The sequence below is a fragment of the Tachysurus fulvidraco genome, chromosome 16, assembly GCF_022655615.1.
Source record: "Tachysurus fulvidraco isolate hzauxx_2018 chromosome 16, HZAU_PFXX_2.0, whole genome shotgun sequence".
NCBI lineage: Eukaryota > Metazoa > Chordata > Actinopteri > Siluriformes > Bagridae > Tachysurus > Tachysurus fulvidraco.
In genome coordinates this window covers 11,588,760-11,660,005 of record NC_062533.1, presented here as the reverse complement: position 1 = coordinate 11,660,005, position 71,246 = coordinate 11,588,760, and the positions used below count along the sequence as shown (strand labels likewise).

Below are 71,246 nucleotides of genomic sequence, written 5' to 3'. Positions count from 1 at the left end.
TCTGGTGGAATATGAGCGCTAGGGTAATTAAATTCAATTAAATGTCAGTGTATGAACAGAGCAGAAAATGGTGCAATAATTTGGTGTCACTAAGTTTGTATGTACAAATGGCCTTGATGTTTTGTTACTTCCATTATTTTGATCCTGTGGTAAGAACTGAATAAATGTAGAATAATTAGTCGCTTGGGATTATTTTATTAGCCTGTGCTGCTTTCATGGTGCGGGGGCAGTGATGTGCTGCACAGACTCCATGATCTACAAATCATTATTAACATTTTACCAATGAACATAACAAAATCATGAAAAGGTTTTGTTACAAGACCTCTAAATGTTTAACCTCTGAATGTAGCACCTGCTTAATGCAGTTCTTTATTACTGACCTAATACATCAACCAATCCACTGACTGCAGAATGACCTCTGCTGCTGTTTGCTATCATTTTAATGAATTCAGGAACCCCTCGTTACTCTAGAATTATTATAAATGAGAAAAGCATTCACAAGCAGGCAAATTATGCCATTAGCACATGTGTGTAATACATGTCAATTAATCATGTCAAGTCTATGCACAAGCAGCCTTCTGGCTAGCATTTAATCCTGAAAACTCAAAGCTCCTGTGCAAAGAGGAAGAAGAGAGGCGAGTATAGCGATGCTATTCTGAGTATGGGCTTTACAGACTTGTCCAAGGGATTAGAAGATGCTTTTATGTTATCAAGATGGTAAATCCAAACATTTCACTTAGCTAATGCCTATTAATCTGTCAAAAACGTATCTATAGCTTGCGCTTTAATCGTCATTAGGGATATTATCTGGCAGTCGTATATAGGTCATTTCATTCGGAAACATATTTAAGTAAAACTTCAATTAAAATGTCTTAAGTTCTAAGACATTTTCAGAAGGTGAGAAAAGCATCACGGATGATGTTACTCTATCTTTTTGTCTGTTATGTAATGTTATTAGAGCCTGGTTTCATTATGAGGAAGTCTTTTGTTTTCTGTCGTAATGTGACCATGAACAAAAATTCTTCTGTCATTTCATAACACACTAAACACACTACATTTAGCATGATGGACTACATTTGTCCCTTCCCTTCCGTCTGCATCACATGACCACATCCACTTTATCTGCTGGAAAAGAGTTAAATTACTGTAAAATATGCCACAGCCATCGATTTCATCACACTTGCAAAATGGATTTTAAATGACTTCAAACCGTCACAGCATTTTTATTCAATTTGTCATGGTAATTAGCTATTAAGCACAAAGAATTAGATTATAATTTCTTGACAATAAGCTAAACTGAATTGCTTTAATGGTTAATATTTTAAATGAAGCAACAATTCTGCTATATATTTAAAGTGCGTATATAAAATTCCATTTATAAATGTTGCAAATACCACTCAGTTACATACTAAAACAATTAAAAAAAATTTTCATTTTCCTTTTTCCAGTGTGATTTCTTTAGCTTTCTTTGAAAAGGATTAGTAAATAATGTAGTTTTGCATTTTAAATGTGCCTGTATTAAATCTTTTTGCTTTTTTACTTCACAGATACTTTCCAGGTTATTATTTTAAATTTTGTTCCTCGTATTGAGTCAACATTTTTTGTATCACATGATCAGTCATGACCTCCCTGGTGCCTGTGAGTGACTTGTATAATTATCATTTAATAAGTGCCAAATATTTAAATATTCTGGCTTTGTCTGGCTTTGATGTGTCTGAACAATAATGTGTTTGTAATTCATACCGTGAAGGACACAGTGGCTGCCTGTTACCACACATGATGAAAGGGAAAAGTTGGAAATAAATAAAAAGATAAAATCTCTCTATACTCGCTTGATGAAACCGGAAAACATCACATATTAAAACATAAATGAGACACTGAAAAAAAATCAATGAACATATTAAATCTGACAGCATATTCAAAGCAGAGGGTGTGTGTGTGTGTGTGTGTGTGTGTGTGTGTGTGTGTGTGTGTGTGTGTGTGTGTGTGTGTGTGTGTGTGTGTGTGTGTTTCTGTGTGTTTACACAGATTTAAGACTCTAGCGGCTGACGATCTGCATTTCAAATGAGTGTGGACTGAGCTCTCTCAAACATTTCACGATATCGAACCAGAGAATTATGACTCACAGCCAATTCATGTCAAGAGAGGCTGAGACGCGTGAGCTTGGTATAATAGTCAGGTTTATATTATATATAAGGTGTGTTACATAATAATTTGTGCCTTATTTGGGTCAGGAATTCAGCATATTTAACAGCCCAGAACAAGCGGTACTGTATAAGGATGTGCTAAGAGCACAAGAGGATGTAGTTCATCAAGACTACAGGTTCAAGGCTATGATTAGTTGGAGACCTAAGGGGGTCTTGAAGGAGTAATCAGCTCATGTTTTCTTGGGAAAATACTCAGTACAGTGTGCAGATTGTGGGATGAATGTAAAAAAAAAAAAACAACACACAGATACACACATGAATATATTATATATTTTATATATAAACATTTCAAGAAGAAATGGTACAAAGAAGAAAGATGGGCAAAAAAAGTCCAGTTCCTATCAAGCAATACCATCTGAACCTGATTCAGCCTGACAGAGACAAAAGGCCAGAAGTGGGATTCCGGTCATTTTATTTCACCCACTTGAAACAAATGTGTTTTGCTTTTCTGTCATATGCTTCTGTCTCCTACCTTTTTTGGCAGAATGCACCTTTATAAAGCAGCTCCAGCTGCACCTGCCCCCCTAAAGCTGACAGATCCATTTATTTTTTATGTAGTGCCTCTGAGATAGTTGTTGTTTTTTTTATTCTGGGCAGGCATTTTTTATTTTTTTTTAAACATATATTATCTCATGTACTTATAGGTGTAGTAGATATTAGCTTAATCATTTTGGGAGCACCAATCGATACTGTTTGGTCCTGGCTTCGATTCCAACATATTTAATAACACATATGTTCTTCATTCCATACTTTAGAGAGTGCGATCAATATTCAGTTCAAAGTGCTTGCCACGTGTTCACCATCTGTTGTAGTGCTAAACTGGGGGCTCAGTAGGAGTCAATTCACTTGATCAGCATCAGCATATCCATGTGTATTCAATCCCACTGTTAATAACAGAAACTCTTAATAAACATGTAAGCCACAGACAGCCCATATATGTCCCCTGTGTATACCTAGAAACATACAAAATAAAGCATGTGCATGAACAGATATATATGCACACACACACTACATTTCAGTAGCCTTCACATAGGATTCACATTTCCTCATGGAAGGCTTACCCTCACTGATTCCCTGTTCACTAGCAGTGCAGAACACTTCAAATGGCTTGGAATATTTAATTAGCTCTGCCTCTGCTGATAGTGTTATCATGGCCGATTCTCAGCTTTGGCCATTTGCATGTCTTTTTAACAGTGGGGTTCAGAAGCTTACTTCAGGGGATAGATATAGTCAAGGACCTTAAGCTCGTCCTCCCCACATCCTCAGCACCAACCGTCTACCGACGCTCCATTAGCATTTAGCCTTTAAATGCTTTGGCAACTTTTAGTGATGCACAAGGACACCAAAGGTATTGCATCATTATAGAGAGCTGGGATGAAAGTGTCAGAGATTTTCTGTAAACATTCTGTATGTTGTACCTATATATTCTTGCTTACATTAAAATTGAATGCAGAGACTTCTTACAGGATTCGAGTTTTCATTAACTTTGGGTTGAGTCAAAGAGAATATGAAATCAAAATAGGTTTCGCAATAAGACAAATTTGATAAAGCAAAAACTGGAATTTAAACCAAATAGAGGTTTAAATGTTCGTCCTCGTATTTCACTAAATTGAGGAAATGAATAGATGATAACAATATCAGAATGAAACAGAATAAAACCAGACTGCACTTAAATTATGCACTGATGGCTGAAGATTTAATGAAATACTTACGATGTAATGTTTGTTTTTTGCATGTCTGGTCTCTGGTTAATCTGCAGGAAACGTGTCCGCATGTCGAGTCAGTGGAAAACACAAAAATGTAGATAAAGGTCAAGCCCTGAGGGGGAGCTCAAAGGAAATAAGTGTATCTGTGTGTGCTCTTAGAGGAAACAGTAGTGAGCAGGTACAAACCCTGTGAAGTGTTACCATGCCAACCAGGCAGGGAAGAACATTTGAAATGTGTTTATTTTGTAATCTTCAAAATGGATGGCGAGCAGAGAAATGTTCAAGAAAGGCATGTGTCTGGAAGTCTAAATCAGTACTACAAAGGGCTTTGCATCACTCGGCTTCAAATCTAGTTTCCAGCATTTTTAGATTCCACTGGCCTTTAAATCCTTTAAAAGTAACTCAGCAGTTTGTTGTTTTATACACTGACGAAATACATGTGGCTGTATATATGTAAGAAAGGAAAATTGCAATATTTTATTTAATAGTTTGCAATCATAGTCTCACATTTGTAGGGTTTTTTTCTGAAAGCTTCTACCAGACAGACTCTTAGTGTTACAGAGCAGTTACAGACATTTACAGAGCATTAAATGTTGGAATAGATTGGTACATATAGGTTACAGTAGTTATTAAGAAAAAGGTCAGACCCTAATGATAAAAGAATCATTATTAATGAATATATGCTCCATGTGCACTTTTATTCAGCCTTTGATAAATCTTGTCAGAGAAACAGTTCTGGAAAAAAACATTATAGATATTTTAAATGTCCAACCTACAAACAAACATCAGCTCAAAGTAAAGGTGCTGTTAATATGATACAGTAGAAATGATTTCTCACTCTGTCTGTGTTGGTTTCACTCAAGTTTCCTCTCGCTGTCCAAAACCGTACCAATACAGTACATATCCCTAATCAGCCATAATGTAAAACCACAGACAGTTAATAATAAATGGAATAATGTTGATTTTTGGAAACCTAACAGCAGGACACATTTCCCAGTCTACATCAATGGAACTGAGGTTGAGTGGGTCTACAGCTTTAAATTCTTCGGAGTTCACATCTCTGAGGATCTGTCCTGGCACCAGAACACTTCAGCTCTGGTTAGGAGAGCATAACAATGCCTGTACTTCTTAAGGAGTCTTAAGAAAGCTCATCTGTCCCCAGGGATTTTAACGAGTTTCTACCACTGCATCATAGAGAGCATCCTGACCAACTCCATCACTGTATGGTACAGAGGCTCCACTGTGTGTGAATGTAAAGCCCTGCAAATGGTAGTCAAAATCGGCCAACGCATCACGGCACCCAACTACCTGAGATTGAGCACCTTTACCACAGCAGATGGCTACACAGAGCTCACAACATCATAAAGGATTCTTCACATCCCAGTCACAAACTGTTTAACCTCCTTCTGGTAGATGCCAAACTGCATTTTGCTGCTGTGTACTGTACTATGCAATGTCAATAAAGTATCTATCTATCTATCTATCCATCTATCTATCTATCTATCTTGTTACAATGGCAAATATCAATGGGTGGGATATACAGTATTAGGCAACAAGTTAACAGTTAGCTCTTGAAGTGATGTATTAGTACATGAAAAATGGCCAAGAGTGAGAATCTGAGAGACTAGATGACTACTAGATGGATGTGTGTGTGTGTGTGTGTGTGTGTGTGTGTGTGTGTGTGTGTGTGTGTGTGTGTGTGTGTGTGTGTGTGTGTGTGTGTGTGTGTGTGTGTGTGTGTGTGTGCGTGCGTGCGTGCGTGTGTGTGTGTGTGTGTGTGTGTGTGTGTGTGTGTCTTAAAATGAATAGTCCTCCAATCCAAGTGTTCGTAAGATAGTCTCTGGATCCACTACATAAAATTGCTACTGAAGATGAATGAATTCATTTATTCTGAAAAATGCTTATGGTATAGGGCTTATACACAAATTGCTCCTGTTTTACTGATGTTCTAAGGCTGGACTTCAGCATATTTCCTCTTTGATAAGTCAGGTTTTTATCACTTCAACACTCTGCCCTCAGTATGTTCCATTCTAGCATATACTTGATTGAATCAATGGCTTTTTCTGAGCATGTTGCTGTGTACAGTCCTGCTGTATGGTCAAAAATAATTTAGAAAACAGCAGTAGCAGGATATAAAATAGCTCTACTGGCTTTTATTTCATTGTTGCTAATGTTGGTGGGCAGGAAAGTTGTCAGAATGACTGGAGTGGTTGAGAGAGTTCTATTATTAGCTTAGAATTTTAAGGATGAAGTGCATTTTTGAAACAAGTCGATTGATAATAAATATAAATATTGACAGAGGTTTATGAGAATAAACCAGTAGTTGTGATGAGCATGTTTATTATTTTGTATGTTGTATTCACACTTTACAAGCATAATACTGATTATTTTATCTGGTCTAAAAGAATCTTAGGTGAATAAACATGAACAATATCCTTTTCTTCTAACTAGGATGCTTAAAATTCTAATATTTCAGTAGTTTAAATATAATTCGTTTTATTTTTCAAGCATCATCTCTAGATCTACCTGTCTACTAGAAATAGCTGTATTTATGCTGTATCTTAACACTGATTGTTAGACAACATGGAATTTAAATATGCAATTTATAGGAATTTTCTATTCTTTGAGATGTGTCAGCTTTGCCTGGGGCAATTTCTCCACTCATGCCAATCAAACTAAAAACACAAAATGCACTTTCTCTATGATTTTATGAATCTGGAGTCTTTATTAATATCCACGGTTCCCTACCGTCTCAAAGCACAAGCACTGGGATCTAATTTAATGCATCTAATTATATATATATATATATATATATATATATATATATATATATATATATATATATATATATATATATATATATATATATATACACACACACACACAATACAAAATATACTGTGTTTGTGTGTTGTTGAAAAAAAAAAATTTTTTTAATTGTATTCAGATTTGTTTACGATAGCAGTGACAAGGGGTCCAAAACATTTCAGGTCTGTAAAAGCTAACTCTCTGAATGTTTAGAACATAGAATGGTCACAAATGCCTCGCTCACAAATGCCACAAAAAGATTTAGACACTGTCTAATACCAGTTTTACAATAAGACTTTGGCCTACAGTTTTCACCCATATGAGGATGAGTCTCACCCTTTGAGTCTGGTTCCTCTCAAGGTTTCTTCCTTACCATGTTTGTCCTTTCATTGCACATTACCAAGAGAGTTTTTCCTTGCCACTGCTGCCTGAGTCACCTCACACTTGCTCATAGGGAATAAAAAACACATTGTAAACTAATATATCTATATTAATCTTGAATTTTGTATTCTGTTAAATGTATTATTCTTTATGTTAACCTTTTGTTCTATGTTTATGCTGCTTTGAGACAATTGTAAAAAGTGCTATACAAATAAACTTGAATTGAATTGAATTCATATGTGTGAACTAATATTGTCTGGTTATTTCTGTGTTTAGTTCTCAATGTATTTCATGTACAAGCCCAACAACTGAAGCATGACTGTCTTTTGTGTTGGTATCATAGCCTACAGGTTTGTTTTTCAGAACCCTTAACTTATTCTGGCTCATCCTCCTGGACCCCCCCCCCCCTTACCAAAATCTATATATTAATATATAATTGGAATGTATATAATCTTTAATAATACATAGTAGTCTATTTAACATGTTTTATAATCCCAGTGTCAAATTTAATCCACTGTAATTAAATATTCAATTCAAGATACTGCTTTTTCTATTGCTAGAATGCTTCCTTATTCACAATGACATTTTTTAGATTAACACTGACTTAACACTTTTTTTCATACTCATTTTAATTTTATCCATCAATGCTCATTTGGGATGTACATTTTTGAAGCCACAGCTCAACAGCCAAAAGTCTGAACATGACTAGGCATAATGGTTGAATTAAAAAAAAGTAAATAAATAAATAAATCATTTCTGAAGTGTATATGACCCTAAACATTTATTTAAAGTATATGTTGAAATATTTAACAAAAATAGCAATCATTTTAATCTTGTAATTTCAACATGAACCACAAGGGGTCCAAATGGTGAAAAGAAAAATAGAGAAATACTGTATATCCTATAAGTGGAGGAATATACAAGTTAATACCCATTTTATTCCACAATACCCAAATTGTGTATTTTAGTATTATGTCATTTCCATATCCAGAAGAGCAAAACAAACATGTAGCAGTACTGAAAGCTTGGATAACAAATAAAACTGCCATCTCTGTTGGTAAAATTTACCAAAGCCATTTTCAGGAACATGGAAGTGTTTAGAGAACACACACACACACACACACACACACACACACACACCAGTTTCAGCCAGTTCACCATTGCCATGTGTGTGGTATCTGGTAAACACAGAAGATGCTCTTGTCAAAACAAGAAGATGAGAGACTTTACACAGACCTTTACACAGACAGTAAACTAAGCTCGGAGTCAGATCATGAGCCCAGCAGCAATGCTACCCACTCCAGCATCATACCACCCACATAGAATACAACTGAAGCATAAAGCTGGTAAAGAAGCTGAATAAAAGTTCCCTGTGATACCAAGTCAATGCTCATCATAGCTTAATGTTGTAAACTGATCATCTGCTCCTTCGTAGTGTGAACAGCTCTTCACAAACCCATGTCTCTTCTCTAAACAAATCTAAATATGATGTGCCAGGGTGGTGAACAGTGCAAGGGTATATCTAATCAGTTAAGTACGATATATGCTCTTTTTTCCAATGCCTTTGACATATTTAGAAGCCCAAGAGTTGAATATTAGTGCCATCTACTGTTAGACTGCAGAGTTAAAAAAAAAAAAAAACATTTTAGCTATAAAATCCTAAATGTAAACTTATAGGGCTTGAAAATTTATTTTTTGTATTTTTTATTGCTTGATTTATTGCAGTAACAAACCTAATAATGGTTTCTAGGTATATAAGCCATACAATTAATAATTCTGACACGCATTTCCTTGTGAAAGCAGATATAAAGTTACACACTTCTATTGGAAAGGCTGTGGCTTGTAGTGTGCCATATCACAATAATGTTCCTTAATTCAGACTGAAGCTTAATTCTGATTCATTTCTATTTCCTCTGAGTTTCATTAAGTTGAAAGTTTACATTCATGTTTGTATAGAATTATGACATTAGTAAAAACACACACTAGTGCCCTTCACATTTGGAGTCGCGTGTCAGCATTTCAAAAATGGAGACTTTCTTTTTCTTAGCCTTTGCACAGAAAACAAGGTCATCGTTGTGCATATACATTTATGATGTATGGGCATCCTTTTTCTCTCACAAATTGTGCATCATATTTAACTGCAATATACAAATGGATTTGTGTATCACATACATTCTATGTATTTACCTTTGTTTTCATACTTTTAGATTTTACCCAATTCTGATTATTTCCTATAAACCTACATATATAGTGGTCAGTGAGTTGTATTTTTTTAAATCACAAGTCACAAAAGAGGAAATTCCTATTTCAACATCATTTAAAATGTGTGCAGTTTGACTGAGTTTTCTATTAAAAATAAATAGCTAATATACACAGTGGAGCTCAGACACCTTTGTCTAGTCTTTTTCTATTTCTTTCTCTCATGAGGATTAAATGTTTGTCCTTTCATTGCACAATTTAAATAAATGAATAAATACACAACCATTTAGTTGTACATTCACACTGTCAAATGATTCACATTACAAAATAACCAAGTATGCTGTATGATGGTGTATTTCTGACCAGAGAAGAGGTTATTAGTACTATTCACCAATAAAGACACTTAACTCGGCATTAGACTGAAAGAAAAGAAAAAACAGCTGAAAATAGTGATCCTCAGTGATCAAGGGCAAAGAGAAGACGTATCTTCTGGGGTTGATGAAAAAAAAATCATCCAATTTCACTCCACATATTCACTTAGACCTGGTTTAATAATTTTCAAACTCCTCAGCTGAGTGCATCATATCTATACTCTCACCACATGGCCAAACAAAACTAAGTGTGTCCAGTATTACACATGTGGTCATTGTTAACCTAGCTGCTCCATGGCAAGTGTTTACAGCACTTTTTATTGGTCTTCTGTGCTTTTTTTCCTCTCTCTCTTTTACAGCCCCCTTACAAAGGCTTCTTCGTGAAAGTAGATGCTTAGATTGAATATTATAAAAGAGCATCTTTCTAAATTAAAAGAACTAAATAGCAAACCACCAAACATCTGGTTTACGTGTGCAAATTAGTAAGTATAAATTTTACTGCAAGCTCTTAGAATCAAGTACATCACTTGTTCGAGATGACACAGTAACTACAAAGTCTTACATTTATGATATGGTGCAATTAGTCTTCAAATGAAGAATGACAAAAGCTTTAACCAGAAAAAATTGTGTTTATTTCTAATTCAAGGGACTTCACGGTGGTTGCCTGGAAAGATGGTGGTTCCACATGGCTCTGGTGAAACAATCCAGACCTTTAATCCAACTAAAGGGGGAAGAAAAAATAAGTGTGTCAACAAAACCATCTCATACATTAACCCTATAGGATCTTTTTACTAGAATGTACATCATACCTCTGATTTTCTTTAAATGCAAATTAGAAGTTTACTGGCTGGTTAAAAAAATTTTAGTGAACCTATCAGAGCAAAGCTTTTTGAATTAAACATTCTGGTAAGGGAAAAAACACAAGCAGTAGCAACCAATTTGAAAGTGCAGCATCATGTATAGATAGATAAATGACAAGTCATTGTATAGCACAGGTACACAGCAACAAAATGCAGTTTGACATCTACCAGAAGTGCAAAGAGTAGCAATTGTGCAAATAGACAAATGCAGATAAATATGTAAATATATGTACAGCATGTAATATATACACACACGTAAACATATGTATAGTGAATAAATATAAAGGCTGTAGCAGTGCAGAGATGTGTGGATATTACTGAAAAGTACAAGTAAATGCTTCTAAGGTTGTGGCATTTAAAAAATGTGCAAGCAGTGTAAACAAGTCCACTAAATGTGATGTGATTATATATATATATATATATATATATATATATATATATATAGTATATATATATATATATATATATGTGTGCGTGTGTGTGAGAAATATTAGGCCGAATGTACAGTAAGGTATATGGAGTGTATAGATAGATAGAATAGTGCAGATGTATGTAAGGCACAATCTTACACATACCACAAAATTTTAATTCAGATTTTTAGTTAAAATGTTAACTTTTCAGGCAGTGTGTAGAACAATAAACATGATCCAAGCAGCAAAAAAGTGAACACTCGCCTTGACGAAGCCAATGTCTTTCGCGTATTGTCTGAAACACTGACGGCACATGTTGAGCCCGTATTTACGGATCAGACCATGTCTGTTTGAGCACACACGGCTGTGGGAAGATTACACAACAGTTAGTTTAAACATTCTGAAGCTAACACCACATAGCATGATGTAGCTTTTCAATACATTTACATTAGCTAGCATGCTAATCGGCTAAACTGAACAAAAAAAAACTTTAACAGGGTTTAAAACTGTGTAATAAAAAACCTTGGGGTTTGTTTTGTGGTCAGAAATCTTGTTTTTGTAATGATATATGTAAATAAAGCGGTGAAACCGAAGCTACTTGGTGATCGAATGAAAGCTAATAACCGACAGCCGCCATGTTGGATCTGAGCTCCACATCCATGCGGTCTAAGTATGCGCCGTTTATTAAGTCACTTAAATGACTATAAAGTGCAGGAAAACCCTGCAGCAATATTAATACTCATTTAAAACACACGAGATACTGTTTTACCGACCAGGATCGAGATCCCTGGCCGAATTTCCTCGGGTGACTCCAATAGAGCTGCTGATGACCCATCGTGTCGATTTCGCTCGGGATGTCGAAAAGGAAGGAAATAAACTACGCATGCGCGAATAAGACGGCTCTTCTTCTGAGCAATAGACTGAACCTGAGACTATCTAAACACGTGAAATGTGAAGGTTTCCCTCTATCGGTCGTTTAGGATATTACCGGGTTAGTATTGGTTGTTGCTTGTTTGTTTTTCCGAATAGGTTTCCTACAAGTGCATAATATAACATATATTTATTTAACATAATATATATTTCTTTTTAATTAGTATGTCAAGGCTCTGGGTTGTTGGAGGCTCAGGGTTCACGTCCCTGCACTGCCAAAGCTGCCACTGTTCGGCCCTTGAGCAAGGCCCTCAACCCTCCCTGCTGTATCATAGCTGCCCCAGCACTCTGACCCCAACCTCCTCAGTTATGTGAAGGAAAGAATTCCGCTGTAATGTATATATATATATATATATATATATATATATATATATATATATATATATATATATATATATATATATATATATATATATATATATATATATATATACTAGCTCGCTCGTTTGATGAATTCATACTTCCAGGACCCAATCCCCACTAGTCTTGTTAAGCATAAATGTTTTCTATATACCGTCCACTATACAGATCCTCACAAATCTCACAGCTAATTTTTTTATTCTTTCATGATATCTTTCATTTATTATTTTATACACACTGACTTTATCTATATCTTGTATTGATTTCTTTATACACAGTAAAAAAGCATTCCACTGCATGTTGTACTATGTATGATTTTGTGTGTGTGTGTGTGTGTGTGTGTGTGTGTGTGTGTGTGTGTGTGTGTGTGTGTGTGTGTGTGTGTGTGTGTGTGTGTGTGTGTGTGTGTGTGTAAAATATAATTTGATTATTTACCACTAGAGAACTCTGGGCACTTCAAGTTAAACATATTTCGAAAGCTTCATCACTTCATGAAGCTTCATCTACTCATTAATAAGGGCACTGTACAGCTTGCTTTGTTCACGGGTGCATTGTCATGCTGGAACAGATTTGCTTCACTTCGGTTCACTGAAGGGAATTGAAATGCTACATTCAAAGACATTTTATACAATTGTGTGTTTCCGACTTTGTGGGAACAGTGTGGGGAAGAACCACATATGTGTCTGATGGTCAGGTGTCCACAAACTTTTGGCCATACAACGTAGCTTTAAAATCCATTTTAAACTGATATTATGAAAAAGATCTCCTTAAAGGTTCCTAAATGTAGTTATTTGGAACACATTTTTTCAGGGCTCTACATATAAAGTGTTGTTCTGGTTCCCCTTCACATTCTGGTGTTAATTTCTCTAATGTGACCTGTTAAACCAGACTGACTTGAAAAACATCAAAATCTCTGGGGTGGTGGTTCTCCAGATTGAGACTGGGAAACAATGGAATAAAGCTGTTGAAGATTCCCTTGGTAACTGAAGAAACCTTAAATTAAGGGTCATTTGTTGTATTGGGAATTATCTAATTACTCAAGTAGCCTATACTCTTTTTAAACACAGGTTTTATACTGATTTATTTAAAGTGTTTCCAGTCCATGTATTGTGATAACAGCAGCTTCAGGCTGGAGGCTCTCAATAGGTGTGAAACCAAGATATGGACCAGACTTCATTTGTATAGGATCTCTAATGTAGTTTATTGTAATGTGGTCTTTTTTTTGTTAGTCAAATCCCCACACCGGCTGCTCAGCGCATGTAAATTTGCTTTGAAACTAGATTAGCAATACTACTGAGTTTTAAATGCCTTACTTACAATTTAGACTAACTTAATCACTTGTCTGTGATATAAGACGCGGATTTATTCACAGTTTGTTTTTATTCAAATATAAAAGGCAGCTTAAATGTATAAGCAGAATAAGTTAGTGACTAGTGGATTCATTATTCAGACACATAATAAACTTGGACATAAACTTATGTTAATAAGCTGTGAAACAGACTGTAAAATCCTTGTAGAGGATTCATCACATTACACATTTTAAACTGTTTATGTGTAATGGATCAACCTCATGGAAAGAATATATGTCAAGTAATTGCTGGTAGGTTTATTTTTTTTTAGTAAGGCAAAACTTTTCACCTGTTTTGACAGTGATATATAAAATGTGTGCATGATAATCTCCTTGTTATTCACCTCTCAACACCAGTAGTGTTCACTCATATGATACCTCACTCCCTGCGTTGCATTCTCTGCCTTTTTCTCTATGCATCCATGTCAGCACTACTCAGAAAAACAGACTTGGTTAAACATGAACGTGCGCTCTTTATTTACGTATGGGAGTCAGTAACTTGAAAAACAAATAAACAGGCAATCTTCCAGCTTGTTTGCTTCAGGGCCACATGCACACCTGCTCACTGCTTAGTACAGTTTAGGATCAAAACCTGGGACCGTGGAGCTGTAACGTGGCAACACTTCCCATCATGCCACAGTGCTTACTTTGTCTATAAATGCATTCCTAAATTGTTTGATTAAATAGTTTTAGCAGTTTTTCACCAGACTCAAAAAAGACAATCCCACACCTACCTTAACAACATCAGATCTATTATGCAAATTCATATAAAACAAAGAATATCTATAGGTTTTCAATAAAAATGCAAAGGAATAACACTGTTATTAATTGTGCTGTTTAATGCTCCTCCTATTCTGAAAATGCTCACAGTGCAAGCATAGGGCAGCCCCATTTCAGCCCCAATGGGCCTGTAAAATTTCTACTCTCACTAATCTATAGAGTCACATGACACTGCATTGAGCACACATGCACACAGGCAACCACTGGACTGAGTGAAAAGAAGATGATGTCATGTGTTAAGTGTTAAACATGGATAAATTTGGTTTATTATTATTATTATTATTATTATTATTATTATTATTATTATTATTATTATTATTATTTCCATCAACTCCACCTGTAATAGTGTTTAATTAATAGTTTATTTAATATATTACGATGCTTTCAAATACAGTTTAAATCCCACAATCAGATATTTAAAGGAAAAGTCACAGCATTTCATTCCTAAGCTTGATAAAGTGTGACACATATAAATCTTTTACTTTGACATCAAGTGTAGTCCTAAATACGAGGAGTAATTTAGAGTGACTCTGAATTCTGTATGATACTGACTGTTTATTGTACTCAAAACCAAGCCAGACTTAAGATTATTGAAGAAAAAACCCTGATTGCTCTCGGTAAACCAGTTTATTAATTTCTTAGCTCATATGTTATTCTTCTGTTCAGACTACTCTCTTATGAATGATCTGAAATGGCTACTACATATAGCTACTTGTCAATTATTTAACAGAGGTGTGCGTGATATGAGAGAGAGAGAGAGAGAGAGAGAGAGAGAGAGAGAGAGAGAGAGAGAGAGAGAGAGAGAGAGAGAGAGTGTGTGTGTGTGTTTATCTGTGTCTGTGACTTGTCCTATTTGGGTCGGCATGATCAAAGGGCAGATTTTAAGGCCAGCAACCAAATATTATTCCCCCAATAAACATGATTTATCAATCTTTCAGTAAAGCTGCATGTAATTGTTTACATAATCCAAACTGAACTAATACTGCCATCAGATTTAGAAGTTTCGTAAAGGATGATCTACCGGAAAGTTCATAGTGTATTCCCAACAGGCACAAAACTCCATAAAAGATTAAGCATAGAGCCGGCTGGGAAAACAAAATGAATACGAATGGATAGAAACTGATAGAATTCAATTTGTTTGTATAGCGTTTTTATCAATTCACATTTTCTCAAAGCAGCTTTACAGAAGTAAAGAAACAGAAAAACTTTATTTACTAAAAAATAAAAATAAGAATAAAACTAAATAAATAAATACATACATTAAAGTTTTCAATTAAGTCACTATATATCTAACATGTATTAGTATTAGTTAACACATATAATGAGCAACTCAGAGGAGACGGTGGCAAGGAAAAACTCCCTGAGATGAGATGAGGTAGAAACCTCAAATGAAACCAGGCTCAGAAGAGAACCTCATCCTCATTTGGATGACACTGGACAGTAAATAATGTAAATGTAAATAATGTCCCTTCTACAGTTTATAATAGTGTACCCAAGAACTCCTGTGGAATTAATAGGTCAGCAAAAAGTCTGCAAGCTCAAAATCAAAGTTATTTCTTCTCATATCCAGCACTTTGTCCTGCACGGACTTGTTTGTCTTGTCTTTCACTGTCTTTTATCCTGCACTGTCTTTTTGTCTTTTGTCCTGTACTGTCTTTCTGTCTTTTTGTCTTTTGTCCTGTACTGTCTTTCTGTCTTTTCGTCTTTTGTCCTGAACTTTCTTGTTTGGCTTATATTTCACTGTTTTTTGTCTTGCACTGTTTGCACCAAGTATCTAGGATACTTACTTAAGTCCTTAGCTCTGTCTTTGTTCTATGTAACACCACGGTCCTGGGGAAACGTTATCTCATTTGGTATCTATATGGTTGAAATGACAATAAAAGTTTCTTGACTTGAAACAGGACACGGTGAGAGATGTGTCGTCTTTGGGTGATAAACCGATGAACGCGTGTCAGCCAGCATTATCTCAGTCGATAACTTATACAGGCCAGCACACGTCATGTATGTCTTTTATTGTGACGTCATAGTTTTTGCACATTGACATGCAACACCTACCAACGTGCTGTTTCGGTGTCAGGGTCACTGCTGTATGATCCAGCACCAAAATAAGTAACTGAAGTGAAGCTGACAGATTGTGAATAGTTACAGATTTACCTGAATAGGTAGGTGTACTGATGTCGATCAACCTGCCACAGAGTGTAAATCTGTGACGTCATCGCTGTCATAACACGGAAAACCGCCTCCGGAGGTGTGATGCATTATGGGAAAGAGATAGTCAGTGAGTACAGCTTTACTAAAAGCTCATGTATGTGATCCATCTGGGGTGTTTTTCCCCCCTCTGAAGCTGTAGGAACAAGAAGGCGAGGACAGAAATGGACTGAAAATAAATGATCAGCTAATCTCACTGCCATGACAGTCGCAGTGTCTGTAAGTAACATTAGGCAAAAAAAAAATGTAAGGAAATGGATACGTGTGTGTCGAAATGCAGAACCGGTTGCGACACAGTATTTTTTACTTGTTCTTCCTGCTCCGTTGCTTCCTGTAGCTAGCTATCGTTAGCTCGCCAAGCCTAGCGATAGCGTTACACATCTGCCAACTAAACTATTAATGCTAATTGTTATTAGCTCGCTAGTGTTCAGTGACACGTCGTTATATCGCTGTCGGTTATAGTGTAACGACATAAATAAAATAAGTAAATAAATAAGTAAATAAATAAATATGGAGTCTATTACGGAATTCGAGTGTTTCAGAAGTAATATTAGATTTTTGGTAGCTGTACTATTTAACGTCGGCTAAATGTAATTCATCCGGTTAGCACGCTAGCTCGCTAACCTGGTAAATAAAGTCATAGTTTCTCTCCAAAATCAAGCAACTGTCAAATTTACAGAATGTCTTTTTTCTATTTACCAATTGTTGATTTTTATGTAGTTTTAGAGAAATTTTAATAACATTAAGTTTGATGTTTTTTATATATATATATATATATATATATATATATATATATATATATATAAATTAGTGTGTGTGTGTGTGTGTGTGTGTGTGAGAGAGAGAGACTGAGTGAGTGTGTGTGTGTGTGTGAGAGAGAGAGAGAGAGAGAGAGAGAGAGAGAGAGAGAGAGAGAGTGTGTGTGTGTGTGTGTGTGTGTGTGTGAAGTCTTGTGTACAAGTGTCTCTGAAATCATAATTTGTGTTTCAATGTTTTTGGTACCTGTTCCTTTGTGTTACGGACATCCAGAGTGAAAAATCAAAAATAAGATTAAAAGATAAAAGCATTTTTTGATGTACATGATGTCTTTGCTCTTGATTACTTTTATACCTCACCCCAGGGACAGGTCTTCAGTACAGTAACAGCCTGTTAGCAGTGATTAGCAGGTCATGGCTGCTTTTCTGGCTTTACTGAAAGTAAATATTTAGAGAGCGTGTGCATTTTGAAAAGGGGCTGTTGGATGGCAGAATGTGTTCTGCTCAGATTGACTGAGGTTGTCATTTTGACTTGTAAACTATTATGGCTTCAGAATCAGTAACATAAAGCAGTATCATATATTTACTATTCTTATATATCAGGTATTTTGGTGACCTTGAGGTCTGTTGCCATTGGTGCCACTGTATGGCATAACTCCAAAACACACAGAATTTCAGTGTCTAGGACAGAGTCCTAAGGTTGAATGGGACATTTTTAACATCTGTGACACTGTTCACAAAGATTCTTTAGTTGTAGCTAGCTTACTAAATTACTGTCACATTTATTTAGGTTAATGAGGAGGTTATTGGCTGTTGAATCAGTCAATCACTTCAGATTCACGCCGTCATTCAGTTTGTAATGTGTCTTAAATATTCACAGAGAACCTCTGGAATATGTAGGATCAATTCGACTAGGACAAGTGATCTATGTAGAAAACAGCGATGGCAGCGTCTACACGTTCTATTCATGGTACTTACGCTAAATGTTCCGTGTGTATTACAAACAACTCATTTGAATTCAAACTCTAAAAGTCTAACTTTGTTTTGACCTTTATTGCAAGTGCTTGATCATCAGTGAGTAAATAATAACATGTATGTAGGCTTTACTTGTGCTACAAACTCAGTAATTTCCTGAAAACCCCTGAATGCATGGTTACTCTGACATGTCAAATGTTATCTACAGTTTACTGTTCTATATCTAATCTTTTTTTTTTTTTTTTTTTTGTATAATCTGAAGTCAGTTAGTAGTTGAATTAATATACCACCTTGCTAATTGTTAAACTGTTAGAGTAAAACTGCAATAACGGATATTAAATTAGCCACGTGTTGTTTTTGCTCCACAGATTTTAAGCTGCAACTGTCCTGCCTCTGAGCACAATGCCTTATGGAATTTTCCCCTGGCAGCTTTGACATCCCATCAGTGGTAGCATTCCAAAATTAGAGACCTTGGGATAGAAGTTAAATTTTCTACAAAGGTTTGCTGATCAATCTGGATCACATACCATTTTTGGACAACAAACCTACCATTTTATTATTTTTTTTTTTTACTGTCATTAATTTCTACTATCCCACTGGGTGAAAGCTTATCATGAGATTCCGAATTTACAAGAGGAAAGTGGTGATCCTGACTCTGGTGGTCGTGATCTGCGGATTTGCCGTTTGGAGCAGTGGGAAACAGAAAAGAGGAAGTCCTGTTTTTCCGAAGGAAGTGGATGCTGTTAAAAAAGCCAGTGTTAGTAGTCTGGCACAGGTCACAGTGTCAGCAACCCGGAAATCAGTCAATGACACACTTCCAGAAAAACAAGTTGTTCCTAATCTTATGCCAGATAATTCCACTCTGGTATACCGGGGGATTGTGTTTCAAATCAACTTTGACCAGACGTTAAAGAATGAAGAGAAGTTCAGATCGATACGCCAGAAAGATGACCTAGTGGTGGTTATTCAGGTTCATAACCGACCAGAGTACCTGAGGCTGCTTGTAGAAAGCTTGAGAAAAGCAAAAGGAATTGAGAATGTCCTACTTATTTTCAGCCATGATTTCTGGTCCCCAGAGATCAACAACATAATTTCATCCATTGACTTCTGCCTTGTCCTTCAGATATTCTTTCCCTTTAGCATTCAGCTGTATCCTCATGAGTTTCCAGGGAATGACCCTAGAGACTGCCCCAGAGACATTTCCAAGAACGACGCCTTAAAACTCGGCTGCATAAATGCAGAGTACCCTGACTCTTTTGGCCATTACCGTGAGGCCAAATTTTCCCAAACCAAACACCACTGGTGGTGGAAATTACATTTTGTGTGGGAAAGGGTCCGTGTGATGAAGGATCACAAAGGGTTGGTGCTTCTTATTGAGGAGGACCACTACTTAGCACCAGATTTCTACCACCTTCTCAAGCTGATGACCTCCCTAAAGAAGGAGCAATGTGCTGACTGTGACATTATTTCGCTAGGAAGTTACGGGCACATCGGGTATGCCAGCAAAGCCAACCGAGTAGAAGTGAAGGTCTGGAAATCCACCGAGCACAACATGGGCATGGCCATGGACAGGGAAACGTACCAAAAACTCATCAAGTGCACAGAAACATTCTGCACCTATGACGACTACAACTGGGACTGGTCCCTTCAGCACCTAACTGTGAACTGTCTACCCACTTTCTGGAAGGTCATGTTGAGTGAAGCTCCTCGTATCTTTCATGCAGGGGATTGCGGCATGCACCATCAGAAGGCCACTTGTATGCCCAGTAATCAAAAGAGAAAGATAGATAGCATACTTCAGAGCAGCACGAACCAGCTGTTCCCAAAAAATTTGCTCATTACAAAGAGACTGCCTGCATCTGGGGCTGGTGGAGTAGCCCCTCATGTCAAAAATGGAGGCTGGGGTGATATCAGGGACCACGAACTCTGCAAGAGTTATCTTCGGTTACAGTGACCTTATATGATTTTTTGTTTGTTTGTTTGTTGGTTTGTTTTTATTTTTATTTTGCATCCTCTAATGAAAGCCTTTACAAATTCTTAATGGACTATTTCTTTATATTGCCTGTTTTGTTGAAATATTCCAAATAAAATGGTATGTGGGATTGGAGTTTTGGTGTTTTGTTTAAGCACAGCGAAAATAAATTGTGCTGATTGCATCATGTTTAATTAGTAAACAGGTGGAGTTTTAAAAAATTAGGCTATAGTTTTATATACAAAAACAAATTGGCAACCTTTGGTAAAGCTTTTTTTAGTCTTGCATATGGAGCTTGACATGTGAATTTTCTTCAAGAACAAAGTCAGTTTTTAATGTGCATTATACATAATTCTTAAACAAAAAGAAAAAGCTATTTCTATTTGAAAACAAACATTATCTGTAATGGAGGAAAGTTTTTTTTGTCACCACTTGGTTTCAACTTGGTTTTAATGATGGCACAGCAGCTCATTTTTCCATCAAGGCAGTAGATACTTGTGCATAATTCTGGCCTATTTAAATCCCTTGGTTTTTTTCTTGTAACTAAATGAGGCCCATTGAGACACACATGTCCCATTTCCATGAGCTGCAGTTTAGCCTTGCCATAGTTTCGTGTCCTCATTGTTCTAGCAAAGTGTGAAAAGGTATCCAATTACGTTCTATTTAATAATGCTATGCTGCGAATACTTATGCAACAGTGTAGGTTTTTGCACCACAGTTTGGACATATCTTCCCACTCAAATCTCAGCATATTAGCAGAGGCAAAGTGTATTGAATTTTCATTGAGTCCAAATGGCTTAATTTCCGACTAAATGTAGTATGATGTTAATTTTAACTGATTTGTATGCTGAGACTTTCTTTTTTTATATTTTTTGTTTTTCACACAAAAGCCTACATTTGGATGAGTAAAATTATCTTAGCAGAGAGGAAAATTTTGTAGTTCTGCTGTCTAGTGAGAATCTAAAACCTTAAACCTTGTTTGAAATGGTTCTTATTTCATGCTCTATTATTCGGTGGCTACAGTTTATAACCTCTCTAATAGCAATGGATTGCTGCTGGTTAGCTGTATAAATACTGTACCTTAATATCAAACGTTGCATCCTTTGTACAGCCACATGGATGGTAAAGAATAAGGACAACAAGAATAAGTAAGTGTATATATATATATATATATATATATATATATATATATATATATATATAATATATATATATATATATATATATATATATATATATATATATAAACATTTTCTATGTAATAAAACATTGACTGTTCTATAAAAGGTAAATATATTTATAGAAAAAAAATCAGAAAACAAACATTGAAATAAATTTCACTGGACATTTGTATATTTTGAAAACATCAATTGGTCATTTTTCCAATCATCAACCGTATAGTTATGATCATATGTCAAGCTTAGAGAGTCTGAGTTCTACCAGGCCATGAGGTGCTGCAACACAGACAGAAACCCTCAGTATAGTGAGACCTAGAAGCCTGAGCATCAACTGCTAAAGAAGTGGCTATGGTAAGACCATATAATTTGCACACACACACACACACTTAGGGTGCATTACAAATAGAATACAGATCTGTATATTTTATACTGCTACTGCTATTTCATATTATATTGTTATTATGGCTACATATCACATTATATGTTCATACAATTAGAATCAGAATCAGCTTTATTGCCAGGCATGTTTTCACATGCAAGGAATTTGTTTTAGTGACATAATCTCCACAGTGTAACAGAATGACATGTAGTATAGAAGAAATTGTATGTACACATTTACAGGTGTGAAATGTGCAGTTGAAACCCTTTGCTGATCAAGCTATTATTCTGACCAAAAGTATTTCATGACTTTTGTGTTTATCAAATACCCACCAAGTATTTGGCCAAGTTTCTCAGAACCTACAAAGCCAATGCACATGTCTTAAATCTTCCCTTTGTCTTGTTTTTCCAGTTTTCAGGTTTGTTTTTAGAAATATCTGAAGCCAGAGATAACTTTCTCACGGGAAATTAAATTTTTACTTTAATTACTATTCTATGGAAAATAGTACAATTAGCGTTGTTGTAGTTATGGTTTATGTTTAAATGTTTTGTATTTTTGAATTTTACCTAATACATTTCCATAAGGAAAATCAGCCATTTTTTTGTTTGTTTATTGCACACCTGATTTGTATTTTTCCGTGTTGCCTTCTTTGTTTGCTGGAGCATTACGTCTATGTTCAGGTGAGTTTACGTTTGTGGCGAGCTTTTGTCATGTGTCCGGTTAGTTTTCATGCTTAAGCTTCTACTCTAGCCCTATTCCTTGAGCCTTCATCGATTTGGTCTTCTCTGAGTATATTGTTTTGTTTTGTCCTTATTTAAGAAGCTCTGCACTTTGCATCCGCCTTCTTGGACTCCTGTCACTCCCACTACATTTCTCAATAACCATATATCTATGCGTTTTAATTGTTCACAAGTTTTGAAAAGAATGATCTGCAGTATCACCTGCTGATAAAACCTTCCAGTCTGTACCATTGTAGTCTTTGCCTATTCCTGACTGTGTGAATATCTGATCAAAACACCTGCAGAGTGAAGTGACAGTGGGTAAGCTGCTTGAGTGGAGCAGTCAAGAAAAGATGTACAATAAGTGTCCCATTCATCTACTACAGCTGAAAGAGTAAGGTATTATAAAGTGGGTTTCATCTAATGTGATATAAATCCAAACACCCTCAGGTCCTGGCTCCTATGATGTAAAACAGCAACTTCCTCAATCATAAAGCATTGCTCTTGCATACAGCTTAACATTCACACAGATGTCACTAAGGTATGCAAATCATGGCATAGGAAAAGGGGCAGGATAAAAAAGTTTTGCATACAAGCGTTAATTCCTGCATGAGATTTACAATCGTTGTCTTGTTTATATACTCATTGCAGAATCTTGAAAATGTTATTATTATTAGTTTTTATTTCAGGGATCATATATTGCATTTTGTTTATTATTATTTATTTAATACTATTCTACATGATATAAGCTATTTCATATGACAAATGATTACATATAGTCCACAAATGAATATAATGAGCGAGTTTACACCACTCAGATGTCTGGACCTTCTGTAACGCTGCTCAGGACAAACAAGGGATTCACGAACATCTGTCACTAAACATAAAAGGTCACTGATCATCCAGGTTCTACACAGTAATAAGAATAAAGTGTATGTAAGCTACATTTGTGTAAATTTAATTATTATTTTGTTTTTTGGAATAAAGGTAAACATCTATTATATGAAATAGCTTATTCAGGGCTGTAATAAATAAATAATAAATAACTTTTTTTGTTCTTCATGAAACACATCACCAGTACTTGTATGATACTCCACCTTTGTCGCCGGAGGTGCAAACATCCACAGTGGAGATCCTAGTGATTACAGGTCCTATTATACAGGTTACTAGTACGTCACTGTTTTCTGTGTCATTCAACTAATCAGCTAATTAACAGTTAAGCTGATACTGCATTGAACTGATTGTGGCAGGTTAGGGACAATGCTAAGCTATAGGACTAAAATCATTAATGTCTTTTAGACATAATTCATAATTAAATGTGAAGGGAATGTGAATTGCAGTCAGTGTGACCAAAAATGAATAAAAGTAAGAAAGATTTTACTAGTGTATGTACATATTGATGTCTAATGTATCAAAAAGGTTGACCATACTTGATTTTCATGAATTACAAAAAAAACATGAGACCTATTTTACAAAACAATTATATAACACTAAGAAACACAAAAATCAATGCATCTAATGCATCAAAAAATGGTTTAATATTACTGAATGACTTACTGAGATGTTGTATATTATTGTATATTATTGCTGATTTTTTTTCTTATGCCTACTCTTAAGGTGTATTGCTGCCATCTGCTGTGCACATTTGTATTTTTCATGAATAATGAATCCTACAGGATCACAAACTTTCCAGAGTCCCAGAGTCCCAGAGATGGACAACTGAACATAACCTTAATGGTTCTGGATCTTGAGTCCTCTGTTTATTTTATTTGTGTAATGTGTCAACAACATCATAGAGGCTATACAGCAAAAAAGATGCACAGTTAACACAAATATATAAGGCAGTTAAACACAAAGCCAGGCATTGTGCAGATATGACGGATAAAAACATCTGCTTTTTCACAATGCTTAAGCTTTTCTTTTTCTTGACCAATAATATTAGGTGCCAGAGAGCGTGTGTTTAACTTCAGTGGACAGCCATTTTAAGACTGTCCTAATTAACACGATCCTTGCTGTATTAGTAATCTTTGCCTTCTTGTAAATAATTTATTCATAATATACATGACCTGAACTGTATTCTTATTTACAGTACTAAATCATATGCATTTATGCAACATATGTATGGTTGGAAAAATCAAGCATATCATGTTGTTAAACTATCTAGGATTAAAATTTACATACATTTACATGGATTTTGTTTACATACATAAACACCTTCTAAACTTTGAGTGCCTGCTGGTCAGCGCATGCGCTTTCGATACACTAAACTTTTCTGGCTAATATGTGTAATATTTTGACTACTTCTTTATCTGTATCTATATGCCATGCTATTTTTCTACAACAAATACACTACCTGTACCGTCAGTGTAAAATCTTTGTTGTTGTTTTTTTGTGTTTGTTTGTTTTTTGTTTTGCTCTCACGTGCGCCTACAGTCGCGGTTGTTTACTGCAGATTCCCAGTCAGAGATAATTAAGACGCACTATATACACTATATAATACCGAAGGTTATGGCAATGAGACGTATTGCTGAAATAAAATAGAAGTTCTGGAAACGCCTGTGTCTTAGTTTACGTAAGGAGTCCTTTGGCAAAGTCATACTGCGCATGCGTGAACTCTAGAAATCTCTCCATTGAACCAACTGTTCTACATTTACATTTACATTTACAGCATTTGGCAGACGCCCTTTTCCAGAGCGAATGTTCTCAAACTTGCACCATTCTTCTGGAACCTTAAGCCCATAACATGTAGCATGGTTAATTCTTTAGTAACAACAGTTATTACAGTCTTTTATTCCTCAATTTTCCAAATATGATCCTTCAGCCATGTTCTTGTCACACTTTCATTATAACAGCTATAATCATTAGTTATAAACATTCAGAGATAACAGCTGCATTTATTCCCTCACCTTTTTTTATCTCTTTTTTTTGAAGTAAAAAAGTCAGCTCAGCATGTTACAGAGAATCTCTTGTAGACAGAACTTCTGACTGAGCCATGCTTTTTTTAAACATTATTCTGTATGCTAGTTATAATACATTCTGTATTAAACCATAGATGTGGGGTTTGATATAATCTATCTGATATAATGTAAAACTTCTATCGGTTATTATTTTTAACTGTAATTAAAAATATAGGTATATTTTTTCCTTGTCAATATATACATCTTAAACAAATTGAATAATTCAAAGTTTTCAAAGTGTATGTTTGTGTGTGTGTGTGTGTGTGTGTGTGAGAGAGAGAGAGAGAGAGAGAGAGAGAGAGAGAGAGAGAGAGAGAGATCTATTTAATTGTAGAAAAACATCATTTTGCATTTCACTAAATTCTGTTGTTCAAAGGCCTCATCTGTCTTGTGTAGAGGAAAAATGTCCACTCTAAATGCTTTCTCGTTGTTGGCCCAAAGAATAAATATAGTAAAAAGATTTTTTAAAACGTATTGAACAAGATTGACGTAGCAATTTAGCCAATAATGTGGTCACTTTCTGGCTGCAAAGTAAGCTCTGCCTACAGCTGTGTCCCTCACAGGTCCATGTGCCACCAACTGTCATGACAGTACTTGCTGTGACTGACAGACACCCCCTGCAACTGCTTGACCCTAAATGGACACATGGTGTATGGACAGAGACCTCCCTCACACCTAAACCATTCAGTGCCTTCACTATCTACTACGGGGGTATAACTTCTGGAACTTTCTGGATGGGAGTTTCGAGAAACTTTTCCGCGGTGTATAAAAAGACCAAAGCGGGCCTACAGACTGGCAGATAGCACTCAAGAGAGAGCGCAGAAAAGACAAGACATTAGAAGATACGCTACAAGCCAAGTGTACCTCCATACTCAAGAGGGTTCATATACCAATTCATATAGAAGACATTTACAAAGGTAAGAAGCTAAAGCAAGCTAAACTACAGTACTCTGCATGTGTTTTAAGGTTATTTCATTAATGATCTATAGTCCATTTTTAGATTTATCATAATCAAGAATGTATCAGATAATCAATTTAAATGATGTTAACAGTTAGAATTGAAATCATTGAAATTTTTTAAAAATTCAATATTATAGTTGATATTTAACAGATTTCAGGTATTTTCTTATTTATTGTACTGAAAAAATTGTAGACTTTGGTATTAATAGAATGCTTTGTATTTTGGAATGCAATGGTGATGCAATGTTTCTAACATGTAATTAGAAACTTGTAATAATTAAATGGCTAAGGTCAGTCAGAGAGCACATGGTAGGGACCGTATGGCAAGATGGCTGCCTGACAGCTGCATCCAGTGTTGAAAAATTATAAAATGTGGATAAGACAAAATAGATGGATTGAATTACAGCATCTAGCAAATACATTTTGACACAAATGCTAGGTAATTCACATAATTTATAACTTTATTGCAGTTTAAGGAACTTTAGACACGTATCCTTTATTCATAGGTGTTACATGCCAGTTGGTGTCAGATTTCTTGAGGAAATGTAACAGCTGCTTCTTTATTCCTCATTATCCTCTTCCTTCAACTTCTTTAAATAGAAATTATATTTAAAGAAATGTTCTATTCAACAATAACTATTGTAAACGGGTTAAAATATTATTTTAGAAATAACATAGGTAAGAGAAATAGGTGAAAGCTATTTTTGAAACTTATCTTCATAATAAAAGATGTCAAACAGAAATAATGTAAAACAACTGAATTACATGATCGGTAGATTTTTAATAGTGATATATCTTGTACATAATTTAATTGTTTCTTAATTTTTTCATGTATTACCATAGATGCCTGAGAAAGCTGCCCAACCAATGATGGAGGAGGATGTAGAGACTTTTGCCTTCCAGGCAGAAATTGCTCAGCTGATGTCACTGATCATCAATACCTTCTACTCTAACAAGGAAATCTTCCTCAGGGAACTTATCTCTAACTCCTCTGATGTAGGTTTAACACATACCAAACTTCAGAGAAATGGTAGATGAAACCGATTAAATTTATTGGGGCACTTGACTGATTGTCTGAATTGATTACAATTCTTTTGGGTTGTTTCTTATTTATAGGCTTTGGACAAGATCAGATATGAGAGCTTGACAGATCCAAGCAAACTTGATTCCTGCAAGGACCTGAAGATTGAAATCATTCCTGACCAGAAGGATCGTTCTCTGACCATCATTGACACTGGCATCGGTATGACCAAGGCTGATCTCATCAACAACCTGGGAACCATCGCCAAGTCTGGAACCAAGGCATTCATGGAGGCCCTGCAGGCTGGAGCTGACATCTCTATGATTGGCCAGTTTGGTGTGGGTTTCTACTCAGCCTACCTGGTAGCTGAGAAAGTCACAGTCATCACAAAACACAATGATGATGAGCAGTATATCTGGGAGTCAGCAGCAGGGGGTTCCTTTACAGTTAAGCCTGATAATGGTATGGCTTCATAAAATGTCACACATAGTGTGTGTATATATATATCAACTCTGCAATATAGAAACAGGAAACATTTGATTAATTTATATGTGATTTTTAAAACAAATTTATAGGCGAGCCTCTCGGCCGTGGCACAAAGGTGATTCTTCATTTGAAGGAGGACCAGTCAGAATACACTGAGGAGAAACGTATCAAGGAAGTTGTTAAAAAGCACTCTCAGTTCATTGGCTACCCAATTACTCTCTATGTAAGTGCTTCTACATACTATAATGGTGTACTTTTGTTAGTATGTTTGTGTCCCTCCATTCACATTTCAGATAGATTTAATGCTGATCATTCGAATTATCCTTTGGTAGGTTGAGAAGCAGAGAGAAAAAGAAGTTGATCTAGAAGAAGGAGAGAAGGTAGAGGAGGTTCCAGTTGGTGATGACAAAGATAAGCCAAAAATTGAGGATGTAGGATCTGATGAGGATGAAGACAGCAAAGATGGCAAAAACAAAAGGAAGAAGAAGGTCAAGGAAAAGTACATTGATGCTCAAGAGCTGAACAAGACCAAGCCTATCTGGACCCGTAACCCTGATGATATCACTAACGAGGAATATGGAGAGTTCTACAAAAGCCTTACTAATGACTGGGAAGATCACCTTGCAGTCAAGGTGATATAAGTTAAAATAAATTAAAAAACAAGGAATATTATTGGATGTATTCTTTATATTGTTAGTGACGGTTTAATCAATTCTTGTTATTTTATATAGCACTTTTCAGTAGAGGGCCAACTGGAGTTCCGTGCTTTGCTTTTTGTCCCACGAAGAGCAGCTTTTGACCTTTTTGAGAACAGGAAGAAGAAAAACAACATCAAGCTCTATGTGCGCAGAGTCTTCATTATGGATAACTGTGAAGAGCTAATGCCTGAATATCTTAGTAAGTGTGCCAACATATCATTTGTCATTTTGTCACAATCAGCATAAAATAGAACTGTAAGGTGATAGCACAGAACATTTAATGACTTAACATTTTAATTAGATTTTATGAAGGGTGTGGTGGACTCTGAGGATCTGCCACTAAACATTTCAAGAGAGATGCTACAACAGAGCAAGATCCTTAAAGTCATCCGAAAGAACCTGGTCAAGAAATGTCTTGAGCTCTTCACTGAAATCTGTGAGGAAAAAGACAACTACAAGAAGTTTTATGAGCAGTTCTCCAAAAATATCAAGGTAGATTTACATTACATTTATGTTTAGAAGAGTTTTATAGAAAACATTTATGAAATGACAACTTTTTCTGTTCTATTTCAGCTCGGTATCCATGAAGATTCTCAGAACCGCAAAAAACTCTCAGAGTTTCTGCGTTACTACACTTCCAACTCTGCAGATGAAATGGTATCTCTCAAGGACTATGTCTCTCGCATGAAGGAAAACCAGAATCACATCTACTACATCACTGGTTAGTATCATATGTTAATTTATATATAATACATAAACACTGTATCAGAAATATAACTTATTTAAAACATATTTTCCCACTTGCCTAAGGTGAGACAAAGGAACAAGTGGCCAATTCTGCCTTTGTGGAACGTCTGCGCAAAGCTGGCTTGGAGGTGATCTACATGATTGAGCCCATTGATGAGTACTGTGTACAGCAGCTAAAGGAATATGATGGCAAAACCCTGGTGTCAGTAACCAAGGAGGGTCTGGAGCTGCCCGAGGATGAAGAGGAAAAGAAGAAGCAGGAAGAGCTTAAGGCCAAATTCGAGAACCTTTGCAAAATCATGAAGGACATATTAGATAAAAAGATAGAAAAGGTTAAAAAAAAAACTTTGTGATTTCATATCATTCAAATATAGTGTTCATTATTCAGCTTTTCTCATGATGGATCTTTTTCTCTCCTAAGGTTGTTGTATCCAATCGCCTGGTTGCCTCCCCCTGCTGCATTGTGACCAGTACATATGGATGGACAGCCAACATGGAGAGGATCATGAAGTCTCAAGCACTGAGGGACAACGCCACCATGGGCTACATGACAGCGAAAAAGCACCTGGAGATCAATCCCCTGCACCCAATTGTTGAGACCCTTAGAGAGAAGGCAGAGGCTGACAAGAATGACAAGGCTGTGAAAGACCTTGTGATTCTGCTATTTGAGACGGCCTTGCTGTCTTCTGGATTCACCCTGGAGGACCCACAGACACACGCTAACCGTATCTACAGGATGATCAAACTTGGTCTTGGTGAGTTATAACACTTGTTTAACAATATCCTTTAAAAAATTCTACAAACTGTAACAGTAACGATCGGATAAACAATATATTTTATTTAATATGCTCGTCCTGATCTTTTAAAGGCATTGATGATGATGATTCGGCTGTGGAGGACATCATCCAGCCAACTGAGGAGGACATGCCAGTTCTGGAGGGTGATGATGATGCATCCAGAATGGAAGAAGTTGACTAAGGTTTCGTAGCTTAAAAATATAAATGTATTTACCTGGAAACCCACTCTTTTGTCAATTGTTCTTTGTTATTTAACTGTTATTTTACTATTTTGTGCTTGTTTGACTTAGTCATTGAAAATTTTATTTTTTCTGCTGTTTTTAATTTTAACCACTTTTTTTAAAGAAACGTGGAACTGAATATTTCTAATAAAACATGTTTTATAAAGGAATAAATTGGGTGTTTGGTATGAAATTATTCTTCAGTTCAAACTAAGTAAAGAAACTGTTAGTTTTTTTTTAAACGCCTTCTGACTGACAGACTTTTAACAACCCGCCTCGCGCACATAACGAACCGCGCCGCGAAGATTCGAGATGTTTCTCGACTGAGTCCGTTTCTCGAACACTCTGTGGAAGCGCTATATATAAAGCCGCCGCGCGCGCTGTTCCCTCATCATTGTACACGCGCGTCCATAGAGATAGGCTTAAAGACGGTTGCCATAAAGTCTTCAGCTATTTCACGTTAAAAGACTCCAGTCGAGGTAAGTTGCTAAGCTTAGTGAGAATCCTAAACATGAATAAAATAAAAATTAACTCGATTAACATTTGTACCTTGATGTTTTAACCATTTACCCTTTTATAATGTTGTATTAAGTGACATATTTACACTAATAACTTCAGTAAGACCTTTAATTCGACGTTAAACTATTAGCATGTAAATGCTGAGGTGATTTTACATGTAAATGTAGCGTTAGCCTCTTAGTTAGCTAGCAGGTCTGGCAGTTGTTTTGCAATATCCTGACATAATATCCTTTACCACAGGGTTATGAATGAAAATAACTGACTTTATCATCTGACAGGAAATGGGACACAGATCCTATGCGATGTCATTGTGCTAATGTTTTGCATCTTAATGGAGGAAAGAACTGGGTAGAATCAGTATCAGAATCAGAATCAGGTTTATTGTCCAAGTGTGTTGACACTCACAAGGAATTTGGTTCCAGCTGTTTGATGATAGTATTCATCATATATTATGTTTCAAAAGTGTTTTTAATAGATTTCTTTCCTTTCATGGCTATGAAATGCAATTTAAGGAAATATAATAATCTCGAGGGATTAACAGAATACACAGTTAATCTGATTATGCTGATTTAAGGTGTCTTGTGTATTTATAGTTGGTTTTAGTCAGGTAGTCGTACTGTTTTTGATAGATTTCTTTCCTTTCATGGCTATAACATGCAATTTAAGGAAAGACAACAATCTCGAGGGATTAACAGAATACACAGTTAATCTGATTATGCTGATTTAAGGTGTTTTGTTGTGTGTGTGTATATATAGTTGGTTAAAGTCAGGTACTTATTGTTGCTCAGATCCTGGTTCACCATGTGCTCGGTGCTGCTCATGGTGTTGTTGGCAGATGACGTGAGCCAGTGGAGCTTTCTAGAAGGCTGCAGTTAATCTCGGCATCCGGTTGGTGGCGCATGCGCACCGGTGCATCGCGTAATCATGTAGATTATTCCGGAAAATTATCCATACATTGGAATACTTAGCACTTCGAAATTGAAACCTTCAGTGGGCTCTCAAAGCTATTTCTGTTTGTATTTACCAGTGAATAAACCATACGAACCATATGATTAAGCTGTTACATTCATAATGTAATAAGATTTATGGAAGGACAGAGATAAACTCATCCCAATCTGTACTTTATATTCATGCACAAGAGATTTACAGCTGAATGATTTAGAAAATGGTGTATTGTGTTAAAATCTTGATGGACACATCATCTTAACCTATATTACAAAATGCATAAAGGTTTTAATCCGTGATGAACAGTAAATACATGTACAGTACATAAATACCTGAGTATTGAACCTGGTTCAGTGGTGTATTGCATCCCAACTGTTGTTCTGTCTTATACAGATGCCAGAGGAACATGACCAACCAATGGAGGAGGAGGCGGCAGAGACTTTTGCCTTCCAGGCAGAAATTGCCCAGTTGATGTCTCTGATCATCAATACCTTCTACTCAAACAAAGAAGTCTTCCTCAGGGAGCTAATCTCTAACTCCTCAGATGTAAGCAATGATCCAAATGTCACCATGTTATAAAATGTATAAATATAAGTTACATAAAACTGAGAAGTATGTAGATATAGGCAAAATTATATATTTTAACACCAACATTATTTTGTGTGAAACAAGTTCCTAATTGTGCCTTTTTTATATTAAATTTAGGCATTGGACAAAATTCGATACGAAAGTCTGACTGACCCAAGTAAGCTAGATTCTGGGAAAGACCTGAAGATTGAAATCATTCCAAACAAAGAGGATCGCACACTGACCATCATTGACACTGGCATCGGTATGACCAAGGCTGATCTGATTAACAACTTGGGAACAATTGCCAAGTCTGGAACCAAGGCGTTCATGGAGGCTCTGCAGGCTGGAGCTGACATCTCTATGATTGGCCAGTTTGGTGTGGGTTTTTACTCAGCCTACCTGGTAGCTGAGAAAGTCACAGTCATCACCAAACACAATGATGATGAGCAGTATGCCTGGGAGTCATCTGCTGGTGGCTCATTCACAGTGAAAGTGGAAAACTGTAAGTATTTAACACCATATCATAATTATACAGTTTAAATCAATTATTCACTGCATGTCCTATATCTGGGCTGAAAAACTGGGCTGTAGTAGGGTGTAATTTATAGAAAGCTGAGGATTCAAGGGGAATCGCTACATTTAGCATTTTGTGTTGCAGTAATAATGATATTATAAGATTATAAATGGTTGTATGATTAGTATGATTGTCACATTATTAAATCGGTTGTCATGTCTCTATAGCTGAACCAATCAACCGTGGCACAAAAGTTATTCTGCATTTGAAAGAGGATCAGACCGAATACATTGATGTGAAGCGTATTAAGGAGATCGTGAAGAAGCACTCACAGTTCATTGGCTATCCCATAACATTATATGTAAGTAGCTGTTATAATTGATTCAGTGTTTTACATTTCATTTGGGGTTTAATGATACTGGCCCTTCTTGTGTCCTGATATTTGACTTAAGTAGTTTTGTGCTTACCTTTACTTACTTTCATTTTGTGAAGGTGGAGAAAGAACGTGACAAGGAGGTGAGTGATGATGAATGTGAGGAGGAAAAAGAGAAGGACAAAAGTGAGGAGGAAGGAGAGAAAGATGATGAAAAGCCCGAGATTGAGGATGTTGGCTCAGATGACGAAGACCATGACAAGAGCACAGATAAAAAGAAGAAGAAGACAATCAAGGAGAAGTATATTGACCAGGAAGAGCTCAATAAGACCAAGCCTTTGTGGACCCGCAACCCTGATGACATCACTAATGAGGAGTATGGAGAGTTCTACAAGAGCTTGACGAATGATTGGGAGGATCACCTTGCTGTTAAAGTGAGTCCATAAAACAGATCTTTACCATGAAAGGAGTATGGTGGTCATCAAACACAAGGGTGTTTGTTAAATGATTAATTGTTGGAACAGCACTAACTTCTGCTTGATCTTGTAGCATTTCTCGGTGGAAGGGCAGCTGGAGTTCCGTGCCCTGCTCTTTGTACCCCGCAGAGCTCCTTTTGATCTTTTTGAGAATAAGAAAAAGAAGAACAACATTAAGCTCTATGTGCGCAGAGTCTTTATCATGGACAACTGTGATGAACTTATTCCAGAGTATCTCAGTAAGTGAATCAGTAATCTCTAATTGCACAAATGTACTATTAAAATACCCCTAAAGCACCTTGGAGAAGTAGATATAGATGCACTTTTTGTTAAAACATTAATTTGTATTTTTATTGAATTAATTCTTTTTTTAAACTTGCCTTCTTTCAGACTTCATCAAGGGTGTGGTAGACTCCGAGGATTTACCCTTGAACATCTCCAGAGAGATGCTGCAACAGAGTAAGATCCTCAAAGTCATCCGAAAGAACCTGGTCAAGAAGTGCCTTGAGCTCTTCACAGAACTTGCTGAGGACAAGGACAACTACAAGAAGTATTATGAACAGTTTTCCAAGAATATCAAGGTATTTTGCTAGGTTAATGAATTGGATTTATTTTATTACGATTGCTAAAATGTGAAACAATGAATGTGTTGATTTAAAATTATATTATATGAAACTCTATAATCTGTGTTCTTTCATCCCTCTGTTAAAGCACTGTAGAAATATTGCGTATATGGCGTACCAGTTTCAAAGCATCAAAATAGAAACTTTTTCATTGTGTAATAGAAAGATATAAGCTCTAAACCATGCTGCAATTGCTTATATCTAAATGGAGAAGGCTACCATATGTTCCACTCATTGCATGTCATCTGATTGCCATCTGTTTCCTGGTTTGAGCCTGTAAACCTGCCCAAAGCTGATTAGTGTTTGTGCACTCTTCTAATACGCTGTACAAAGTGCATGTGGCATTTTTAAAACATCTAAACAATCCTTAATGTTTGTGTACCTTCTGTCCAATAGCTTGGTATCCATGAGGACTCCCAGAATAGGAAAAAACTCTCTGAGCTGCTGCGCTACTACACCTCTGCCTCTGGGGATGAGATGGTGTCCCTTAAAGATTACGTCACCCGCATGAAGGACACTCAGAAGCAAATCTACTACATTACTGGTAAGAACTCTTATCAGTAACTTTATAAATAAAATTTAGAACTTTCTGACTAACTGTTGGACTGTTTAGAGCTTTATTTAAAATATTTGTATGAAATTCTTTGCAGGTGAGACCAAAGAACAGGTGGCCAATTCTGCCTTTGTGGAACGTCTACGCAAAGCTGGCTTGGAGGTGATCTACATGATTGAGCCTATTGATGAATACTGTGTTCAGCAGCTGAAGGAATTTGAGGGAAAGAACCTGGTGTCGGTGACCAAGGAGGGTCTGGAGCTGCCCGAGGATGAAGAGGAAAAGAAGAAGCAAGAGGAGAAGAAGGCGCGGTTTGAGAACCTGTGCAAGATCATGAAGGACATCCTAGAAAAGAAGGTTGAGAAGGTAAGAAAAATTTTTCATATGGATTTTTCGAACTAAAATCAGTAGGCCTTTCTTGGCACATTCTCTGATTTTTGTTCTTTCCAGGTCACTGTCTCCAATCGCCTGGTTGCCTCCCCCTGCTGCATTGTGACCAGTACATATGGCTGGACAGCCAACATGGAGAGGATCATGAAGGCCCAAGCTCTGAGGGACAACTCCACCATGGGCTACATGGCTGCCAAGAAGCACCTAGAAATCAATCCTGATCACCCTATTGTTGAAACCCTGCGGCAAAAAGCAGAAGCTGACAAGAATGACAAATCAGTAAAGGACCTGGTAATCTTGTTATTTGAGACTGCCCTGCTCTCTTCAGGCTTCACCCTTGATGATCCTCAGACACATTCTAACCGCATCTACAGAATGATCAAGCTGGGCTTGGGTAAGAGTACAGCACATGTCAAACACACCAGTTTGTGTTCCAGAGAACAAGCAGATAATGGAAATGTATTGTATGGCCTCCTCAAGTTTCTGTTTTTGATCAATTTTTAGGCATTGATGAGGAGGACCTGTCAACCGAAGAGCCTAGTTCTGCTCCCACTGAGGACATGCCACCCTTGGAAGAGGATGATGACGCATCCCGCATGGAGGAGGTTGATTAAAACTGCTGTATATGTTTTTCAGTTCATAATTCTGTAAATAGTACAGGTTGTAAATGGGTGGGCTTCTGGAGTTGTGTCTGGGTGACTGCAGTTGTGTAAGCAGTGACTGCCACCAGGAATAAAAAATAAAAGGCTGCATGTACTTATCAGTAAGACTGTATCTCAACATGAAGATAAAGGCAAAGTTTTCCAGATACAGCTTTTCTGCCACTGTTTAAAACTTTAGAACGGTGTTAGACCTACTAAGTGTCTGGAAACCTATATCTCAGTGTATGTACAATGACCTAGTGATGGTTACATGCAACACACTAATACTTGGAATACCAAGTTATGTCAGAGACTGCTTTTTAGTTGTGCAGCTGTACCTGGCTAAGTGCCTGGGTGCTAATTGAGCCCATTGGTATTGATTTTGGTTATTTATGTTCTTGCTTTTTCATGACCTTTCAAATCAGGGGTTGCTGTGTTAAGTGAGCCTGGTCCTGTTTTTCCCCCCAGTTTTGAGTTTTTTGTATTTTGTGTGGGGTATGCATTTTTGTCTTTATTTACATTTCACAAAACTTTATTTTGACCAGTGTAATAAACTTTCTCTGCTACTGTAAGTTCGCTGTTGAAATTTCAAAATAAATTTAAATTAAACATCATGAGTGGTTGATTCTTAAGTCATGTGAAATCATGTAGATTTGTTTAACTGATGGAATCACTTAATACATTAAAATGATAAATGCAGCTCACCATCATGATAATACCATGTTTTATTCCTGTGCTAATAACTACAAAGTGGTGTCCATATGATGGTACTGCCTAACAGATGGGCTACATTCAGTTCATTGTATATATTACACAGTCTGCTGATGTGATATGTGGACGGGATTACAGAAGAAAATAAGGGATGTTGGTATAAACTACACTGATGAACCTAATAAACTGGCAGTTGAGTTTATATACCATGTCTAAAGAATAGATGGCATGTCAGGACTTTTAGCAATTATTCAGTTCTTATTTTGAGCAGCACATGGCACCAGAACACATTTCTGTTTCAGTCCTAAGAAAATTGTATGCATGTATCCTCAGTGCATGGCTGTTCTATCTCTTCTGTCTTTTTGCAGACAGAGGTCACTTTATAAAACAAATTTCATAGACCGCTCAACCCAGTAATTTGTTTAAGATCATGAACATTGTTATCAATCTGTGAGCATTACTTACATGTGTACAATAAAAGAAAGCTGCAGTGCTTTCCTGTTTGAAAAGAATGTTTCCATAGCAGACAGTGATTCTCCAAAATGTTTGTCATTTTACTACTGTTTGTCAACTTTATGGATTTTAGCTTCTCTACAAAATCGTACGTATGCGTCCATAAAGACGGGATTAAAGACGGTTGCCATAAAGTCTTAAAATACTCCAGTCGAGGTAAATTGCTAAGCTTAGTGAGAATCCTAAACATGAATAAAATAAATATTAACTCGATTAACATTTGTACCTTGATGTTTTAACCATTTACCCTTTTATAATGTATTAAGTGACATATTTACACTAATAACCTCAGAAAGACTTTTCGATGTTAAACTATTGTTGTGCTAATGTTATTGTGATTGTGCTAATGTTTTGCATCTATTGCATCTTAATGGAGGAAATTACTGGAAAAAACATCAAAAACACTGAAACATAATATATGATGAATACTACATTCATCATATATTATGTTTCAAAGTGTTTTTGATGTTTATTTCCTTTCATGGCTATAAAATGCAATTAAAAAAAGACAATAATCTCGAGGGATTAACAGTTAATCTGATTATGCTGATTTAAGGTGTTTTCAGAATCAGACTCAGAATCAGAATCAGCTTTATTGCCAGGCATGTTTTCACATGCTTGGAATTTGTTTTAGTGACATAATCTCCACAGTGTAACAGAATGACACATGTAGTATAGATGAAATTGTATGTACACATTTATTGTGTATATACAGTTGGTTAAAGTCAGGTAGTGTTATATAGATACTTGAGTTGACTGATGGAGTGTGGTCCTTGTTGCTCAGATCCTGGTTCACCAAGTGCTCAGTGCTGCTCATGGTGTTGTTGGCAGATGACGTGAGCCAGGGGCGGTTCTAGACCTTTTCTGTGATCTCAGCCACACCCTAAAAAACTTTTATTTTTACTTTCAAAAATAAAAATTACGTAAAAAGGCAAGACATGTCGGCGATGGGAAAGAAAATTATTTATCAGTTTGTTCCAAGAGCGATTTTTTTTTACTTTGCTTTTACGCACGTGCGTTGTAGTCTTTAAAAAGTGCGTCTACAGCTGTCTACTTTATTTGAACGGAGAAGCACAGGCACGCGCAACGTGCACGCGCAGTCAGAGCTGGAGGCGTTTATCTATATAACGTTAATCGGCGGAAAGACGGTTATAGAAGGTATTTTATAAAAATTAACTGCAAAGAATTTTCACAAATCCAGGGAATTTGGCACTCATGAGATTGTACAGTGTTATGCTATTTGTATTCAAATTGTTTGTAAGGTTGTGTTTTGTGTCCGTTAGTCCCACAAAAGCACGTTTTTCAAATGAAAACATTTCTATAAACACACTATAGTAGTTTTCATTATTTAATTGGAGACATTTCTTTTAAAATGTATGTATTGTGAGGATGTATTTTATGTCATCCCACAAGTAAACGTTTGTTGGAGGTACAGTTATAAAAAGTTGTACTACTACTGCATGTTTCTGCTATAATAGTGAACTTAATGTACAGATATTTGTGTGACAAAAAAAAAAAAATCAGTGATACCATGATATACCAGTGAAATGTCACTATTCTTATTACCAGAGTTGATAGCACAAAAAATATTAATGCAAACAATACTAAATAAAAATAACATTTATTGATTTGATCTTTGTCTTGTGAATAATTTTTTATTAATGACTGCATTCATTCATCATTCATTGGACAAAATTTGATACGAAAGTCTGACTGACCCGAGTAAGCTAGATTCTGGGAAAGACCTGAAGATTGAAATCATTCCAAACAAAGAGGATCGTACACTGACCATCATTGACACTGGCATCGGTATGACCAAGGCTGATCTGATTAACAACTTGGGAACAATCGCCAAGTCTGGAACCAAGGCGTTCATGGAGGCTCTGCAGGCTGGAGCTGACATCTCTATGATTGGCCAGTTTGGTGTGGGATTTTACTCAGCCTACCTGGTAGCTGAGAAAGTCACAGTCATCACCAAATATGTCCTAACACATGTCCTATATCTGGGCTGAAAAACAGTAGTAGGGTGTAATTTATAGAAAGCTGAGGGTTCAAGGGGAATCGCTACATTTAGCATTTTGTGTTGCAGTAATAATGATATTATAAGATTATAAATGGTTGTATGATTAGTATGATTGTCACATTATTAAATCGGTTGTCATGTCAAGTTATTCTGCATTTGAAAGAGGATCAGACCGAATACATTGATGTGAAGCGTATTAAGGAGATCGTGAAGAAGCACTCACAGTTCATTGGCTATCCCATAACATTATATGTAAGTAGCTGTTATAATTGATTCAGTGTTTTACATTTCATTTGGGGTTTAATGATACTGGCCCTTCTTGTGTCCTGATATTTGACTTAAGTAGTTTTGTGCTTACCTTTACTTACTTTCATTCAGGACAAAAGTGAGGAGGAAGGAGAGAAAGATGAAGATAAGCCAGAGATTGAGATTGTTGGCTCAGATGATGAAGACCATGACAAGATCGCAGATAAAAAAAAGAAGACGACAATCAAGGAGAAGTATACTGACCAGGAAGCTCAATAATCTTCTCTTCACGTGGCTCCTCTGTAGGTGTATCACTCTCAGCCTCAGTTTGTCTCACTTTCCTCCTCTACTATTCCTTCACTCTCAGTCTCTCCAATGGACAACCTCCTGCGCTCTCTCTACACTCTCTCTCTGCTCTCTCTTGCTCTCTCCACACCTGAAACATCAGCTTGTCTCACTGTCTACCTTATCGTTTCTTTGGAAGAATGACATGATGTCATTTTTTTCCCTCTTCATTTTGAGAACGATAGAGCAAAAGCAATGGGGACCAAGAAGCTTGTGAATTAATTTACTGAAAATAACTGACTTTCTAGGCAACTATGTCTAAACATTTAATGTTACAACTCGTTTACTGAGTAAAAACACTCAGAACCATGAGTTTGTTGATCATATATTTTATCCCTTTTCAAACTGCCACAAAATAACAAACAGCCAGGTTGAGATCAGCTGATCTATTGTTATGCGTTTACATATGTATTACTTCTGTAATGCATTTAATACAAATACAACATATTAACAACTTTACTCAACTCTATATTTCCTTCTTTGCTTGAAGTCTTCAACTATAATATTTGCGCAAAACTTCCACCACTTATGAGTAGAAAAAACTTGCAGATGTAAATCTAGATCTAGAAAATCAATACTGTCAATACTGTGAAAATCCACTGTCTAATAACACTGATGTAAAAAACAACTTTTTGTAAAAATTATTTCACACTCCACATTTAGGGGGTCACAAGGTGGTCCAAGATTGTTGTCACAGGGGCACTGCCCCCCCTGAGGAGAAGCCATAGATATCTACACTAGATGTCGCCTTGGGTACGGCAGCTCATTGGAACAAATGCGTCAATAGAGCCGCCATCTTGGAACAGGGGAGCCCCTCCTCTTTAATGCATCAGCGTCAATATAGGCAAAGGTTTAACGGAAATTAAAATCACCATAAATCGTCATGAATGCGTTTTAACGGTCAGACATGTATTTATCAATGAGTCCAGAGAAAAGTTAAGGTTTTGATATTAAGATAATCTACTTTTTCAAATTATAATGCATAGTGCTAGTAGGCCTAAGTTCATTACTTACATTCCTCCATTCCTCACATTGGTGTGACTATACATGTTAATTAAAACATTTAAATTGTATTGGCTGATTAAATATGATACACAAAGTAATTTGCAGGTGGAAGCAAATCACAAATTTGAGAGGAACATAATGTGAGAGTTAGATAGTTGAGGTGCCAAAGACCGTTCAATCTTTTCTTTATTCCCGTCCCACAATACTTTTGTCACATTAAATAAGTGTGCACTAAAGTCACATTCATAAAGAACCAAGTTAGTCAGTATTACAAAACAATGTTATTGTTATTGAAAGCTGAGGTGGCAGAGAAAGAGCAGCAGTTTGAGGATAGTATAGAAAAACCAAGGTTTGACTCTGAGGCTGGACTTGTGTGTTAAACTGCAAAGCTAACTGGTGACATCCTTCCAGGTATGTCAGCTGAGTTAACCATTTTTAAAACTAAGTATTTAGTATCTCTGCAACAACACTACCTTACACAGTTTCTTCCTGAGACTTTTGCTCTGCAGTTGCAGAGTATGAACCTTTGCGATCGGGGTTAACATCCAGAACCAGTATGTTTGGATAAACTTGTTCAGATGGACGTTTTAACTTAAGACTCATCTCCGTTAGCCAAGAATGCTGACTGAAGTCAGCGTAGCATGCTAGCTATCTATCTATCTCCTTTTGTTTTTTTGTTGTTTTTTTATCCTAAATTGCATTCCTTTTTATGCTTACCCTTATATACCAGACAGATGCAAAAAGCATTTCACTGCATGTCGTACCCTGTATGTATGTGTATGTGACAAATAAAATTTGATTTGATTCAATGATATAAGTGCAGCTCACCATCATGATAATACAATGTTTTATTGCCATGCTAATAACTACAAAGTGGTGTCCATATGATGGTCCTTTTCCATTAATAGACAGAGTATGGTGGAGATTTAATCTTGTGAGCCATACTAGTGGTGTACTCTGGGCAGACCATCTGAGCCTGAGACAGGGGGGCTGCCTCATGCTGCCTAACAGATGGGCTACATTCAGTTCATTGTATATATTACACAGTCTGCTGATGTGAAATGTGGACGGGATTACAGAAGAAAATAAGGGATGTTGGTATAAACTACACTGATGAACCTAATAAACTGGCAGTTGAGTTTATATACAATGTCTAAAGAATAGATGGCATGTCAGGACTTTTAGCAATTATTCAGTTCTTATTTTGAGCAGCAGATGGCACCAGAACACTCTTATTTCTGTTTCAGTCCTAAGAAAATGTTTTGCATGTATCCTCGGAGAATGGCTGTTCTAGAGTAGAGATCTATTCTGTCCTTTTGCAGACAGAGGCCACTTTATAAAACAAATTTTATAGGCCGTTTAACCCAGTATTTTGTTTAAGATCATGAACATTGTTATCAAACTGTGAGCATTACTTACATGTGTACAATAACATTTTGTATACTTATTTGAGCTGTAAATATTTTTTTATTCCAGAACATGCTTATGAAAGAATGCCTTAGGCCCAAGTAGAGGGCTTACTTATGTTTTAATTTTGGAATAATTCCATTCATTACAAGTGAGAGGTTAAAAATATAAGAACAATATAACACAAGAAAAATACCACCAATGATTGTGATTTCCACCAGTGAAAGTACATTTAAAAAAACATGGACCCCACTACTGTCGAAAAAGACCATGGACCATAAAACCTGTGAAAAGACTAGGATTGCTTTATCATGGTCACAGTGGAATAAATTAATATACAAATAAACTGAATATTTGAATAGTTAGAGGGAATCCGTGATATTTATTTTACAGTTAAGGTGTTATATTTTGCCTTTTTACACAAGTTACTGCTGCATACTGTCTGTAGTCGATACAATGAATAGATTGAGGAAAATCCATGCGATGAAGATTTTGGACCTCCACTGAGATGAGGCTGACTCTGCGAGATACCTGAGGCATCTAGAGATCTACCAGCTCCAGTTAGACTCTGCGATACTAAAGAGGAGATGTGAATTTTTTTTGCATCAATACAACATTTGTCAGACTGTATATTTATAATCACACCCTCCAGTGTCACCCATATGAGGATGAGGTTCCTCTTTGAGTATGGTTCCTCTCAAGGTTTCTTCCTTTACCATTCAACTTGAATGGTAAAGGAAGAAACCTAAGAATATTATAAAGATTAATAAATAAAAAAAATATCAAGATTAATATTATATATATTTAAAAGTGTTATAATTCAAAGTAAATGATTCAAGGGAATTTTTCCTCCCCAAAGCCACCTGAGAATTTTAATCTTAATTTTTTTTGTATTATATTAATCTTTATAATATTCTTTATAATAACCTTTTGTTCTATGTTCATGTTCTGTAACGCTGCCTTGAGATGTCCATTGTAAAAAGCACCATACAAATAAATTTGAATTGAATTGATTTAAATGGCATTTCACTAGTTTTTGTAATTAGGTTTTAATCTTTGCCCAGACATAAGTTTTTTGTTCTAATCTTCACTAACTGCTTTATTTGGGTAAGATTCTTGGTGGACCCGTTGGGCAAAACACACATCTAGCAGGTCACTAAACTGATGGAGAGAACCAGAGAACAGGGCAGGAACCCATGCAGACACAGTCGATGTAGTAGCCTGAGCTCAGGATTCAGGATTGAACCAAGGCCACTGCTTTAAGTCTGCTGTAAATATGCACTAAAAGTACAGTTGAAAATGAGACAGAGTTTCATGTGGGGGAAAAAGTGCAGTTTCTCTTTAAGCAAAAGTTTGCTTGCTATGATCAAGGAAATCAAAAACTTGTTAGTCACAAGGAACCATAATCATTATGAAGTAGTTTGTGTATTTGTTGTAGAGATGTTTGACAGCACTAACAGTCAGGAGGTGAACACGAGCCGCCTATCAGAGGAGATATGAGGGGGAAAGTGTGTGTGTAGCTCCAGTCAGGGATCTGAGTCTGAGGCTTGGGTTGGACATTTGAGTGCGATGCCGAACAAAACAAAAAAAGACAAGGTAATACGCGTTTCTCCTCACGGTTTCATGTTTGTTCCCGAGCTCTTATCTCTTCGTTAACATATATGTTTACAGAGCTAGAAAAACAAAGGCTCGCGCACTACTGACTAAGCTTCCTGTTATTAATTCGATGGAGTATATGCTAACGCTGGCTAGCTAGACAACGCTAGCAAGATTATTATTTCAAATTAGCCTTCCGTTTAAATGAATATCGTAACTTTTTTTTTAGCGTGCCTATGAACTTGTTTGAGTGTATTCCAAATGTTAAAATATACAATTCGTATTTGTACGTGATATTTCTGAAGCCAATTTAGGGTGGGTAGCTAGTTAGCTTGCGCTAAAACGGCTACATTTGTTTTAGCCGGCTGGTGCTAAATAGTTAGCTAGTGATAATTAGCTAGATAACGTTGTGTTTCTGCAAGAGAACTCTTTTATATGTATGTATAAATCTGTGTTTAGCGCATGTATGGCTGAAAATGATGTTAAATACGCATACTATCATTCAGGACCGAGCCTTGTAGCATTTATAACGTCAGTTGTAAGTTTCCGGCTAGCTAGCTAAGTTAGCTAACGGTTAGCACTGGCTTCTGAAATAAAATATTCGCCTGGTCTTAACTTTCCACTAAATATCCAGAAACATTTTCTAGATAAGTTGTTGAATAAAATGCCAGTTGTTGAATAAAATTTATTTATTTTATTTTTATTTTTATTAGGAATCGCCCAAGTCTGGAAAAGTCAGCAAATCTGCAGCACAAGAAAATTCAGATCATGAGGTAACGCAATAGCGAGTAAATATCCAGTGCTTTATATAAACTTATACACTTATACGTATGTGACTGTTATGACCACAGCATCAAAGTACCTTCTGAGAAACAGCCCACTAACCACAGGCTGTATCTGAAATATTGTTCAAAGAAATATCTCGTGTTTTGGTCAATTCTCTATGACCAAATTCACTGTTTCAGTGTGTTTTCCTGAACTGTTACTGTTTCATATTTAATTCTGCTTTGCTAAGTCACATCAAACGTGGTACTGACAACCCATCTCATAGGTTTGGTTGGTCAAGTAGTGCTTGCAATTACACTCAAACAGTAATGTTATGAGCGAAATCTAGTAACAATAGAATCAGTACTGCACTTAAATACCACTGAATTAAAAATAGGTGTTTCAGATCTTTTTCTACATGCTCTTTAGTGTTCGGGACATCGGTATGGTAGTATGTCTAGGACAAAAATACTTTTGGAGATCACTTTATTTTTTTATATAGGTCATCAAAAGATTCACATTTTATAATATTTTATCACATTTTGATGACTCATAATAACCTTATGTTTGTCCAATTGAATAATCTCTATCACATATATACGTTATCAGTAGTTCGTGCTCTACATTAGGAGCTCTTTACCAGCAAGCATGATTTACCAGTGTGTATTTGGCTGTGTTTTCCCACACATTGTTCCACTTGGGTACAAAAAAGATTGTTATACAGAATCAGATCGTGCCAGACAGACGAGGAGGAGTACAAACTCAGTGAATGTAGGAAAACAGACTATATAATAACTTATGCTGTAAACCGTACAGTAAATACTAAGATACACAGCAAGCTATTTTGCACAGTAGTAATGTATGTGGGTGCAAGATTTTATTCCAACCATACAGAAGCCACACCTCATAGTATTTTAAAAGACAAGGTCAGCTGATTAAATGTGTGGAATCAGGTGTGGTTCCTGCTTGATTGGAAGGAAAACCTAAACCCACACTGGTCCTTTGTGGATAAGCTTGTACACCCCTGATGTAAACTGTTAATAGCCTTGAGAAGCAGTATGAACATGTTAAGTGATTTAAGTGTAAGTTTATTAGAATACAATAGAATACTGCAGTGAGGAGATTATGTAAGGTGGCAGACTGAAATTAAACCAGGTGGGCATTGGGTGGATCTGGTTAAGAGTCCTGTGGGAAGTAGCTGTTCTTGAAACTGGACTCAGCCCAGATCTTCATTATACTTCTTCCTGTGAACAGTGGGAGGGGTGTGAAGAGTCTATGGGAGGTGTGAGTAGGATCCCTCCTGATGTTTCTTTTTACACCGATCAGTATAAATTTCCTCAACAGCAGTAATATGTGATTGTGATCAGTCATCACCAGCTGCAGTGCTTTCCTGTCTGAGAAGAATGTTTCCATAGCAGACAGTGATTCTACATGCTGTCTATGAAGCACACGAAGGAACCTACTTACCCTCTTCTTATGATGTGGAGTTGATGTTATGCTTCTTCACCAATCATGAGGTTTTGAGGGACCATGTGAAGTTATCAGTGATGTGCACTCCCAGATAAATCCCATTAAGGAAGTTGCTTACTATTTCTGCTGTCAAACCACAGATGTGTAGAGGCTCGTGAGCTACTCAACGGTGTGAGCTTACTTCTCATTGTCTTTCTTATAATTTTTGTAAGCGCAGACATTGGTGAAAAGTTGTCGTGTTTTTTATGTTTTTTTTTTCTTTCTGAGAATCACTGTTCTTATACGCTGGAAGTGTATATACTTCATCTGTGAAATAAAGAAATTAGGTTAACTGGATGCGAGTGTGGGATGATTATTTTATTTATTTATTTTAACATGCCTGGATGACTATTCTTAACACATTATTTTAGTTTTTAGGTCAGAATTCAAATCAGTTTGACCTCTAAACTCATTTTAAATATAAAAAAAAAGCTTAATTTTTGAACTCTTAACAGTTTCTTGAAATTTCAAATGGTGAGTTAGATGTGTACATGTAAAATAATTTATACAAGTCATCTTTTCTACTCGCTACAGGGGTCTAACCGGAAGGGCAGCAATAGTGTGCCACCCACCACACAGATGCTGAAGGGGAAACAGTCTGGATCTCAAGCCCCTGTCAAAAAGGAGAAGAGGCAAAGCTCGTCTCGTTTCAGTCTCAGCAATAATCGGGAGCTCCAGAAACTGCCTGCTTTCAAAGGTATGTTTATCTATAATCTCTACATCAGTTCATGCAAAATATGACTACAACTATCAAAACCATAAAAGAATATTTTTTCAAGTGCTGCATTTAACATTTATGCATTTTACATTTAACTTCTCTGTAAACTTGTTGCATTTCAATGATTAAAAAAAGTAAAGAAATGTAGCCAAAAAGATTATGCCATCGATCCCACACCACAGATTTTCAAACATGTTTAAACTTCCTTAATTGTGCCTAAACTGTATATAAACCCAATTATTATACTGAACTAATAACTAGCACACTTCCGTTTACTTGTATTCATTTCCATTTTTCATATGTAATGAAAAATATGTACAACTGAAAGCATGGTAACATATTTCCAGTCAAGGACAGAAGAATAACTTCTGTTTTGACTATTTTCTTAAATTATTTAACTTAATAGTTACCCAAATTGAGTTGTATTGGCATTCCTATTAGGGAAGTTTCTATGCCTTTTAGGGGTGGACAAGTCATAAATTCTGTAGCTAGCTTGCTGGGCAGTTAATGTTCTGCCCAGGCAAATGTTTTGGTTGCGAGGGAACCTAATTGATTAATCCAAAATATGGCAGTTAATGTAATGTAATAATGTATAATGAGCTAGTTGATTATGGAGCACATGATGTTTTTGACCTTAAAAAAATGTTAAGGTTATGAGATGCGATGCTGTGCTCTTGCAGGAAAACCGGACTGGTTAACATCATTATGTTTATCTGAAAGTTGACTGGATGATGCATTAGTTTAGTGCTATTACAGTTGTAATAAATTCTACCATCACACAGATCACACCTCAGACAGTGTGTTGACAGTGGGTTTATTAAAATAGATTTGTAATTTGAGCTATATAGTATAGATCAAGAGATTTATATATATAAATAAATATATAAATATATATATTTATATTTATTTATAGACATTTCTTCCAGTTTGTCATTTACAACTGTTGGCAACCTACAATGATACACCAGTCATCCATAACATTAAAATCACCTACTGTGTAATGTGTAGCTCCCGTTCTGCCATCAATATTGTCTGTAGAAGCATGGACTCGAGAAGCAAGAGCTTTGAAGGTGTACTGTGGTATCTGGAACTAAGACAGTAGATACTTTTGGTACTGTATGTTGTGAGGTGTGACCTTGTTGGGTTGAACCTTTTGCCCAGTCCAACTCACAGATGGGAATTTGGAGGCCAAGTCAACAGTTAAACCATTCATGAAAAATTTCCATCAGTTTAACCTTTTCCCCAGTGATTTCTGGTACCATCTCTTCTCCAGGTAAGCGACGCACACACACTCGGACATCACCTTCGTCTAGCTGTCCTGATTATGGCTCTTCTTAAAGTTGCTCGGATCCTTTTGCTTGCCAATGTGCAACATCAAAATTATGAACTGACTGTTCACTTGCTGCCCTTCCTCTGTTACTGTAAAAAAACATTATTAGTGTTATTCATTTCACCGGGAAGTGATTATTATGTTATGGCTGATTGGTGTATATCTTCTACTAATTATGCAGTTAAACAGCTTTTCCATCACATTTGCATTGGGGGGTTGTATTGCAGACCCGGTAAAAAAAATTTGCATCACCTTTAAATAATGTTTCAACTGATTTCTATAAATGACAAAATAAATAATTCACCAATAGTGGCAGAAAAAAAATCCTATGACATTTAAAAACAAACTAAATATGCAAATTCTGTAGGAAGTCACAGCAACGTGCACTACATCACTCGCTAAATGAGGATTTTCATCCCTGTCTGTGACTGATACTCACACTACATTGCAGAACAGGAACAAAACTATTTTTGTCAGGGACAGTCGTGAGAAATGCTGCACAACTCACAAGTGTTTTTAGAAACTGCTACCTAAGGCTGTGTTCACACATAACATCTTTTTTTGAAGCGGACAGTGGCTGCTTTACATAATATTCCTAGGAAGTCCAACATGCTTTCAGAAACACCATGAGCTGCTTTTTGGATGCTCTCATGTGCATTTTGGAACAGGGTTTGTTTTTAATATGGGAGAAAAAGCTTTGACCTGCAGTTTTTATCAGAAAATTTTAGATATCAAAAAAATGTTACACTGTTTGTTTAATCAAAGTATTATGAAACTAACTATTATTATATATGAATATGGAATTGTCATTACGATCTCTTAACACTACAATATCTGTGTAAATTAGTTAGGATAGCTATTTTTGTTTAAAAAAAAAAAAAGAGCTATATTGCTTCTCTAGCTGATATTGTTACTGTTAACATTCACAAACATTTTTAGATACATGTCAACGTTATTGATGACTTTCTCTTGCTTACCCAAGTCTGGTGGTTGTACCTACTGTACCATCTCAAGTTGATGGAACAGAGAAATATCCAGTCAGCTGTTTGATTAGCATATAGAAATTTTACTTTTTATTTGTATTTTTTCTGTCACATAAATGTATTTTATGCTCATTCAGCTTAAAGTGCTCTGCAAAATCACTTGGGTTGTTTGTCTAAACCTTTCTAGTGTCAGGGGAAAAAAACTGATCACGCTAAACTCGCTAAATACTGTAAGCATGCATACTTGCTTATAAACACAGTGAGGAAGTGGTCTCTAGAGAGATTTCCTGGTCTGAATTGATGTATTTTCACTGTGTATTTGTTTCATTGTAATATCTTAATTAAATATAAAAATGCTTTGCTTATTTTGAGGTAGTGTAAGAACTGTTTGCACACATCCATTGAATCTTTTTTGTGCCTCTGAGAACAGCTCATTTGGTGAAATTGTGGTCAGACAACAGGTGTAGGTGACAATAACAAAAGTCAGATACAGACATGTTATCGGCTTATCAAAAAAACATTGATTTTATTTTTCAAATAATTCTGCTTTCAGATACTTCTCATAGACTTAGTCTGAGGCTACCTGCATGCCACTTATTGTTCTTTTTTCCCTAAATCTGTCAGCCTCTTCACTTTCAGCCATTGCATGTTTTCCAGTTGCAGGAGTGGCTCAACCGTTAAGACTGTGTTTGAGTGGTTGCTTCAAAACCAAATTATCTGCAAATTGCTCTCTGGCTCCTGAGCAAAGCCCTTAACCATGTCTGCTCCATGGGCACTCTGTTATGGCCCAAACTTTCTAACAAACTGCTAAAGTCGAAGAAAAAAATTTCAATTTGCTGTAAATTATATATGACAAATAAAGGTGGCTTCTCCTTGTGAAATTGTGAAAAAAAAAAAAACTTTAATCTAACTGTAATTACATCAACGAGGTGTTCTGCACACCCACAGAATTTCTCAAAATGTCTTGTTCCGCAGTTAGTACGATTGAGGAAAGGTCAAAGCTAGCGGTACAGGATTGGGTGCTCGTGATTGTGTGATATATTTGCATGACCAAATGCTGGGTATTGTATTGAGCAAACGTACCAGTGTTCAAACAGAATTTGAATAAGTTTATTTTTAGTTTTGCTAAATGTCTTTCACTTCACTTTCTTACTCATACAGCTGCTGTAAACCTTTTTTACTGAATAGCAAGCTAAATGTTCCTGTGCCTCGTTGGTGATGATTATATTGATTATATGCACTATACAAAATCTTTTTCTTTTTTTTTTCCTCCTCCATTTAGTCTGAGGCTGAAAAATGCTACATTTTCCAGTGTGTAATAAGTGAACAATGATTACTGCTTGATTTGGTATTTTAAAAAAATTGACCTGAAGAGTAAACATCCAAGTCACAGGCTTGTAAGAGTAATTCCTGACTGTAGTGAGGTGCCTCGATGAACAAAAGCTCTTTTAGATTAAATCACAGATTAGATGAGCCTTTTACCAGTGGACTTTTTATTGCAACGCAATCTCTGATTGTTTACCCAGGGTTGCATCTTCCTTCTTTTGGAGCATTATGGGCAGGTCATGTGCTTTGATGCAGATCAGTGTGGTTTTTTTTTTTTTTGTTGTTTTGTTTTTTGTTTTTTTAAACTTTATTTCTCCTGGTGGTGTTCTTTATTATCAAAGGAAATTGAACAAACACATAATATTTATTAAGTAAATCAAACCCATACATACCTGCAATGATGGCATTTTTTTTTGTGAACATGTGTATATATATATTTCTAATTAATATTCAGTACAGTACAAAAAGATAAACAGTTTAGAACATTCAATGTGATGTTCTTTTCTGTAAATTTTCCTTTCCCTCAGTGATTACTATTGGGTGTGTTCCTATTGTCCCACATCATCTGTGTCTGTTCTGCTGAAGCCTCGCTGCAGAGAGTGAGCTGATATGTGGTTTCCTGTCAGCAATTTGCTGCTTCTGTGTGGTTGCTTGTTTATCGTACATATAAGAAAAATGTGTCAAGGTTGCACCCTGGCAGAATTCTTAAGTCATTCTTTTCCTTTCACAGTCAACAGTAAAAGTGTTGGGGCTAATTTTGGCTGAAGAGGTGACACATATGGAAGTGGCTTCTCTCTAGTCCTGGCACGTTCTGTTTTTAAAAAACAAAACAAAAAAAAAACTTTATCTTGCAAACCTGAACCGTGAAAGGATTAAAAGTGTACTATAATAGGAAGTGTTGCCTGAGTCATCATGTTTCATCAGTAATGGTGTGAAACAGCTGAGTAATAGATGTGATGAAGATTTAATAGCACCAGTGATGAACAGTTTTTTCTGTCCTTCATGGTTTGCTTGTGTATTTTACAATCGCTTCAGGAGTGTGGGTTTATTGTAAATATTTAAATATTGTTGGGCATTAGGCACAAAGGTTTTGATAGCTGGAGAACTTCTGCCAATTTTCATCTTTATTGTCCTTTGAAAACTGAATGTCTTCCCCTTATAGACAGTGTCCCGCCCTCCTTTAAACATAGCAGCCAATTGCAAGCCTTTTCAGCTTGCAGACGCGAGGAATGGTCACGTGATTCTCGCCAGCCAATGACAGGTGGCTCTTTGTAGATGACATCACTAGCAAGCTGTTTCCCTCCAGCTTGCAGTGGAGCTTCATTTTCTGCTGAGAGTGTTGGTGCTGAAATGGAGGCTAGCTCAAATCGCTGTAGGTGATCCGCCTTCTCCCTCCTACCCTCCATAACTCCCCTCCCTCTTGGACGGACAGATAGGTGTTGACATGCTCTAAGGAGGGGAGCAAGATGGTTTTGGACACACCGAGCTCAAATGGGCCTTTTCAGCCATTGGCCCTCACGTATTTCAGAGGTAAGCTGTTCCGCTTCATTGTCCGTGGATGGGGGTAGGGATGAGACTACGGCGCTGAAGAATGCAGCGTCTGCGTTTGCTGTAGCTTAAAAAAAAAAACATAAGATTTTTTTTATTTGATCTTTTGCAAAGGATCTCAATAAAATGTTAGATTAGGTTATAATCGGTAGTTTGCCATTTCCCAATTTCATGCTGTTTTTCTTTTTGTAAGAACGGGCTGGGAGGCTGCTGACTGTAGCAAATGAATAGACGAAGAAAGCTCAGTTGTAATATAGTTTAAAGTGTGAGCTGGGAGGTAGTACACAGAGGGGGTGGTTGGAGCAGTTTTACTGTCTTCTGCCTCTCCCATCCCCCACTGAGACTGTTGATGTCAAAGGAAGTGAGGTCACAGCTTGGGGAAGTGTGTGTTGAACTGGAGCTGTAGAGCTATAGGATTTTCTGTAGACTCTGATGATGGAGGAAAGTGCTTCTTTCCTGTTTCAAGATCTCCAAATCACCATGCATTCATCTTGAAATTTCCTGTAGCTTATTATTTCAAGTTTATCTGTTTTTGTTTATTAGATCACTCATGCATGCATTTACCTTTCTCATTATTGTTTGACCTGCTCAAGCCTTGATAACTGTGGTTCAGGATTTCTTTGTTTTGATATAAAACCAGTTGTGTTGATGCTCGGAGTCTTATCGGTCATAGGGAAGGGTGTTTTACATTTATTTGACCTGATTGTGAACACTTGTCACTGGAATTCAACATTATTTTCTTTCTTTTTTTATTGTAAAACATTCCTGGCAGAACTATGAGCTCTTCTCATTCATTTGAGGTTTTCAATACTTCTGGTAGTTTGGTATGTAGCCCACACCCTGCAGTAGTTTGTAACTATACCCCTTCATCAATCCTGCACATACATTAGTGCAAAAACATGCAAAAACAAGCCCGGCTGCTTTACGAAGGTGAGGTGAGCAGTCAGGCATGTTAACCAGGTAGAAGTGTTATTTCTGTTAAGCCTGTAATCCCTAAAGTAGTCCACTCAAACTCAAAATACTAGGTCAGACATATAACTACACTCCACGATTAATTCAACTCAATAGCCCTGTTTTATTTATTGATTTTGTAGGTTTTGTATATTTTGTACGCATGATGTTACATTCCGGCTTCACAAAGTTGATTTCAGCGTTTTGAGTAATGAACATTTAACTGTGATGATAAAAGACAAAAGTTAAGAAGGATAACCATCATAAAGGCTGTTTGATTTATTCAGCACAACTAATTCAAGTGCTTTGGGTTCCCGTTCCAGTCCAGGAGTTCTTGGACTGCAGTATTTCAGCAGAAAGGAAGGCCACTGCTTATTAATCTTGATTTAAAGTCAGACGCTACATCAAGCGACCATCATATATTTATGGTGATGTAAAGTAGCTTTTAAGTCTGCTTCACCTTGCTAGCTCATCCACCTGATTTGAGGGTGTCATTGTGTGAATTCACCAGTCTGGATGACCATAAAATTTTGAGACCAGTGGGAATTGGGAGCATAAAAAGCAGAGATGCATCCAGTAAAATCATTTGAAGCCTGGTTACTTTCAGTTAATTAATGCAACCACCGTTTTTTTTTTTTTTTTTTTTTTATATATAAATGTTGTCAGCTTACTTTACCAATGACTTCAAAATATTGATCTAAATACATTTCCATCCATGCATGTCTGCATGTGACTAACCAAAAGCCTTTCCCTCTGGATTTCCCTTAAATAACACTACAGCAGCCTCTGCTTCTAGATGATGGAAATGTAAACTGTGTGTAAATTTGGCTTTGGCAGTGTAATACCCGTTACATTTCCTGACTACTGCCTCAGGGGAGCTTTTCTTGTGATGAGCTCCAGGGTTGGAGTGGGGTTAAACTTAATGCAGCTTCGTGGTATTTCTCATGGTATTTTTTTTTTTTCTTTTTCTTTCTTTCTTTTTTTTTTCTTTCAGGAAGGTATTATGAATTGTGTGAATTTTAATTAACAGCCATTTGCTTCCAGCAGAAAAACAAGAGTAAAGATAAGAAGAGGATGGACACCACTCTCTACTGTGCATAAACACATATTTGTACTTCAGGAACCACAATGTAGTGCATCAAACCCTTAACTCTTTCCTTCTATATTATTCACTACTATTATAAACATATTACATTGCTACCTCTACTATCGCTAGGATGATTTTAATGCACAAAAGACCCATAAGAACACGAAAAACCTTTTGATAATCAGTTCTGTACATTTACTTATTTTTCCCCCTTAACATTTAAAACTCATCCGTACCTTTCTGTACTGTTGGTGTAGATGTGCCCCCAGCGGAGCAGGAGAATCTGTTTGTACAGAAGCTGCGGCAGTGCTGTGTGCTCTTTGACTTTGTATCAGACCCACTGAGCGACCTGAAATGGAAGGAGGTGAAGCGGGCGGCGCTCAGTGAGATGGTGGAGTACATCACACACAACAGGAATGTCATCACTGAGCCCATTTACCCGGAAGTGGTGCACATGGTGAGTTTATTTATCCATAATCAATATTAACATAGTATAATATAACTCAACAAGCACATTGATGCCCACTAGTAGGATGACAAAGTAAACAGAAAACAGTATTATAAGCTCCCAGTAAGTCATTAATGTGTAATTCCAGCAGCTTCCTGGGGTTCTAGTTAGTGATAACATGCACACTTAATTAAGCCTACTTTAATATTATTTAGTAGTTTAAAAACTACTCTGGTATGTGAAAATACGATGGATCACAAAGCCTACATAAAACACTCTCTGTAAGTGGTGGTCATGGCATGATTAAACATATTGATACTATTGACGTGCAAATTAGTTCATACCACCCCAGATAAGCAGCATGCGCAAGCACGCCGGACTCAGTGGGTTTAGTTAATGAATTTATCATTTGTCCCCTGCAAAAGTTAGTCTGGTCATGATTAGACTTGATTTATGATCATTGTTTCATGATGTGCGATGCAAAGCAGTAGTTTATATAAACAAAAAAAGAATCCTACAAACATGTTTAACGTCCCTGTCTTGGGGAAACGATGATTGAAACATGAAATAGCTCCCTAGCAACGTCTGTGCTAGAGTTCAGTGCCTCAGAACGAGGCCACAAAGGATTGCAGTGAAGCTGCACGGGCGACACGTTAAATCTACTGAAGCACTCTTTTTTTCTTTCCCTGTGTGGTTTACATGGCTATGTGACCATATAACCTGTAGTGCACGTGTTGTGTTGGGGAGGGTGTTTTTTCTTCTGGTTGAGCTATTGCTCCGTGGGCTCTTAATATATAATATGGCTTGTGCAATATTTGGGACCTCTGGTGTTCAAACAGTGCAGTTGCATTAGATGCATAAATAACAGAATACATGATGTGAATCACACATTCCCATGTTGCACACAGCTTTTGCCCTCACAGTGTACCAACAACAGGTTTCTAAGTGATTAGTTCAGCAAAATAACATTGTTTTAAAATGTTCTTTCAGAGAATGATGCCGTGAGTGATATTAGTGGTAATACTTGCAGAATGTAGAGAAGCAGCCACCAAAAAAGTGCAGAACTATAATTTTTGTCTTATTTAAGCCATAAAAAAATGTGCGATTAGAACAGTTGTGGGTTTTGAACAGTTTAAGATTGTAACCAGTTGTTATGTTTAAACATAATATATAACCGCATTAGCATAGTAAGGTTGTATGGGTATCTTGTTTATTGATGATTAGGTAGAAGAACACAGATGAAGTTCCTGTGTGTTCGACTTTGATAAACATGGTTCGACTTTAATAAACATGGTTTATTTTCAGATTACTACCTCTTAGCATGGACCGACTTGGCAGTAGATTACTCCTAGTTACGGTTACCATTTAACACAATTTATTATTCATTAATTTATCTTCAGTAACTGCATTACCGTTGTAATATATACCTGCTTATAGTGTGATGAAACTCTGTGTAACTCGATCGTACATGTGTAAAACATCTGACTGTGAGTAGAGTTCAGGATCAAACCTCTAACCCTGGGGCTGTAAGGTGACAGGTGACTGCTTGTTGCTTTATAATATATTTTTTAATCTGTTGATGTACATTAAGGAAACACAATTTTACAATGCTAACTTCAACAGTAACCTGCTTCCCCTAAGTTTGTCACCCACTGTGTTCGGTCTGCACACTTTCTATTCCCATTACATGCCTTCTTCCAATCTGCATTAAGAGTGAGAAATTGAGGTTGCAGATAATCTTTAAACGCTAGAGATTGTGTGGGAAATTAAGGAGCTCGTGTGGTGCGTTGTATTTGAACCTTCAATTACATTATACATCTTTATTGTCATTTTATGAAGAGCGAAAGACTAGAACCTCTGTAAAAGTGTGCTTGCTCTTTGATTAATATCCTTTTCCCCCAGAAGGTTTTGTTTACATTGTTGTTCCAGGGCATGTTTAAAAACTTTACATTAAAAGTAATAAAAAGTAATATCTTATTTGAAGTATTTTATGGTCAGGGACTGTTAGATTGCATCGGTTGACCTAGCCACAGCTCTCTGGTGCCAGCATTAACAATTTCTGTGCTGAATAACATCCCTTTGATATTTATCAAACACTGGCTTACATGTTAAGCAGGAAACCACTTTTAATCGAAGTGCAAATTGAATCATTCTGCTCCTGTGTAGCATAAACATTGTAAAGCTCCTAATATCAGCATGATAATATACTCGTACACTAGAGTTCCCTTATGCTATCCCTTTTGGAACATGGACACTTTGAAGTTCTTTTGCTTTTATCATCAAAGTATAAAGATGCATCCGAACCCTGAAGAGTGCAACTCTTATGCTTATCGTCTTTGTGGGCAGACTGTGTTGCCTTTGTCTGTCCAGACAGTAATTAGGGCTCGGTTTAATGGTGAAGAAGCTATTTATTAAGCACAAGGTCATGTGGCATGTTTGTCCACCATGTGTATAATTTCATAGCAAAGTGATAATGCTGCAGGCTTGAATTCATACTGACAAGCCTGGAAAAGATCAGGCGCTTTTGCTCGAAATTGCTTTCAGTATAACATGCGAGAATGTTCTGTTTATCATCGCAGAAACATGTACAGGCTCTAAACTAGGGGAGGAGATATGAGAGAAAAAAAACATTTTCTGATGTATGGGTTATATTGTGTTTGCTCATGTTGCGTTTAAAACAATTTTATAAATATCTTTATTGTTAGGCAAGTTTAGAATGTACATTTAATTTTTAGATTCAAAGAGTTTGTTTATATATATATATATTAACTTTTAACACTATGTAAAAATATTTGAACTAATTTTAGATGCTTCTAGCAGTTTTTTTAAATTAGATTTGTTTGTTTTTATTTAAAAATAAATGTGATCCCTTATTAGACCATTATGTTGTCCAGCCCTACTTCAATGTGTACATTTACAGCATTTAGCAGACACTCTCATCCAGAGTGACCTTACATTTTTTTTAATTTCAGTTTATACACCTGAGTAATTGAGGGTTAAGGGCCTTGCTCAGGGGCCCTGTAGTGGCAACTTGGTGGACCTGAGATTCGAATCAATGACCTTCTGATCAGTAGTCAAACACCTGATCCACTGGGATACCACATTTAAAGTGTACATTTATTCCATACTTAACTCTGTGCAGATTTTTGTATTCTAAATTACAAACACAGTTTGACTTTAAATACTTGCTTTTCTTGGCCTTTGTTTTGAGCCGTTCTTATGTTTTACAGCATTTACCTTCAATCAATTTGAGATCTGGCAAGAACACAGCAGTGACCCTCTGTCCTAGACCACCTTATTATTGATAATCAAAAATGAAAATATCTTAATTCTTGAAATTGTTGAACACAATGTTGGACTGATCAATCAAAATGTTTTTTTCCCCAAGCAATTGACACCTAAAAGAGAGAGCAGACATACATTACTTAAAATATAACTAGTGCTACAGAATGCACATTTCAGCAGAGTAGCATTATTAACTTTGCTGCCTGAACCTGTGCAATGTTTTGGATTTCAGAACTCAGAAAGCCGTGTTCTAAAGGTCATGTGTGGTTTCTGTGGTTGAGGGTTTGACGTTGATGAGACAAGGATCTGTAGGCCCTCTGTTCCAGTTCCAGGCATAGTTTCTCGGCTAGAGTTTCACAGGGGAAGATGGTGAACTTACAAACTTGTGATTTCTGGTACATTTTGTGTGAACAGCTTGGTTCTTTATAATTGTACAAACTTTATATTTGGACACGTTTCTGCCTATGAGATAGGACATTGAGTATAATATATGCAACTCATATGATGCTGCGATGCAAACATTTGATCAGTTGTTCAGCCCATGCTGTTTAATTTAAAGAATCATAAGATGAGGCTTGTTGTCATGAAGCAAAAACTGAAACAGTGGGTGCTAAAATAGAGAAACCAAATGTAGACAAAAATATTATCCTGCTAAACATTATACAGAAATCTACTTAAGCATAGAGCTACTGTAATCTGCAGAATTGTGGAACCTGTTACGGTTGTTTGTTTGCCTTTTTCCCTTTATTTAATAATTGAGTAGTCGAAATAGGTTGATGAAATGTTTAGTATTTTAGATACTTGAACAAATAATTATTAAGAAAATGCAAAGTATTGATTATTATGATCTTTACTCCAATAAATTCAACTATGTTCTTAATAATTTAGTTATTATTTCTTTATTAATTCTTCACCTTTTCTCTTCAGTTTGCAATCAACATGTTCAGGACATTACCGCCCTCATCGAACCCAACAGGGGCAGAATTTGACCCAGAGGAGGATGAGCCCACGTTAGAGGCTGCCTGGCCACACCTGCAGGTACACACACATGCATACACACACACACATGCACACAATTGGACATACATGTGGCATTAAATACATGCAACACCTATCAACACAACATGACCCACTTGTTCTTTTTTTTGTTTTGTTTTTCCTTTCATCCTCAGCTCGTATACGAGTTCTTCCTTCGGTTTTTAGAGTCTCCAGACTTCCAACCAAACATAGCCAAAAAGTACATTGACCAGAGGTTTGTCATGCAGGTATGGACCTACAGAGGATGTTTTCAGTAATAGTTATTGTTAACTAAATTGTAATTTGGCTGTAATTATGGCTTTATTTTCAGCTCTTAGAACTCTTTGACAGCGAAGACCCTCGAGAAAGAGACTTCCTGAAAACCACTCTGCACCGCATTTATGGCAAATTTCTAGGCCTCAGGGCCTACATCAGGAAGCAGATTAATAACATATTTTATAGGTTGGTATTGTATCTGTATCTATATGTCTTAAAGCACTCTTTGTGTTTTGTATACTTATCTAATAATGCTAATGAATATTTATATAAAATTTTTATTTCAGGTTCATTTATGAAACGGAGCATCATAATGGAATAGCAGAGTTACTTGAAATATTAGGAAGGTACGTGTCTACTGTAAAGTCTTTTCATTAAGGATTCAATGAGAGATTTTCTCTCAGTCCAGCTGTCTTTCAGGCTTTTTTTTTTTTTTTTTGCGTTTGTAATTTCTGTGACTTTATAGTAAGCTATAAAAATGGTCTATTAGACGGACTGATTTAATACGTCTTTCTTTTTCAGCATAATCAATGGGTTCGCCTTACCACTGAAAGAAGAGCACAAGATATTCTTGTTGAAAGTTTTGTTGCCTTTGCATAAAGTCAAGTCTCTCAGTGTTTATCACCCACAGGTAAGGACTGTCGTAGTTTTGCCTGTGCTTCCATTTGTTTTGGTTTTTTGTTTGTTTGTTTGTTTGTTTGTTTGTTTGTTTGTTTTGTTTTTTCTTCTTTTCACTGTAACTTGTAATTTTCAGTTTAATCATATTGTGTAACTGTATCTTCAGTTTTTCAGTGTGATGGAATAATAATTAATATTAAATTATAAATGTGAATGCTTTGTATAAAATATGTACTGATTAGTGGCTGTGTTTGATAGGAATAGGTTTTTTTTTTAGGAACATATTATCCCACATAAATCTGGCACATGAAGAAAGCATCACAGAAGACAAGACCTAGAAGACAGGCAGTTAAAGTTACGCTATATATGTATAACAAACAGAAACGTGGTATTGCATTAACCTGTAAAACATGTGCTTTTTACATGGATCACCGAAAAGAAAATTCCATGAATTAAGTGTCAAAATGTGAACTTTTATCCACATCAGTAATACTGTTCATTTTGTGCATTATGCTGGGGGAAGTCTATTTGCAAAGGAAAGTGGCAGTAAATACATATGGTTTTGCATTAGGATGGAATAATATACAATTACTCCAGTTATGCTTTTAATAGCGCTAAAATGTGTGCTCTTTTTTTTAAATGTGTGCGCTTTTTTTTTTTTCCTTTCCCATCCATAGCTGGCTTATTGTGTTGTACAGTTTTTGGAGAAGGACAGCACTCTGACTGAGCCGGTAAGTTCAGCCATTTTTCTGACACTTGATTAATAACTAGAATGCATGGCTTGTTTACAGCCAAACACACCTACAGGCACAAGCATATTTAGGGAATGAAGACTTGACATGACACTTGTTTATGCAATATAGTTTCTTACATTCGTGCTGACTCATTTTTTGTCTTTTTGCGTTATCTGAAATACAGCTGGTTTAAACATACTTTTTTGGTGGGTTTTTTGTGTGATATACTGCTTTAAATTATTATTATTTTTTATTTCAATTGACATTCAGTTTAATTTTTAACAGGTGGTCATGGCTCTTTTGAAGTACTGGCCGAAGACACACAGCCCAAAAGAGGTGATGTTCCTCAATGAGCTTGAGGAGATCCTGGATGTAATTGAGCCCTCTGAGTTTGTCAAAGTCATGGAGCCTCTGTTCAGGCAGTTGGCGAAGTGCGTCTCCAGCCCACACTTTCAGGTGAGTGCAACATTTTCAAATCCATTAAATGAACAAAACTTACTTTAGAAAAATTGTTCTTTGAAATTGTCAAAATAAAAAAAAGGTCTGCTCACATGAAGCTCATTGCTTAAGACTTTTTAATCGTTTTAAATGTGCTAAATATGTAGAATCATCCAATGTATCTGCCATGACCAGTATTTAACATTTGTTCTGACTAATGCAGAGGGTTTTATTAGAAAGTATCACAGGTAGATTTGTTTTTTTTTTTTGTTTTTAAGTGGACTAATTAAATACATTACACTGACACTGAGTGTTAATATATAATTGGTGGTGATTTTAGTTATATATAAGCATTAGGAAAATGTACTTTTAAAATTTGGAGTGTTTATAAATTGCTATGGTAATAAGATTTGTTCATTAGGACCACACTGCATTTTTGTTGCTGTGTTACAATAGGTTGCAGAGCGGGCCCTGTATTACTGGAACAACGAGTACATCATGAGTCTGATCAGTGACAATGCAGCCAGAATACTGCCCATCATGTTTCCGTCCCTTTACCGAAACTCCAAAACCCACTGGAACAAGTGAGTCACATTCTGTTACAGTAGACCTTTTCTGCCTTCTATCAAAAAAAAAATCCCTGTTGAGTTATTCAAGTAGTTTCACAGTAAAGTCACAAGGTGGGAAATGCGTCAGCTTTAAAGACTTTTTACGCATATACAATAAAATCTACAATCTTCTAAATTTTTTACATTGTTCCATGTAGTTGCATCCAGTTTTCTTTTGCTATTGTGTCATGGAAGCTTGGACAGACATTACATTATCTTGTTTTCCCTTCCTCCAGGACAATCCATGGTTTGATCTACAATGCTTTGAAGCTATTTATGGAGATGAATCAGAAACTCTTCGATGACTGCACACAGCAGTTCAGAGCAGAGAAAAACAAGTATGAAAGCACGATCAACTTCTCAGATGACACCTTTTTTTTGCTTATTTGCTTAAACACCTTCTTTCTTTTAGAGAGAAGCTAAAGTGGAAAGAGCGTGAGGAAGCCTGGATAAAGATAGAAAACCTTGCCAAGTCAAACCCCCAGGTGACTGACATCTCTTTGTTCTCCTTATTTGTAAAGACAAAATACATAGTAATGAATGGCAGTTGGTTGATGTGGTTTCTCACAGAGGTATTAAAACAGCTCAGTGCTCCTGCTAACATTACAAAGGCTACTTTGCAACCCGTCATTTATAATGCAGTCCTATTTTAGACAAAATGTGTATAGTGGCAGTATGTCTGATGCTTTGAAACACTTGACAGGCCTTGCTTAATTAAAATAAAAAAGGAATTTGGAACTTATCTGAATTTTCAAAGGATTAATATTACTTTGGCATATTGTCCTTATCATAGCTATCAAAGCCTTTATTTTGCAATTCCAGCAATTTGCATTAATAGGTAAAAAAAAAAAAAAGCATGATCTTAAACATTATGTAAAATACGTTGGGGGGGGGGGGGGTGTTGCACGTTAGTGCCACGCCATTACCTTAACTAGTAATTGAGCTGTTGGCTTATTTCATTGTGTCAGTCTGATACAAATATGAAATTCATTGTAAATGAGAGATCACCAAAAAATTAGGCTTCATAAATGTATAGTAAAAAAAATCTAGATGATTTGACTGGTGTTTTACTGCCACATCAGTGTTACCTTCAGGAGCATTGTTGGTATGTTCCTATTTGTGTTTGTTTTGCAGTTCCTCTTGTATATTGACTCAACCAACTTAGGTAGCCCAATGGAGATTGAAACAGACAGCATAGGGATAGATGATGTCACAGCACTCAAAAAGACAGTAGAAGAAGAAGCAACACAGGTATACCACCATTGTTGAGAATTTTTTTAATTCTTAATTGCCACAGTTTTACGCTGCCAGCAGTCAAGCTGTAGTCGTTTTTTAACACTTTGCATTTTGCCTACCTGAGAGTCCAGGGCCGCCATTCAGTGATAGTAAACTTCACGTATTATTCTATTAAGTATTGATGCCACACTTAACATAGCCTAGACAGATAACCCATTTCTTTGGTCTTACAGCCAACCTTCTTGTGTTTGTGATGTAGATTCAGAGGGAGCAGCGGAAAGAGCGGCCACTAATGCGTCGCAAATCAGAGCTTCCTCACGACATGTCCACCGTAAAGGCCCTGGAAACCCACCGGCGTGCAGACGACATGATAACCACCCGTGATGGCCACTAAAGGGGCAGAGCAGCTCAGAGGCAGAGGCCGAGAACAGCGCGCCCGGTGCACAGCAGCAGAGGCAGCAGCAGCAGCACATGATGGCATGGTGTGACCCGGAAATCTGGACACACGCTTAGCTCTGCTCCCATAAAGAGCCACAGTGACCCTCCCTCGGCCAGTGCCCCTACGCTGGAGTTTTTTTTATTTTAGACCTTCTCAGGTGTAAATTTTTTTGTGGACTTTTTCCCCACAGATCTCTCCCTTTCTCGTCACATGCATCTGCACTGATTTCCCCCTCCCCAACACTTACCATTAATTGTTATTAAAAGAGTAGGTGCTAGGGCGAAAACAGTGAATGGATCATTTTCAGCACAAGAGCACTTGCAGTTTGACTGCTGACCATTGTGTTTTAATTGAGCAAAAGCCTCTTGACCCACAGGAATATGGGAGAGTGCAGATTTTGGGTGAAAATGTGTATACAGCTCTAACCTTTGTTTTTAGGACATAGCTGCTATTGCCTCCAGCTTTGTGCCTCAGACTGGTAGTTCATGTCCGTTTATGTGTTATGTTTGTTTCTTGTGTTATCTGGTCCAGCAGTGGGGACTGTCAGCCAAGTGTCACTGTTTGGCAAATGGAGCAGATTTATCTCATTCTCATATATATATATATATATATATATATATATATATATATATATATATATATATATATATATATATATATATATATATATATAAACAAAAACAAACAAGCTTGGCAGACTTTTGAAAGCTCCTAATCTTGGTGAATATCTAAACGAAAATATTCCTCTGTAGAATTTAGGTCTTGTGCCAATTTATTTTGTTGTAATATATTTTTAGATGCTATTCAGTACACCTGGCTATAAGTTCACCCAGACTGTGTGGATGTTCAAACAATGGTAAATGATTTGCTTCCATATTTCATTGACAGTGATGGCTGTTTCAAGGTGTTACTTGTGGAAGAACTGCCTGGCACTGCCCTCATTGTGAGAACTTTAACCTAGGACTTCATTCTGAACAATTTGAATATATATATCTATCTATTAATTATTTTTTTTTGCATGATGCTTGGTCGAGACTTTAATGGTTCCCTTTTAGATTTTTTTCTAACGGAGTCAGAACAAGCTGTGCATGCTTGTTTAGTTCATATCCACTGACTAAGTTAATGGATATGTAGAAGTATCAGTTTGTTAAAACAAAGTTAAACAAAGCCTTTATTTACATTTAGTGCCTTTTAGCTGATGGACAACTTTGCTGAAATGCATATATAAGGCCACAAAGTTTTCTAATTTAGAACTTATTTTCTGTTAGAAAATATCTCCAAATTAGAGGATGGAGATCATGATGGTCATATCCAGTGACCGTTAATAAAATGTGCACTAAGGGTGAAATTAAACCACTCAACTGGTGGCTGGAAGAGTCACCATGTGACTGTTGGTGTAACCTAATGAACAATAGAGATCAGGCCACGTTTACCTACTATGGTCCATATTGTGTCCAACAGAAGACAAAAGATTTTGGCATGTTTTATTTGTCTTTCTTTTCTTTTTTTCTTTTTTCTTTATTATTATTTTTTTTAATACTTCTTTTTTTTTTGTTAGTTGGTTTAAGACCTGGGCCATTGTTTGAACTTCCATTAGATGCTGAGCAGAGGCTCATAACGTTCTGGGGGTCTTGTATGTCTTTGGGAATTGTTCAAAATGATAAAGTATTTTTGTTTGTTATTTTTGCTTGCATTAGCTTGTTCGATTTGAATGTGCAAGTTTGTAAATAGGACTACAGTGATCAGTCTTTTTAATTGTCAAAGAATAGCAATCACCAACAATTTGTTCCACACTTCTGGTATGTTCAAATGTTTCTAAAGGCCAATGCATTTAATTTCTTTTTTCACCATCCATATACTCGTGCTCAACAAGAGGTATGTAGTGCATTAGAGCACTACTACTGTGTCATTTTCTTTCTCTGCAAATCGGAGCTTGTTTTCAGCATTAAATGGCTTTAAATGAACATTTCTGGAGGCTTTTTCTCTTGATGAAACCGAACCATTGCAAAGTGTCCTTTAGTATGCAACCCTGCTCAATGGCTTCATTTAATATTGTATATATTATGTACTATTATTTTATCTTCTATCTATTATTAAATGGTAGATCTCTTACTTTGTACAAATTCTCATGTACAGATGAAAATGTTATTAGCAACTACATACAGTTGATAAAGTGGCACACACATCTGTACATGTTACTATTTGCATTAGAAATGTTTAGAGGTTAAAGGCTATTTTTTATCAATTTGTTACTCAGAACTTTTCATTTCCAAATTCTGTCATCTGTGATGCAATCTGTCCAACATTTAGCCTTCGTGTGTGCTCTTAACCATTCTCAACTGGTGTACATCTATAGTAAATAAAGAAAATTGGTCAGTTTTATATTTTCATGCAGAGATCCAATGCAATTATTTATACTTGTCTCATTGGTGTGTGTGTCTGAGTGTGTCAGAGGGTGTGTGTGTGTGTGAGAGAGAGAGTGTGAGTGTGAGTGTGTGTGTGTGTGAAAGTGACTGTGAGTGTGAATGTGTGTATGAGTGAGCGTGTGTGAAAGTGACCGTGTGAATGTGTGTGTGTATGAGTGAGTGTGAGAGAGCGAGAGTGTGTGTGTGTGAAAGTGATTGTGTGTGTGTGTGTGTGTGTGTGTGTGTGAAAGTGATTGTGTGTGTGTGTGTGTGAAAGTGATTGTGAGAGCGAGCGAGCGAGTGTGTGTGAGAGAGAGCGAGCGCGTGTGTGTGTGTGAGAGAGCGAGCGCGTGTGTGTGTGTGAGAGAGCGAGCGAGTGTGTGTGTGTGTGAGAGAGAGCGAGCGAGTGTGTGTGTGAGAGAGAGAGAGCGAGTGTCTGTGTGAGAGAGAGCGAGCGAGTGTGTGTGTGAGAGAGAGCGAGCGAGTGTGTGTGTGAGAGAGAGCGAGCGAGTGTGTGTGTGAGAGAGAGCGAGCGAGTGTGTGTGTGAGAGAGAGCGAGCGAGTGTGTGTGTGTGAGAGAGAGAGCGAGCGAGTGTGTGTGTGTGTGTGTGTGTGTGAGAGAGAGAGAGAGAGCGAGCGAGTGTGTGTGAGTGAGAGAGCGCGAGTACGTGTGAGAGAGTGCGAGTGTGTGAGTGAGTGAGTGAGCGTGTGTGAGTGAGCTGGTAACCCTGAGTGAGCTGGTACTGCAGAAATATATTAGGACACATTTCATTCCAACCAAACTTTTGTATTTTGGAATTGACCCAAACAAGGTCAAGGCCAGATGTCTGGAAGGACAAGACTTGTTGGCAGCGAAGGCCATGCTGATATTGGTATGGCATTCTATTTGTAGATAATAATGTAAAGAAGATACAAAAGATATACAGTGTTATGACTAGGATTTTAGATGATTTTGGTTCAAAATGACTCCGGTAATATGAGTCATAAGAGGTGCAAAGATGTATTCTCATAATGTGGTGAAGGATTTCATGGTTTAACCAAAAATAAAATGGAAACATTTTGGTTTCTATATTTAAGAAATATTCTGTTTTCAACATACAAGATCCATGTAAACCAAATATCCAGGCCAATAGAAACTACTGAGACCCAAAATCACATGGAACCAACCTCACTTAACACAATAATTGGTGATTGTATACAGTTACGAGATTTGATGCATTTCATTACTCAACCATAGATATCAAACTGAGCCAGTGTGAACTCAAAAGGTCTATAGATGAGAGACCAGGTTTATTTTTGTTGTTGCTGGGTTTGTCTTAGAACTATAAACTCTTCAATTTGCATACAAGAAAGATTCACAAAGGAAACATCTCTAATCACAGATTTTTGTTACTGGTTGGAAATTGCTGCCTCTTTCATCAAAACCTGAGGAAACACATATGAGTAACTAACAGCTTTGTTCCTAATTTCTCAATTGAATAGCAAATCTAAGTGAATCAGTACAAACTACAAGAAGTGCACAGTAACTGGTAGATTACAGGGAGAGGTATTGGGTCTCATTCTTGCTCTTACTTCAGTTAAACTTCAGATTAAACTCTGAATGTTTTGAATTGCAAGTCAAATATTTTAGAAGAAAGGACAACTTAAGTAAATATTAGATACTTAAAAAAGCAGTCTTTAGTGTGCTCCCGATTAACTTTCCACCTCTGTAATTTAAACTTGATTATGGCAGTGACCATATGAACCTCATTAAGCCCAAGCCGCATGTCAATACCAGGTAAATGTGCTTGAGTAGCCAGCCGTCAAAGCTGTGACCTTAATCCTTCTGAAAATCTGTGGAGTGACTTAGACTTTAATCCACCAACTGTCTGCATCTTGTGCACCTAACACTAATTAAACTCTTTAAGAGTACAGTATGATTATTAGAATAGTGCTGGTTCACATAACTGATCAAACAGTGTTGTTAAAGGAACTATTACACACTTCCTGTAAGAAACAAGTAACTGATGACAGAGAATAATAATAGAGAATAATAATAACACACATTCAAAGACAGATTGGCAAAGGAAAAAGTACACAACCCTGAAAGAACCTCAGTAAAAAAGACGTCACCTATATAAACATGCACATCAACATTCACTCATAGGGAAAGCATTGGGGGTTTTTCTTCACTATATCTGACCATAAATAATTTAAGATCCTCTGTAACGTCAAATAGCATAATCTTACTCTGTTGATATTAAATCCTTGTTACATACGTTTCAGAGTTTCAGAATATTCTGATAGCATTTACTTCTCTATACTAGTGTATTTATGACATGGATGCACTTATAATTGTATAACGATCATGATTTAATGAGTTTATTTATTTATCCCTACCAAAATCCTATACTGTCACTAAAAGGCTAAATAACAAGACAATGATTATAAAATATTTTATATGATATGTTCTGCCCTATGCTGCCATCCAGTGGTCTTCATCATTCCATAAGATTCTATTTTTCATGACATCCCATATAAACTGATATGTATATAGCTGCTTTGCTGCTTTGTTGAATAATAAGCAATTCAAAATACATGAGGCTTTGGTTGCAATAGCACTGAACCAGATGCAAACAAAAAATGTGGAAATAAAAAGTGTGGAAATAACATGGTGAAAATACATTATAGATGGTAGCATGTGTATTTAACCAGCACATGGAACATTCAATGAATGTAATGCATTTTGTGGAAGCATTCATGTTTAGTTGTGAAGGCTTCTTAGTTGTATAAGGAAAATGAGCAAGAGTGGATACGGGCTGTTGGAGAGGGAGGGAGTCAGTGTAAGAGCTGACTTTCAACTGGGTAAAAAAAAACAATACTCAGATACTATAGATTTTATAATCCATATCCACATTTCCATCTAATTATTAATATTTTAGATGTTGGTTTGAAGTGTGGAGTTGCGAAAAGTTCATATAATTTGCATTGTGTGTGTGTGTATATATATATATATATATCTCAACGACTGGGTTGTATATCTAGATGGAAATTGAACTGTAGTGCTATAGAGTAGCATGCTTGCGTACATGCTTGTTTGTGCTCATAATCAAATATCCTAATCTGCCCTACATGAGAGACATTAGAGTGACTTATCCTGGGAACACTGTGGGTGAGGCAGGAATATTCCTTGAATAGGATACCAGAAAATCAAAGGGTATCATGCACACACTCATACTCACACTCATTCTCTTATAGAGGCAATTTTGAGAAGCCAATCAAGCAACCGGCATGAAAACCAGAGAACCCGCAGCAACCGAAGCCAGTTCACATGTATTGTGTGGATTAAAGTTTGGCCTGAAATTTTATCCCTAGCTAAATACATTCTCATGATTGGCTTTATGAAGCAAAGGGAAAACACTGCTAGGGATATAATCTGCCACTCAAAGGTTTTTTGAAAACAGTGTATTAGCAATTTGTTTATTCGTTGTTTGTTTATTTGTTGTTTATTCTAACTTCAAGGTTGAAATAGAGAAAGTTTCTATTTTTGAGAATGTATTTCTAGAAAGAAGCAAAATTCTCTGTCATCAAGTTTGAAATGTATAAAAACATCTAATATAGCTGAATATTCTTATATTTGATTTATATTAATGGCAATAGAATAAGCTTAATAAAAACAGTACATTTCTTATACACTAAGAAGTTCCTAGGATCTAAAGTCCTAATCAGTACTATGTACAATCAATACATGTAGATGCACTAATCACAGATCAATATTCTTAGTTACTTTATACATCTGAGCCTTGAACTACATACAATACGGCACTGAAACGGAAGGCACAAGGTTCTTCAATAGGAATTTCTTCCAAATTATATAATCATTGTGGTGTGACTCAACCAAATAACCTGCACTGTGCTCTGTATTTAGTGTTTAGTGCAGCACTTGTTTGCAATTTTCACAGTCCAGTGTTCTTTTGCCATGTACCATGATCCTGGAGACACAATCATTTAACGTATTGTATGTACATATGTAAGTGAACTTAAGGCTTAATCATCAAAATATAATAATAAATCTATTAAACTTCATTATTATAACGTTACTATCCAGTTAGGAAGGATATGTGATTGTTTATCATTTTCACCTGCTTTGGTGCAAATTTAAGTGACAATAGGTTCACTGGTTCTGCAGGTAGTGGCCAATTTCTCACTCACTCTTTCCTGACTGATTTGTCTCTTGTTTTGTGGCTTGCTAACTTAGCATAATGCACTGCAGGAAACCCAGTCAGGTTGCACAGATAGTCCAGATCACCCAGGAGGCACATCTATACATCCCCTTGAAAGGAAGTTTGGTGTGTCTCCGAGCCCAGGTTCAATAACATGGATGAGATCCTGGAAGAGGAACCATTATATGATCCCATTACTCAGTAATGATTTCATGAGCCATGCTTACAGTACTCATACTCATTACTCATAACATACTGGATATGGTGGACTGCTAATCGGAAGGTTGTAATTCCAAATCCCAGGACACTAGTGCTGGGCCCTTGACCCTCAATTGCTCAGTTGTGTAAATGAGGTAAATGTAAGTCACTCTGGATAAGGGCATCTGCCAAATGCCATACATGTAAATGAGGAGAGCTGAACAGGGCTGTAGAAGGGCAAAAAAAAAGAAAAAGAAAAGAGAAATAAATAATTACCTCCAAAAGGCTACTGGTGTGAATGTTTCTAACAAAACTATCAGAAGCAGATTTCATGAGGGTGGCATGAAGACCCAACATCCTCTAATGGGACCTGTGTAAACAGGACATTGCCAGAAAACATCAGAATTGGCAGTTTCATTATTAATGCCCCATTCTCTTCACAGATGAGAGCAAGTTCACATTGAGTACATGTAAATGACATGAAAGAGTCTGGAGATGCTGTGGGGAAAATTATATTGCCTGCTGGTTTGGCTGTGAGCAGTGAGGATCTAATGAGGGATATACTTGGATTGATGCACAGACCTCCACATGCTAGCCAACGGTACCCTTACTGCCGATAGGTACTGGGATGAAATCCTCAGAACCATTCTTAGAACTTACATTGGTGCAGTGGGACCTGAGCTCATGTGGCCAGAGTGTATAAGCAGTTTCAGGATAATAAAGGCTGTAATGCCATTGACTGGACTTCATGTTCCCCAGACCTGAAACTAAGAACCTCTTTGATGTTATGTATAGGAGCATCCAAAGCCACCATTTAGTACAACAGACAGGCACAGTCAGGGAACTTACTGATGCCCTGATCCATGTCTGAGAGGAGATCCCATCAGGAGCGTGCAGGAGTGCATATGAGTTGCTGTGATGAAATTCATTGAATTTGGATCAGCCTGTGATTTAAATCGTTTACGTTTTTTTGGTGTGATTTTTGTCTTTTTGTTCTCAATGAATCACACAATGCATAAAAGTAAACATTTTCAACTTGAATATTTCACTCAAGTTCGAATGTGTGATTTAAGTGAGATGACAATATAAGATTTCCTGTACAGTTGATGTGTCACAAACTTCAACCTCACTTATAAGACAGGAATTAAACACGGATACAATACCTGTGAAATTATATATATATATATCTTGAATATACACAGATTTGGGTGCATGGTGTCTATGTGGTTATTACATTCGCCT

The 71,246-nt window shown here is 36.5% G+C and overlaps 5 protein-coding genes and 1 long non-coding RNA gene across 12 annotated transcripts; 5 read left to right on the top strand and 1 right to left on the bottom strand.

Moving 5' to 3' along the window:
* Positions 1-10,281: 10,281 nt before the first annotated feature.
* On the bottom strand, positions 10,282-11,874 carry rps29 (ribosomal protein S29). The gene is made up of 3 exons (XM_027166314.2): positions 11,716-11,874; positions 11,207-11,306; positions 10,282-10,393 (listed from the first exon to the last, which is right to left on the bottom strand). Exons 1-3 carry the CDS (start codon positions 11,775-11,777, stop codon positions 10,385-10,387), a joined length of 171 nt encoding a protein of 56 aa, XP_027022115.1. The 5' UTR covers positions 11,778-11,874; the 3' UTR covers positions 10,282-10,384.
* Positions 11,875-16,608: 4,734 nt separating this feature from the next.
* mgat2 (alpha-1,6-mannosyl-glycoprotein 2-beta-N-acetylglucosaminyltransferase) lies at positions 16,609-20,405 on the top strand. Of its 2 annotated transcripts, XM_027166313.2 has the most exons (3): positions 16,609-16,787; positions 18,204-18,293; positions 18,667-20,405. In XM_027166313.2, the coding sequence occupies exon 3, from the start codon at positions 18,912-18,914 to the stop codon at positions 20,250-20,252; it is 1,341 nt and encodes a 446-aa protein (XP_027022114.1). In that variant the 5' UTR covers positions 16,609-16,787; positions 18,204-18,293; positions 18,667-18,911; the 3' UTR covers positions 20,253-20,405. The 2 variants fall into 2 exon arrangements, with proteins under 2 accessions (XP_027022114.1, XP_027022112.1); XM_027166311.2 differs by lacking the exon at positions 18,204-18,293 and having other exon boundaries at positions 16,610-16,787.
* A 5,803-nt stretch (positions 20,406-26,208) lies between these two features.
* hsp90aa1.1 (heat shock protein 90, alpha (cytosolic), class A member 1, tandem duplicate 1) lies at positions 26,209-30,562 on the top strand. The gene is made up of 11 exons (XM_027166167.2): positions 26,209-26,420; positions 27,307-27,459; positions 27,580-27,946; positions 28,060-28,193; positions 28,303-28,602; positions 28,702-28,867; positions 28,970-29,160; positions 29,242-29,389; positions 29,479-29,747; positions 29,837-30,170; positions 30,284-30,562. Exons 2-11 carry the CDS (start codon positions 27,307-27,309, stop codon positions 30,391-30,393), a joined length of 2,172 nt encoding a protein of 723 aa, XP_027021968.1. The 5' UTR covers positions 26,209-26,420; the 3' UTR covers positions 30,394-30,562.
* Positions 30,563-30,748: 186 nt separating this feature from the next.
* On the top strand, positions 30,749-36,651 carry hsp90aa1.2 (heat shock protein 90, alpha (cytosolic), class A member 1, tandem duplicate 2). Its single transcript, XM_027166166.2, has 11 exons — positions 30,749-30,912; positions 32,291-32,443; positions 32,603-32,969; positions 33,209-33,342; positions 33,474-33,788; positions 33,904-34,069; positions 34,221-34,411; positions 34,850-34,997; positions 35,104-35,372; positions 35,457-35,790; positions 35,901-36,651. Exons 2-11 carry the CDS (start codon positions 32,291-32,293, stop codon positions 36,008-36,010), a joined length of 2,187 nt encoding a protein of 728 aa, XP_027021967.1. The 5' UTR covers positions 30,749-30,912; the 3' UTR covers positions 36,011-36,651.
* Positions 36,652-39,426: 2,775 nt separating this feature from the next.
* Positions 39,427-42,865, top strand: LOC125138995. The gene is made up of 3 exons (XR_007138081.1): positions 39,427-39,536; positions 39,663-39,832; positions 40,539-42,865. It is a non-coding gene; the product is annotated as an uncharacterized LOC125138995 (long non-coding RNA).
* Positions 42,866-43,659: 794 nt separating this feature from the next.
* Positions 43,660-65,589, top strand: ppp2r5cb (protein phosphatase 2, regulatory subunit B', gamma b). 6 transcript variants are annotated; one of them, XM_027166186.2, is made up of 17 exons: positions 43,868-43,883; positions 44,597-44,656; positions 45,993-46,287; positions 46,692-46,854; positions 54,358-54,557; positions 58,761-58,871; positions 59,006-59,098; positions 59,182-59,312; positions 59,414-59,473; positions 59,649-59,757; positions 60,422-60,475; positions 60,764-60,934; positions 61,373-61,500; positions 61,761-61,862; positions 61,937-62,009; positions 62,659-62,775; positions 63,020-65,589. In XM_027166186.2, exons 4-17 carry the CDS (start codon positions 46,737-46,739, stop codon positions 63,152-63,154), a joined length of 1,602 nt encoding a protein of 533 aa, XP_027021987.1. In that variant the 5' UTR covers positions 43,868-43,883; positions 44,597-44,656; positions 45,993-46,287; positions 46,692-46,736; the 3' UTR covers positions 63,155-65,589. The 6 variants fall into 6 exon arrangements, with proteins under 6 accessions (XP_027021985.1, XP_027021984.1, XP_027021987.1 ...); XM_027166183.2 differs by lacking the exon at positions 45,993-46,287 and having other exon boundaries at positions 43,670-43,883; XM_027166185.2 differs by lacking the exons at positions 43,868-43,883; positions 45,993-46,287 and adding an exon at positions 44,026-44,198.
* Positions 65,590-71,246: the final 5,657 nt, after the last annotated feature.

What these genes read in the sequence shown, in the direction of transcription:
- hsp90aa1.2 (XM_027166166.2), top strand. Translation starts at nt 32,291, where the DNA reads ATGCCAGAGGAACATGACCAACCAATGGAGGAGGAGGCGGCAGAGACT. An exon ending in ACTTATTCCAGAGTATCTCA is followed by an intron (nt 34,070 to 34,220) that starts GTAAGTGAATCA and finishes GCCTTCTTTCAG; the next exon opens with ACTTCATCAAGGGTGTGGTA. An exon ending in AGTTTTCCAAGAATATCAAG is followed by an intron (nt 34,412 to 34,849) that starts GTATTTTGCTAG and finishes TCTGTCCAATAG; the next exon opens with CTTGGTATCCATGAGGACTC.
- hsp90aa1.1 (XM_027166167.2), top strand. Translation starts at nt 27,307, where the DNA reads ATGCCTGAGAAAGCTGCCCAACCAATGATGGAGGAGGATGTAGAGACT. An exon ending in AAGATCACCTTGCAGTCAAG is followed by an intron (nt 28,603 to 28,701) that starts GTGATATAAGTT and finishes TATTTTATATAG; the next exon opens with CACTTTTCAGTAGAGGGCCA. An exon ending in TAGATAAAAAGATAGAAAAG is followed by an intron (nt 29,748 to 29,836) that starts GTTAAAAAAAAA and finishes TTCTCTCCTAAG; the next exon opens with GTTGTTGTATCCAATCGCCT.
- rps29 (XM_027166314.2), bottom strand. Translation starts at nt 11,777, where the DNA reads ATGGGTCATCAGCAGCTCTATTGGAGTCACCCGAGGAAATTCGGCCAG. An exon ending in GGCCAGGGATCTCGATCCTG is followed by an intron (nt 11,307 to 11,715) that starts GTCGGTAAAACA and finishes ATCTTCCCACAG; the next exon opens with CCGTGTGTGCTCAAACAGAC.
- ppp2r5cb (XM_027166183.2), top strand. Translation starts at nt 43,857, where the DNA reads ATGCCGAACAAAACAAAAAAAGACAAG. An exon ending in CTGCCTGGCCACACCTGCAG is followed by an intron (nt 58,872 to 59,005) that starts GTACACACACAT and finishes TTTCATCCTCAG; the next exon opens with CTCGTATACGAGTTCTTCCT. An exon ending in TAGAAGAAGAAGCAACACAG is followed by an intron (nt 62,776 to 63,019) that starts GTATACCACCAT and finishes TTTGTGATGTAG; the next exon opens with ATTCAGAGGGAGCAGCGGAA.
- mgat2 (XM_027166313.2), top strand. Translation starts at nt 18,912, where the DNA reads ATGAGATTCCGAATTTACAAGAGGAAAGTGGTGATCCTGACTCTGGTG.